This window comes from Ostrea edulis, chromosome 2, assembly GCF_947568905.1.
Source record: "Ostrea edulis chromosome 2, xbOstEdul1.1, whole genome shotgun sequence".
NCBI lineage: Eukaryota > Metazoa > Mollusca > Bivalvia > Ostreida > Ostreidae > Ostrea > Ostrea edulis.
The window spans coordinates 84,595,212-84,658,205 of record NC_079165.1 but is presented as its reverse complement, the minus strand read 5'-3'; the positions used below and the strand labels follow the sequence as shown (position 1 = coordinate 84,658,205).

Here is a 62,994-nt window from a genome sequence, read left to right as displayed (position 1 = left end):
CAGTATTCTTTTATAAAAACAATGTCCATGACTGCATTTACGTCTTTGTCTATTTGCGACCTGGATCCTTCTGAGTGTGGCGCCACTTTTCAGACCACTCTAATAATTGAATATGAGTGATCGAATGAAGTAAAACTGATAAGGATATAGAGAACGACGTAGTCAAATAAAAACCCTAAAGAGGAGCCATATAGGCTAGTAAGGGCAATTGTGCTTACCTGAAAGATCCTACATGTATTATTGCATCACGTAGGGTCAGAATGAAGGTAAGTAACATTTTTTTCAGTGAAGAGTCCACGAAAGGAGTATGCAGAGGTAGCGGGTCCTAAGGATTTCCATCCCTCAGTTTGAGGCTGTAGAGGTACCACCTTGGTCCTGAGTGTTGGGCCATTTTTGTTTTCTATCCCTTTATCAGTTGATCACCTCATATTCAATCATTATAGAGGTCTGAAAAGTGGCTCCACCCTCGGGAGCCCCAGGAGGTATTCCTAAAGCCCCAAACTGAGAGCAGGAAATGGTGGTCCTTGGGTTCACCTACTTTGCATCTATACTCCTTTTGTGGACTCTTAAAAGATGTTATTTACCTTCATTATGATCTTATGCGATATAACATTTGAAAATTTTAGGTAAACTCAGTTGCCCTCGAGAGTCATTGTGACCCTTTTTAATTTAACAATATTTTAATTTGCTGAACATTGGACAACAGGCATTGCCTCCATATATATAAGCCCTCTTTCTTGAGTTAAGCGAGTCTATATACATTGTTTTCTTTTCGTCAATTTTCTTTCATTTCATCCCCCATATTCAATAATTATAGAGGTTTCAAGTGGCCCCATAATAAGGAAATGATAGTCCATGGGGTCCCCTACCTTGCCTCCCTACTTCTTCTGTGGACTTTATATCCCGTGGGGATCCGGGTTAGAATAGGTCCTCAGTACCCCCTTGCTTGTCGCAAGAGGCGACTAAATGGGGTGGTCCTTCGGAAGAGACCGCAACAACTGAGGTCCTGTGTCACAGCAGGTGTGGAACGATAAAGATCCCTCCCTGTTCAATGGCCATAAGCGCCGAGCATAGGCCTAAATTTTGTAGCCCTTTACCAGCAGTGGTGACGTCTCCATATGAGTGAAATATTCTCGAGAGGGACGTTAAACAATATTCATTCAATCAATATGTGGACTCTACACAGATTAAGCTGTTAGCTTCAATTACAACCCTATGTGATGTAAAATCAAGTTTTTTCAGGGGAGTTCAATACTTTTGATTTCCATTAGTGGAACTCTTCAAATTAAAGGCGCGTAAAGTCGTGCTACCGGGACAACGTAAACATTAGGCACACGTAATACGGCATTGAATACAAATTATAAAGAACTGCAAACCACAACACTGATCAGAATTATAAAGTTGAAATAAATAAAATTATGTTAACAAGAAAAAAGACAAACCTGTTAAACTATGTGAGGGAGCACAGGTACTGAATTTGCTAAATTTGACAGATATAAAAGCATCAACTGCAAGAGCAAGAAGAACTGTAAAGGAAAAAACCAATGCACATCCAACATAACGAAATTTTCTTGCAAATAATGGGATCCATATGCTTTTTTAAAAAGTTATTCTCTCAGACTATGAAGATATTTTATCATACAATTAGCGCAGGTTCATATGGCATTGACTTTGTAAGTATACATGCACCCCCCTCCTTTTCCAATATTTTAAAATAAATTATCCATCTGTCAAACTGCATTTTAAAAAAATTGTGACGTTTATAACACTAATGAACACAACTGTTATGTTTCCGAACTTCATCTAAGCTATTTCATAAATTACAACTGTCGATGGAATTCGAATAGAAAACATCGATTTTTGAAATAGATGCGATACATTATGTAGCGTTCAAAAACACGTTAGTTTTATATATTAGTGTTAGTTGCTTTTTTTTTTTTTTAATGCAATTTGACTAATGGCTATTTTACCAGATGATACCACGTTTTTTTTTAAAGTATATATATATTATTTAAAAAAAGGGGGGGGGGGCTATCAACGTTTTAATTATGTCCCGGTAATCTCGCACTTGCTCGCGAGACTTGTTCATTGACGCGCAAGGGTCATCAAAGCGCGATAACTCCGACGGGCTGGTAATAGGAAGTATTGCTGTGCAAGGCCATCATAACCCCTTATTTAGAGTTCTGTGGGTTCCTATACATTGTGGTCCATCGTTTTGATCAGTTTGGTGTCATTAAATCATCCCATATTCAATCATTAGAGATCTGAAGTGACCCCACCCTTGGACACCCCATACAGCCCCAAACTGAGGGCATGATAGTCCAAGGGTCCCCTACCGTGAGCCCATACTCCTTTTGTGGACTCTTCAAAGATTAAGCTGTTATCAAACTTCATTAGGACCCATGTGTTGGACCCATGTGTTGCAACATCAGGATCTTTCAGGTGAGCTCAATCAAACTTGATAATGAAGATTATGTTTATTGATTATTTGCTAATTTTCAGTATTTCGTCAGAGTACTCTCAGTACTTTGATGGATTTTCTTATTGGCTGCTAGCTTCTACAGGCTTATTGGCTGCTAGCTTCAGCCTAGTTACAAACATGCCCCCACAAACCCGCCCATCCACACACACAAAATATAAGCAAGATTGACTGACATTTTTTATTCTACACTAAAAAATCTACCATAACCACTGTAGTATGTCTGATCGGCTACAATAATGAGTTGTTTTAAAACATGTATACAATTTTGTGTGTAATGTAAATCATACAGTTGAAGATTAACAAAAAACATAAAACAAGTGACACAAGACTAAAATGGGCTTAGAAAATAAATACAAAATATACAATGGTAAAACACTTAAGTCTCAGTGATATCAGATATAAATACTAATACGTGCATCTTCTAAAAAACAAAGTACACAAATTCTGATTCACAATCATACACGCAACATTTGTCCTGAGCAGAGGGTTGTGATGCAACAGCTGTTCAATTTCTGTCTATGAATTTAAGTTCCATCTTTTTGGAGTTTCACTCTCCATATAACATTTATCAGCAATAATACCTATATTCAATTTAGAAGGATTGTGCCAGTGAAGATGTGACTATTGTCAAAATCAAACTAACACCGACATGCAAGAAATATTATAAAACTTGAAATGTAAGTCAATTAAGAAAAATTACAGCACCTGCTCGAAAAATACATATAAATGCAGATCAGTTTCTACCACAAGAGTATTCGAATGTATCAAAATATATTACACTATCAAATTTTTCTCAAAGTGATAATTTGATGTAGAAAAAAAACCCTGATGAAATGAACATATGGTATATATTAATCTGGAAGACATTATTACAGCTTGCTTAGATACATATCAGTATTCTGAATCAGAATATATATAAAATAATTACATGAACAACCAAACAGAAATACTGAATGCATATATCAGTCTATTTTCTTTTTAAAAAATGGTATTTTCGACAAATTTTGCAAAGCAGATACAAAATAATAAAAAAGTAATTGAGATTTTCACAGCATACAAACAAGCACATCCACCCACACTCTCCTCATTACAACACTACAATGACACCAAGTGAACAGCACCAGTTGTAAGCTCTTATGCTTCCTTAACACAAATATAAGAATATCTGCTTCCACAGGCAAATTGTGGCATAAACACAAAAATCTGTCATTCTGTAACAACTAGGGACCAATTACACGAGTTAAGTTTAACTGACAGTTAATGTTTAGTTAAAACTATATAAATTGTAAGAGTTAATGGGAACTAACTGTCTGTTAAAGTTAACTATCCGTCATGCAATGTCCAATGAAATTATTGATGTAATTGACTAATGCACAATCCACAGCTGACTTTGTTTCCTGTTATTGATATACACATCGTTTTCTTCTTTTAATGATAAACATGAGTATCTTTCCCTTTGAATTCTTATTGCATTATACATGTCAGAGAGCCGTACTGAAACCACACAGAGCAAAATACCAAATGGCTGTGTTATCACACATTACTATAATTAAAGCTATAAAAATTAATTTGTGACTAGAAAATTCTGATAATTTATATGCATTTTTGAAATGAATAAATAAACACTATACAACATTTAAATTGGAAGCTTTTCAATACTTCCAATTTTTTCTTTATCATTCTCTCTGAGTATCTGTGTTTCATACATAAATCTCAAATACAATTAGAGTTATCTACCTTGTTTGCTCATGGCTACTTTTGTAAGTTTCTGTACAAAACTTTGGCACATTTATATTGTTTACATTTTTACAGATGGAGCACTCCAGTTACCCTACACTTATTATGGACTTGCCATGACTGTAGCTTAAACATTTACAAATAAGTATTTAAAAAACGTGTTTTGTCATTCCTTAAAATATGTGAATCACAACCAAATCTTGCACACATCAACTATCAGTATCAAGTTATAACCTGTTACAACCAATATTGATATACATATATATGTAAACAAAAAATCAGAAATATAATTCTTTTTTTTTAAAAATGCATGATTTCACAACATTAAGGCACTTGTTTCATCATTTTGATATGTTTGTCAGAAAAAAATATCTCCTGTATAAAAAATGTTGAAAATAATTTTACTGAAGAATACCAGTATAAAAGAAGCTTAAGCATGTAGAGGTCTAATGATTGAAATGTGTGACAATTCTTTGTTTCACAGGTATGCCTTTCTGATGGTAATGAAATGCCAATGATTCACTTGGCAATGTACATGTATATGCACAAAAAACATTTCAACAAAAAAGAATTTTTCCCATCTCACATACTCATACTATACACATTTGTTTTCTCAAAGAATTAGCTTGTGCAAAATACAAACAAATATTGCATATATATAAAATCTCTATTCATCATTACAAATATCTGAACTTTCTTACAATGTACCGGTAATCAGCACAAAGTGTACTACTCTATAGGCCTCCTGCTACTACAACCAAATTATTTCTTAATTAAACTGTGTACCCCAAGCCCCCCACCCCACCCCCCACCCCCCAAAAAAAATTGATGTGTCTGATTTAGACAACTTCCATTGCAGACATTATTAAGGAAGATTAATACACCAATGAAAATGTTCTGGATCATAATTGAAAGATATGCACAATAATATTTTGAAATTGAAAACTTTACAATTCACCTTATTTCCTAAAAAATTTAAATTTCGGTAAAGTGTCACAGGAGTAAACATGAAAACCTCTGTGGGGCTCAATAGATCAACAGGCTCACACATTACTCCCAGAGCTAACCCAGCCTGTAACAAAATTTAAAAAGACACAGAATATGTGACTGATACTTATTCACGTATTTGTGTCTCAAAAACAAGTCATCCATTTTAACAATGTCTTATCCATCCTTAACATGATTAAGTTGGAGCCAAAATTTTCCGTCTTGTAATAAGTTTAGTTCATAACACCCCCACCACCCAACCCTTTCCGAGCCTGGCCCTCCGCTCCACTCACACATACAGGCAGACACGCCCCTCCTTGTTAACAGGCAGACACTCCCCCTCCTTGTTAGTTGTATTCCTCTTCATTTCGGCCCACACAGAAGTAAAGTATACTAGCGATCAGTGACAAGGCAGTGGAACCCACCGCCACCCAATAGCTCCAGCCGAACAGGAGGATGGTGTCCGTATTGCGGTTCTTCACTGTCATGACCTCTGCTTTGTTTCTGAGGTAAGCCTCCGCTCCGAATAACGAAATGGCCACCGCCAGTAGGAGAACTGAAAATGTAGGTCTGCTGATTAAAATATCATCTAATAGGTGTTTTATATCATATTTCAAAGGAAAAACTATCATCATAGGCACATACTTTGGTATAATTAGGTAAATATACTGAATATGTGTGTTGAGGTCTTTCACCATTAAACATCTAAGTCACGGGGAATGAGGAATATAAGCTTTGATTGAGATTAGGGGACAGAAAAATATATACAACTGTATGCTATATTGCTATACATCTTTTCAAACTTGACTGGGATGATATTTTCACACTGTACTGTAGTACAGAATTGTGGTAGTGGACATTCTTAGTGATTCACATCCTTATTTTCCTGTCTATTTTCGTCACTAAATATCATTATTTAGGCCTCTTAACATAAATGAGCCATTCATAAGGTGTAGCTGGCTCTCAGCAGGTGAGACATTTTCCCTGCAGGTGCCTCTCAGGTGGGGCAGTAAAATGACAAGCAGTCTACCTGTAACCTGTCAACAATTAAATATTACAGCATTTCAACCTTGTAAGCAATTTTTATTGCCTCTGTTTGGGATTCACATAATTACAGATGTTTACAAAGTTCTCTATTTGAATGTGAAAATACCAGGCCATGTGATGAATCATAAATTTTAAAACAAACCATGCACTCATGAATAATGGATGATTTTTTGTAAGAAATGCCTTTAATACAAATTTTAACACTAATCGTTGCTCTGCATTCACATACAGGCTAACAAAACGAAGTGTCTGTGCAGTGTCACCAGAGAGATGAATAGTACAAAATACCAGATCAGTGTCTATTGTATTTTAGTGACTGCAATTCAATGACATTTCATAAAATTTCATAATGTATATTGCACCTTTTCATTACAACATAAAAACAAAAGCTAATTCTATCTAAAGAGTCAGATCAGCTATATTTCCAACTAAAATGTTTAGATCCCCCCCCTCTCTCTCTTGTGGTGATGTGAGTGATTATTGAAATACTGCTTTATAATATATCACTATGTATGTTTAGAACAACATTACCAAGGTCAACACCACAGTATACAAAAATACTTAAGTCGGAAAGCATTTTAAAAAAACCTCGCTACTGTAAAACCAGTTGCACTTATTCAACCAAATTAGAGGCATTTCCTTATTCAGAATATCACATTGAACACAATCTCATTTAGGTATGCAGCAAAAAGAAAAATACAAGAGGTCTATGGGCCACAATGCAAACAGTCATCAAAGTAACCTAGGCTTGCTCATATACAGAAAAACACAGAAAATATATGTTCAGAACACCAAGAGTGGAATTCTTCCAACCTATTGTGGATCCATTTTGATTGTGGTACAACTGTACAGAATACAGAAACTTAAGAATCTACAGAACATGGGGGAGGGGCACCTATGTAATTCACCCACTGTGTCTGTGTACATAACTCCTCAGTTAAAGGAAGATATTTAAACAAGTAGCTATTGGACCTTAAACTCAACTGAGCCATCTTACTAAAACATGGATAGTGTTTCAACAATAAGACATGTCCTATCATACAATGCGGTCAAACTTTAGTATTATATACACTATACTGGGGACTCGTTCTGACTCCAGGGTAAAGGAAACTTAATTAATCTGTACTACAAAGAAATACTTCCAAATAAGGAGGGTTAACTATATCATTGTGATTCATTCCAATAAAAATGCACCCCCAAAATGGCCCTCCTTAAGATCCAACATGAATTTACACTAGATATGACTTTGTTTACATTGCTAAATTGCTCTACTTTTGTTATTGAGAAGACATACATGGGTCACAATGCTCACCACCACATTTTCATTACATGTATATCAAAATTATCTTCACCACTTATATAAATGAGGAGAAATTCAAGTTAGATATATTGTATACTTGTTATAGAGAAAAAAAATTCTAAAATAGATTTCAATTATATATTGATGCAGACTTAAAACATCCACTGTGGCCCCATCCCATACCTTGGGGGTCTTGGTACATGTATAAACAAACTCAACTCTACACTGCATAATATGACTCACAATTGAACATGTGACTGGACTGGCACTACATGTCTTGAGATTATAAGTCTTTTCTCTTCTACTATTATAACCACCATTTTCCAGATATATTCATAAGTAAAAGAGATATTCAGAAATATAAAATTTTTGGAACTCTTCAGAAAAAGAAGTTAAAAAAATTATGCATCACAAGAGGACCTCTTGATGCATCCAAATTAATGATGGTTAAAAGATTCATTTCTGATACAAAAATACCTGCCTGATTTAAAGATTATTTTTCAAAATGTTTTAAGCAAATACTGGAGCATCAAAAACATGAAAATTAAATGAAATTAAATTTTGGATGTCTTAATTTCAATGAAAGGCAACACACAAAACAATTCACAATACCAAGCCCACCATATGTGGTCACAGTGGATATTTACTTAAATTTAATGCAGTTGGTTAGATATTTTCGAGTCATTTAATCAACTGCTACACAAATATACCACCATCATTACATGCAAATTAAGTTCATCATTTTTATATGCAATGATCAATATATTGATTATTGACTGCAGTTCACTTTTTATAGCTGACGTGGTAAATGGTAGAGAAAATGATGAATTATGTACTGTGTGTACTACACGTGTGTACTGATTGATAAGACACCCCTCCCCACTTTTCCTCAATGTTGAGGTTTGGCAGAACTATATAGTTTTTTTTGTCAAGAATTTTCAGATAGATGTGAAATTTTTTCTCTGTCTGCTTCCTCCTACCCCACCCCAGTACCCCACCCCTTCCCACTTTCAAAATCAATGCTACTTTAATACCTGAACTCACTATGTCTGATAGTTATCTGTGCTTGCTTATTGAAAAGCTGCTAAACTGTATATTGTTGTACGTGTCTAAATATCAGAAAAAATATTTAGAATTTTCCTATATTTTTATGTACCCTCGTTCTTCAGAGGATTTTGAAATTCAAACCCCATGCATACTATCATGCCTATTGGAAACCAAATCTGACCCAAGTGATAATTAAAAACAAACAAACAACTCGAATCTACACTATACATACAGATGTTGTAGCTGAAGAACTGTAGCTCTCTGAAAAAAAATATTGTGACTGTTTCATCACAATATTTTTTTTCAGAGAGCTACAGTTCTGCAGCTAAGATGTTTGTCGATTCATATCATAAATTGTTGTTCTTGAAAACATTTTGAAATTAAAACCCTATTGTGGCTCCATCGATCTGACCGAAGTGGTCATGGCTTGATAAAAAAAATGCACATGAATCATAATTATGACAACAAGAGTATATACTTCTATAAATACAGACTTTATTCTAGCTTGTTCTAGAGAAGATGTTGTATTAGCTGTCAAAGAATAAACATTAATTGCCATTGTTTCATTTTTCTACGTGCATAACTTTACAGAAAGCTGAACCAAAGCAAACCCTGGGCCTACTTTTTGGGTCTACTAGTGCTGTGTACCACAGCAATACACAACTTCCGAGATATATAAGCTCTTCTGTGATAGAGGTACGTTCAGTGTTCTGTTGAATGTTTGGGTGGGTACAAGATGAAGACTAGCTATGTAAATATGGATAAAAGTAATGAAAGTGTAAATTTTGTTTATACCAGCCGTTGGTATATATTAAACTATCATATCAAGAATAATATTTGATTGAATTATAGCCTGTCATTAAATTAAATATGAAATTGTTTTTTACTTCCTCTTCTGCACGAGTGATATTTTAATCAAAGAAACAAGAGGCCCATGGGCCACATCGCTCACCTGAGTCACCTTGGCCCATATCTGAAGAATTTCCATATATATTTGCATGTAAAACCTTAGTCCCTATTATGGCCCAAACTACCCTTTGCAAACTGAATCTACACTATGTCAGAAAGCTTTCATGTAAATGTCAACTTCTTTGGCCCAATGGTTCTTGAGAAGAAGATTTTTAAAGCTTTTTCCTATATTTGTATGTAAAACTTTGACCCCCCCCCCCCCCCACTTGTGGCCCCATCCTACCCCCCGGGGGCCATGATTTGAACAAACTTGAATCTGCACTATGTCAGAAAGTTTTCTTGTAAATATCAGCTTTTCTGACTCAGTGGTTATTGAGAAAAAGATTTTAACTATATATTTGTATGTAAAACTTTGATCCCCCTTGTGGCCCCATCCTACCCCCGGGGGCCATGATTTGAACAAACTTGAATCTGCATCATGTCAGGAAGCTTTCATGTAAAAATCAGCTTTTCTGGCTCAGTGGTTCTTGAGAAGAAGATTTTTCCTATATATTTGTATGTAAAACTTTGATCCCCTATTGTGGCCCCATCCAACCCCCGGAGCCCATGATGTGAACAAACTTGAATCTGCATTATGTCAGGAAGCTTTCATGTAAATCTCAGCTTTTCTGGCTTAGTGGTTCTTGGGAAGATTTTTAAAGTTTTTCCCTATATATTTGTATGTAAAACTTTGATCCCCTATTGTGGCCCCATCCTACCCCCCGGGGCCATGATTTCTGCAATCTGTCAGAAAGTTTTCATGTAAAAATCAGCTTTTCTGGTTCAGTGGTTCTTGAGAAGATTTTTAAAGATTTTTCCTATATACAGTCAAACTCGAATATAGCGAACACGGATATAGCGAAATTACGGCTATAGCGAAGTGAAAACGATTTCCCCGGCAAATTCTTTATATATTCTATATAAAAATTTGCGTCTATAACGAACACGGATATAGCGAATTTACAGATATAACGAAGTAAATTCCTATTCCCCTTGAATTAAAAATGAAAGTAAAAATCACCTTTTATAACGAATTTATTTTTTTCATTTTAAACTCTGTGTGATTTTTAACAATCGTTTTCCACTGACATAAAGGATCCACACTTATTACAAAATTTCTGTTTGTATATTTTCAAAAAAGGTTGTTAACGCAAAACAATACTCACACATACATTTAGGAAATATATTGTCGGTATTATTTACTATTCTCGTTAATTAAATTTGAAGTTTGATTGCATTAATTTTATCGTACACTCCTTTATTTGTGTAAAGCAGCAAGTAAATGACAATTGCAATAGACTGTACTTGTATGTATTGCGCAAAATTTTGTTGACATTTCTCTCTCGACATGTTCTTGCATGACTTAATAATCCATCAAGATAAGTTATATATAAATCAATGTGTATATTTCTTGTATAAAAATATTTCTTCTTAAAAATGTATAGGCTTCATTTCTCTTAAAGACGATACACACGCAAGTATATCGATTGCTGCTTTCTTATATAACTGGTATACATGCAGAACAAATCAGTTTTATAACGAATTCGTTGTATTTGAATTATGAATTCGCTATAAACGTATAGCGAATTACGCTTATACCAAAAATTCGCTATATCAGAGTTTCACTGTATTTGTATGTAAAACTTTGATCCCCTATTGTGGCCCCATCCAACCCCGGGGCCCATGATTTGAACAAACTTGAATCTGCATTATGTCAGGAAGCTTTCATGTAAATCTCAGCTTTTCTGGCTTAGTGGTTCTTGAGAAGAAGATTTTTAAAGTTTTTCCCTATATATTTGTATGTAAAACTTTGATCCCCCCTTGTGGCCCCATCCTACCACCGGGGGCCATGATTTGAACAAATTTAAATCTGCAATATGTCAAGAAGCTTTCAGGTAAATTTCAGCTCTTCTGGCCCAGTGTTTCTTGAGAAGATTTTTAAATGACCCGTCCCACCCTATTTTTGCATTTTTGTGATTATCTCCCCTTTGAAAGGGACATGGCCCTTCATTTGAACAAACTTGAAAGCCCTTCATCCAAGGATGCTTTTGGCCACGTTTGGTTGAAATTGGCCCAGTGGTTCATGAGAAGAAGATGAAAATGTGAAAAGTTTACAGACAGACTGACAGACAGACGGACGCCGGACAAAATGTGATCAGAAAAGCTCATTTGAACCTTCGGTTCAGGTGAGCTAAAAAGTTATTATCAATTTTTGTTTGAGCTATTCAACTATTTAATGCCAATGAACTTAATACTAATATTGTGTGCCCCTGCAGTTTGGGTGGTAATTTAATGCATGTCAGATAATCGGCCTTTAGGCAATATATGAAGGCAGTACGTGATAAGCATTTGTACCCACTGCGTGTGGACGATAGTATGTTTTGCGTCTTACTGTGCATAAGAGTTCCACAAAGGGAAAGAACTATTGGGCAACTCGGAAATTGCGTATTACTGTAATCAATTTATTTTAATTAAATCTTAATTATAACATACATGTATATACAATGTAGAAATATCATAAAATGAAAATCTAAAATAAAGCTGCTAACTTAATTGTCAAGAAATTTGAAGATATAATTATATATACATGTATTTACAGGGTTTTGCCAAGTTTCTCTTGTGATTTTCAAACCATTTACAAGCAACTCTCAAAGATTTATCATTATAATCATAACATTTTAAAACCCATGGAACATTAGCTGTAATTTTGTCATAAAAAATTGAATTCATTGAAATCCACTTTTTTTTTTTTTTTACAAGCAATTAACATAATCATAACATTTTAAAACCCATAGAATGAAAGATAATGTCCAGAAAAAATACCGAAGTTCTGTTTAAAGGGGCATAAACGAATTTGTCACTAAAAATTTAATTCAATGAAAATTACTCACTATTATATAATTCAGTGTAACATGGTCAGTATTTAATTATTCAAAGATTTTTTAACCTTAAAGCAGGCAAATGGAAATCTGTAATTTTGGTGATTAAATAATTATTGTCTTGCAAGCCAATAATTCTTCCTTATATACATGTATATATATATTTTTTTTACACTACAAGCAGTTATCTATAACATACTTTTATCATGTTTATTAGGTTTCTCTTGTTTTTGTACAAAATAAAAGTTTTTATTATTCATTAATATAATATATCCTTATGCCACCAAGATATTTTGTACAAAATAAAAGTTTTTATTATTCATTAATATAATATATCCTTATGCCACCAAGATATTTTGAGAATAAAATGCCCCTTTATCATATTTTCTGATCATGCATTAATCATCATATGCATAAAACATTCACAAAATGAAAAGATTTAAAAAAAAAAAAAAAAAAAAAATGAAATAGGTTTAGTTTAGAATAGATCAACATGTTTTGATCAATTGTTTAACCTATATTCAGGTGAGCTAAATTAAATCTAGAGGTTCTAAGGAATTGGAAACTCGATCAACTGAATTTTTTCCCCACTGAAGGTTAAAAGTAATCATACACTTGGTACAGAGCATAATCAGGTATTTTTCAGTTAAAAAAGGACAAGTAAAGTTTATAAAAAAATTAGCTGATCGGATGTCAAACAGAACTTAAAAGTTAATTAGCTGTCCTTATTCTTGTGTTGCATCTTAACTCCAATCATTATATATATGTACATCATATTCTGAACAACCCCTCTACATACACAAAAACCCTCGATCCACAAACACATTCAAATTGGCACAGTGATTTTTATGACAGGGATGGCATTTTCACTTGTCCAACTGGTATCCAATTTAATCATGAGAGCAATTTTACTTCCCCAACAAAAAATCTGATAGCCTAGGCCAATGGCTCCATGGTGGTTTAACTGGAGATTGCTGGACAACAAACAAGAAATGGCAAGTGATGGAGCATGGTCAGATACATGTGCTTCTTTAGGTAAAACTTGTGACAGACGTGTCAATCACGCTTTTTCACCCCCAGAGCTACAGTTCTTCCACTAGAGTGTGTACGATGGCGGTGGAAGAGTTCTGAATTATGTTTTTTCCCCCCACCAAACTGACGATATTTCTCCAGCTGCCAATCTTCCAACCCTCTTACAAAAAACAAGACTTTGCATCAGAGAATTTCTGAGATAACTCTATCATTCATTTTTGCATGTAATGGTTGATCCTAAATATAGGTTTGCCAATCTTTTAAACAAAAAACAGCAACTGATGAATGTTTAACATGCTAAAAAGTATCTGTTTTAAAGTTTACATGTTTAAATGGTTCTCTGAATTTACAAGTGGATTATAAATTTTAAAATGTCTGAAAGTCATTTTACAGTTTTATACATTACTTAATACCCGAGCAAAGGACAAACATTTTTTTTTTTTTTACACGTCTCTTTACACGCATTAAGACTTTATGCCCCAAAAAGAAAAAAAATTTCAAACACTGTCTTGCATCACATGCATCTGTATGACTCCATATCCCAGAAATAGAATGGAGAAATTTCTGCTTGTTTAATGTCTGAGACAAACCTGGTACAAATTTACCTGTCTGCGTGTACCTGATTATGAAAATGTCAGAATTACTGGTCAAAATAATGCAGGGTGAAAAATATACCTATTCTCTGATTCTTACAACATATACTGTACTTCTGGCTATTTCTAAAAATCCACGCAGACAGCAGCATTTTTCAATATCTAGTATTAAAACATTTGTATGTGTTCTGTTCTAATCAGACACCTTGATACAAATCAACTTCAACCCGTGCAGTTCATATCTTCCCTCCTACATGTATTGGATATTTTTTTATACAACACTCTCTTATTTTCTCAAATAAGAAATCCAGGCATTCAAACAGCTCAGAGATTCAATAGATCATCAATGGGGAGGAAATACAGATCAACGCAAGTTTTCAACAAACTTTATTACTGATCATGAACCCTGTGTTTATTACAGTATAATAGATAAGTCATTTCATGATTTATACGTCCAGACTGTGTATTGTCTAACAGCATAAGTGTGCTATTATTATGATTTTATGAAGGAAATAAATATAAACAAAACATGGCCAAAAATGAACATCATGTGTGATCCTAATGTCCCTGTTATCACACAAGCAGAAAGTCTTTTCTCTAGTCTCCATACAATGTCACCACCAATTCTCTGTTTTCATTTCACATCATGTGTTTGCTCATGAAATATAACACCCCACTGTACAGTTTGAAAAATATGTTTGTGAAGTTAAATTCTTATATAATTCAAGAATGCTATTGAGAGAATCTATATTAAGTCTAATCTATTCTATAGTAAGAAATATACATTATCAGTGTTAAAAAAGCAGTCAGTCTGACAATCAAACCTGAAATGAGGTAATTTTCTCAGATTCTACATCTATACATACACGTAAGGTTGGCAAATGCTCCAGTGGCTTGGTATGGGTTACATCCCTTGCAGGCCCAGCAGAGAGAAAACAGACCAATCAGGAGAGACAGCATTGAACTAGCTACTGCACATGACATCAATCCCTGGACAGCCTTGAACCAGTCTGTAAGGTCAAATTAAAACAGTTAATGGAAACTTCAAAGAAATACCAGGTCTGCCCCATAGATTTACCATTCATCTGGTACATGTTAAATAATTTCTATGCTGTGTATATTGGAGCATCATGCTACTTCCTTAGAAACCTACTTTTATGACACTGATTTGTGAAAGATTATCCCTGTTGAAGTATTTGCTCAATGCAATTGATACTTGAGGAAGGAATCTCTTTTACACAGCTCTAAAAAATAATTACCACGACAGCTGTTTGGTCTTACACACAACCTCATTATAATTGAAAATGGATGTACACAGAGAAGAAATTTACAGAGAGAACATGCAAATGTTTTTCCAACCTTAGCCGTCTTGGTGAATAGCATCCCTCTTGAGTCTAATGTTTTGACAACATTGTGTTTGACATTTCAAAGTTTTTATACTGTTTAGTTAATTTTATTTGTTTGTTTACCTTAATAACATCTACCTACAATCATTTTGCACTTATCAAAACCAATTGTTTTAAACCCTAAAATCAAAAACATGTTTTCTTTTTTCTCTACATCAATCATCCAAATTCAGTTCGTCACATATACGACGCTCTTGATTATCATTATAAGAAGACCCAATCAACAAATGCAAATTTATGCATTACAAATATCTTTCATATATCTTCAGCAAGTCTGCATTAACATACTTAAAAGTTACACTATCACACAAAAGCACAATTCTTAAGTAATATACCAGTGACCGATACATACAATCAGAGTACATGTACTGTACAACATACTGACTGTGTAATGTACTAATGATACATACAATCAGAGTACACCATACTGACTGTGTCATGTACTAATCCTCAACCAGGAGTATGAACTTGACAATTCACTCCAACATGATACAAACCACTCTAAACCATTTTTACTTAGAGGCTAAAATCCATCATATAATGATTATGTTCTGGTCTGAAACACAGATGATTGTATGGATTGGATTTGAAAGAGTACATTCTTTAATACATGTAGTAAATTCGAACCCAAGCGACACAATAGTGCCTGTGGTCTGAAACAAAGAAATTATTTAGAAAAGTCCAATCCAATTCTTGCATCAACTGCTAATATCATCTAGCACTCATAGAGAGAAAAGTTCCTACTTTCATTATAAGAGGGAATCTTGAAAGTGCACTCAATGAAATTAGGCCATATGATACACTTTTTCCTGTTTAATGTCTCGCCCTCAAGCCAGGCACTTTAAAAACCATGAATACTAAATGTGTTGCAAAAACTTGAATTTAAAAGAGATGAACTTGAATTGTTACTTGTTTGAAATTTTTTATCTCATCTAAAATTTCATGTCTGTGTATATATACACTATACAGATATGTATAAAATATACGAATAAAACTGATTTTGATAAAATGAACATAAAATCAACAGATAATACAAATATTTGGTTCTGCTTCACTCTTGATCTACATAATTACATATAGCAAATTTAAATTTCGTCACTACATGTAAATATATCTCAATATCTGTATTGATTGTTTTTGCTATCTAGTTGCAGTAGTGTAACTGAGAATGTGCCAACAGCATGAAACAAGTTTACCATCCAATGAACACAGTACAGTTTATTTCCAGAGGAATTTTAGAGAAACTATTTCAGAATCAGTTGTGTCTGTCGAAATTTTATACAGGTTCTTATGCTCAATAGATTGAGCTTTTTTCCACAATTCCATATATTGGAAAGTCATTACACATTCATCTTAAAAACTTCAAATGTATGATTAGTTTAAATAAATAGTCTCTTACATCATGTACACAGAAAATTTCAAATACTGGGACATGATCATCAAAGCTGGTTGTTCACTATTGTTAGGACCTGTAATTTTACAATGACCCATTCTCATTGAAAATTGATTAGGTGTTACACAAGTTCTCATTTTAAAATTTCAAAATAAAAAGTGTAAAATTTAGTGTGGAGACATAATAATATCATTATGCATGATTGGGCTGTTATAGGTTATAGGTCACAAGTTCACTGACTTTGTTTATAGATGATCAATATTACACTCTAAATGCACACAACATAACAAGCATGTATCAGGACACTTTCTATGCAAGTGTAATAGTTAGGGCTATACGGACCATGGATATCAGCCTGGGTACCTCAGTGGTTAGAGCACCTGACTAGTAATAAATTGCAGGGGTCCCAAGTTTGATTACTCTTCCAGCCAAAGATATTCTCCTCTCTACTATACTACATTTGGTGCAGTTGACCACCCCTGGATTTACAGGTGAAACTCCTGCCAGGGGTGAAAAGAACCTAGGTTGTGCATGTCTTCGAGGGTGAAAACAAATTAAGGAGGGAGGAATGTAGTAATTACTAATTAGGACTAAATGGACCGTGGATATCGGCCTGGGTAGCTCAGTGGTTAGAGCACCTGACTAGTAATACTGGGGTCCCGGGTTCAATTCCCGGGCCAGCCGAAGATTTTCTCCTCTCTCCTATACTACACAAGGCTATCCTCCTCAGTTTTAGAGAATCTGAAGCTGTTTGGAATAGACAGCAAATACTTATATGCAAATGAAATGAAATATATCAAAATCAAAACATTCTTAATGAAGAAAAGTAGCAGTGAAAAGGTCACATATCAGAAGTAGGTTCTCAGATGTCTAGTCGAGAAGTGGTACTTTTAATTATGACAATGAAACTTCCTGCTCTCGTAATTTTTTCTTTATTCTGGATACTTCTGATCTTGGTGAAATTCAGCTCCAGTGTGACATACAGGCCTTAGTAAAACATCTGATTATCACAGTCTTTAAACCAAATGATTTTATCTCACCTATATTATACTACAACCAAAAATTATACTACAACCAAATTATTAAAGATATGGACATCAGATGTGTCAGGAGAAAAAATGTTGTTGCTGTATACATTAGGCCTACGTAACTATATTGTAATGGCAGGGGCATATCTCCAATTTAAGTTAATGAACTTCTCACATTGAACACTTCGAAATTAAAATTCAATGCCATTATACAATCTGTCTATCTACATAGATAACAGACTATTTATAAAAGAAGAAAACAAGGAGAACTTCCAAAGAAACTTCACACATCAAACTAAACAGTCATCATTATCCTCCTTAGCACGAAATTCCCAAATGGTTAAACTTCACAGAACCCTAGATATCAAAATAAAGTCGATTAACCCTCAGTTAACCTTCTATTTGCGATACTGTCGGTAGAAGATAAAAAAGACACAATACCTGGAAGATTCTTTTCAATGGCAAATTCATTGGCGAAAAACCATTGACAGTTGTTGAGAGATCCTGATGACGATGGCCCTCCTCTACAGTTAAGCCATAGCCCACAATCGCAGTCTGTTGATGAACAATCGCAGACATCTACTCGTTGGTCCAGATCGTTTGCAGGAACTCTCACATTTAACCAGTTAGGTGTTGCAAAAGACACTATCGTGCCAACAGTTGTAATCAAAACACATATAATCGCCGTAATCACTAAACAATTCACCATTTTGTCGAAAAGTCTGAGCCTCTTTCTTCCCCTGACTGATACTGCGTTATCAAAACTTCCGTTCTAAGAGCTTCTTCGCACGAATTACTTCCGGTGTTGAATTTCACCAAATATGTCGTACGTCAAAATGGAAAAGAAACAACATTCATAATAAGTTCGGTAAAGACCGCTCTCTATGTAGTTCACCACATTCAATTTTTCTTTTTCCTCAAGACCATTTAATTGTTGATTGACTGAATAAATTACCTACCTGATTGGGGCACCTTGAGGGGTAACATTCAACATACCATTAACAAACTGTTATAAAGTGACACTGAAATATTTGAGCCTGTAATGAACGGAGATGGGGTGCGGCGATCATGATAAGAGTGATTTTTGGAGGAGGAATGTATTGCTGGGACCAGTTGAATACATTGTTTCAATAATCTCTCTCTCTCTCTCTCTCTCTCTCTCTCTCTCTCTCTCTCTCTCTCTCTCTCTCTCTCCGTTGATTGTATATTCCACCTCTGGGTGTAGGTAGGCTATAGGCCTAACGTACGTTTGTATAAACTTGTACACATGTACATATGTATATGTACAGTACAATTATTTGTATATATTTTCATGCTGCCCCTTGAGGGCCCTTGATTGGAAAATAAAATATCTTTTAAAAAAACTATAGAAAATGTAAATATATATCATTACATAATCTACGATATTGCATTACCACATCATATATTTCCCCACTGTTTTGGACTTGATATTGAGAAATCATAGAAATAAATTACATTCAATAAGGTAAAATTTATCTTATTTAAATTGTTTACTTACAATGATGAATTTCGTTTTTCATTTTCATAATAACCCCCCCCCCTCCCCGTCAAAATTGTTTATGACAAGTGTCGCTAACAAGGGAATTTAACTTCCTTTATGCATGAACAACTTCCTTCATGAACTTCGATAGACTCCACATCACTAGTATATATATATATATATATATATATATATATATATATATATATATAGTACTAGAAAGGGGTACTCTCTTTGTTTCAAGTAAATTCCCATGTTAGCGGAAATATTTAAAACTTTTCTGAAATATTTCCTTGTGCTTAAAAGTAAAAATTCGGGGAACTTTGTTACAAATCCAACCCTATATTTCATCTATGGCATGTTTAAGAAATGTTCAGTTGCAATATTCGAATTTTCTCTTAACTTTTTAGAATTTCATTTGTATTTCATAACAATTAGGCCTTATTGATTACTAAAGGAATTCACATGTACAATACAAATTTTCCAATAAAAATATAGAATACAAATGACAATTATAGAATAAATATGAAAAAAATATAGAATGCAAACAAAATCACACAATAAATCTCACAATATAAATTGTGAAATATGCATTACAAATGAAGATCAAACATTACGAGGTTTCAAAAGCTATATTCATCACAAATGCTTTATCAAAGTTCAGATGTACATTCAGTAAAAGGGGAACATATCTATGGTATATCTATATATTTCAGGACTGGAAAGACACGCTGAATAGGATTCTCTCTTATTGACTAATCACATGTCAGGTGTCTGCCTAACACCACGGCGGACCTTATATTTTTCTTCTGATATTAAATACACACTGTCGTCTTTCGCTCAACAAACCTTAAGTTACCGTGTCATGTGTCTAAATAAAATATATAGGGTACTGTTTCAATTACATTACCGTGGGAATCCAACCGTCGCGTTAAGCATGGACGTTGAAGGTCAAGTTTAAGGACACCTGCCGTATCCCCCACCCCCGGAGAAATGATGGTTGGGGTCATACTACACTGGTTTGTTGGAAGTGTGCACTTATGTTTACCCCCCCCCCCCCTTTCAATATTTTTCCTACAGTATATCTACACTAGTCAGTTCCGAGTGTTCACAATAAGTTATATTTGAGATGATCTACTGTTTAAAGTTGACAAACTAATAATACTTTATCACTGTGTTGATGTTTCGACGTTTCATCGCTATCGAAGATGTAATATACCATCTGTGAGAACGATAAAAAGTCGAAACATTAACATACTGATCAATTATTGGGAGTTTGCTTTGTGAAATTTAAACGTCCTATCATCTAAGATATAACTACACGAATAACAGACTGCATGCATTCGCCATTTTAAAGGTTTTGAAAATTGTCATCATTCCGTTTTTTCCCCCGGTGGATACGACATCCATCTACTCCACATTTACATACTCTATTCAGTTTTTACTCAGATGGATATCTCATTCAGTTTATTTTCATTGTAAGTTAACTTTCGCGGTTTAAGCCCACAGTGAAAATAACAATTCATCGAAAATATGACCGTGTACAATACTACGCGAATTCAATCTGTTACCTACACTACAAAAAACTAGTAATTGTTTTTATGAAGAAAAAAAACCCCACCCAAATGTCTCCCCAAATTGGAAGTGCTCCAAATGAAACCTTCAATTAATGTACTGCATGGTATGGAGAAGAAAGCATGAGCAGGAACATAGACATGAACTCCGATAAGCCACACAGGAGAAGTATGCACAAACTATTTTACACCCTCCACCCCTCAGATCCGCTATGAATTTAAGGATAACAGTTGTATCCTCATATCCCTGCAATATGCACATCTGCAAATGGCATTTGAGTATTGTACAAAATCTCAAGTCTATCGGATAAGTCATATAGGAGGAGAAGCGTTTACAAGCTATTATAACATCCTCCACGTATACGTATATACATAAACATATACGTATTAGTCAAATGTCACGTTCTCAGTCATTATAGGGATTGACTATACGCAACAGAGACGAAAAGTAACATTTTGGGGGTGATTCTAAATGCCTATCTACAAAACATATGAAGAAAATAATATTTTGGTAAAAAAAAAATAATAGTTATAATGGGGGGTGGGGGTGGGGTGGGATGGGGGTGATCATGATCCATGCCCCAAGTGCCTGTGGTCGCAGTAGGCTATAGTGGTTTGATCTTTACAAGACGTTTAACCTAGGTAGTCCGTCTGTATGCTTTCGGCATTAAAAAGGGGACTGAATCAAGATTTCCCCCAAGATTTTGTTAAATGATAAAAATCTACTGTCTAATGTGTTTAGAAGGTTTACCAAAAAAAAAAAAAAAACCAAAAAAAAAAACAAAAAAACAAAAACAAAAACAAAAAACCCCATAAAAAACAAAAAAAAGAATTAAGGTTATTCATCATGACAACTCATTATACAGAGTTTATTATTTGTTTTGAAAACACAGATTGAGGTGTGTTATTGTTTTCATAATAAATGGATATCGATCCAAGTTTATTATATATACCACATTTCAAGTATACTTGAGGTAAAATCCTTACCTGTTTTTAGAAGAAATGTTGAAAAATTCATAATTAGCCGTCGTTAATTTTAAACATGTGTATGTATGTGAATATATATATATATATATATATATATATATATATATATATATATATATACATGTATATATGCATATCTTTTCATACCCGCCTCTTTTCCCTCTTGAACCACATGTACCTCTTCCACGCCATGAATATTCACCCCCATCATTGTTTTAAGTACCACTTTGCTGTACATTGTATATGATCACGGAACCTATCATTTTATTCTTATTTTTGATTGTACGTATCGTTATGAGTATATTGTTTGTATTTCAGAAGGCCCCGGGGAAGACTAGTCGGGCTACCTTCTCTAAATAAAGCATTATTATTATTATTATAACAATTGTAAATTTCATGATCCTAGGTGTTAGGGTTTTGGTTCCAGGGTGGGGTCAACATTACCATAGTGATTACGGTCTTTATCATTTGAAAGACTTCTTTAAAGTTGCTGATATAGCATAAAAACCAAACCCATAGATACGAAAAGCAGATATTGTGCCTACGGACGGACGGACGAACGGGCGAAGTGATTCCAGTGTACTCCTTTAAACATTACATTCAAAATACTTCGTACAAATCTACAAAATAGTGATGTCACATTTTGTATGATGACATATTACAATATTCTTGTCGGATGACGAAACAATGTCCGACGCAAGGAGGAATGTCTCGTGTGTGCATTCCATCGAATGTTCCGTGGTTGGGTCCCGTTAATTTGTGTAAATTATATAATAATAACGCATATTTCATATTCCTAAATGAAGGACTGCGTTGCAGATGGATGTTACATTTTCTTCGTAAAGTTCTCGTATAGTGGAGACCTGAAAATGAATGAAGCACATATTTAAAGACATGCCAGGGATACTAGTAATTAATCAATCAAGTAAGGTATTATAGTGATATATGATTTTGACTACGGATCACTTGGTTTACCTGATCAGGATATAGGGCTCACGGCGGGTGTGACCCGTCGACAGGGGATGTTTACTCCTCCTGGGCACCTGGTCCCACCTCTGGTTGTCCAGGGGTCCGTGTTTGCCCAACTATCTATTTTGTATTGCTTATAGGAGTTATGAGATTGATCACTGTTCGTTATCTTCACCGTTCATGCATTACAATTTTGCAATATATCTAAAATTGACCTATATACTAGTACTTATCAGATGCACCCGGTCCATTCTCGCATCCCCGATAGAGGGTATGACATGCGAGAATGATTTACCTGATTAAATTTGATTAACTTTTGCCGATCATTCTACTGTGACGTTTAATTGATTAATTGTTTCCCATCTTTTTGGCTTTAACTAAATTATATAGAAATTGAGTGTAATTCAGAATTTTGTGACACGTAACACCTACATGTGAAAAGGTGAAGATAACGAGCAGTGATCAACTCTTAGCAAACACGGACCCCTTGACATATCAGAGGTGGGTACCTAGGAGTAAGCACCCCCTGTCGACCGGTCACACCCACTGTGAGCCCTGCATCTTCATCAGGTAAACGGAGTACATGTAACCCGTAGTTAAAATCAGTTAGTAAAGAACGGCCTAACAATCGGTACAAAACACGTCAGACAACATTTGATCCAATGACAGGTTGTATTTGTAAATTAGATGGTCATAACAACCACAAACTTTTCGAAATGCTGACTTTAAACGAGACTATTGAAAACTCTGTAACATCAACTTATTTGTCAGTAGCTTGCCTCGCTTTAAAAACTGATCATACACAAATCAGGCTCTCACGTATTGAATCAGTTGAGAAACATACACAGCATATGCAGGTGATAATGGAATATTCCTACATAAATATGGGAAGTTGACGATGGAGAAGCTGCAGCCATCCTGTTTATCATAGAGTTGAGTTGATAATTTATGTTCAATAAATATCAAGGTATGCATCAGGTGTGGAAGACTCTGTGGTGTCTTTTATCTCGAGTTCACAGGGATATATCGAATCGACATAGGAATGAAAATGAGGATCGTTAATAGAAATGTCGAGTCTTCTTTTCATGTAGAAGCTTTTGAATAAATTTGGCCTCGTATGGATATAAAAACAAGTCAACTAATAAATAGGAATTCCAGCAGACTGTTGAAAAACCTGATCACCAAAGACAACAAAGATATTGTCAATGAGGAACTCCAGCATCTTTTTGATATCAACTTCAGGGTTCTTGTGCACAGAATCAGAGTAATGGTTTGGATGACTGATCACAAGATAGAATATTTCTAGCTTTTCCCATTGTTCTAGCTTTTCCCATTGTAATTCTAAGGGTACAGCCTTCTCCTATGGATTGAACGTGTTGAGATGTGATGTTTTATTTGGGTACATATTTTGGACACACAGAAAAAAGTGAACATCGCGGCTCCTGACTTTGTGTCATTGTTAGGTCACAATCTATTTTTAACGGTCTTTTATGGTTGGTTGAATGTTTGTATTGCGTCCCATCGAGAAATTTTCACTTATATTGAACGTTACCAGCTGTAGGTTAAGTACCACACATTTAGACCTATGTTTAACGGTTAGGGCCGTAGCAGTGGGGATTCTTTAACGTGCCAACGCCTGCCACGACACAGGGCCTCCTTTTAAAGGTATGGATATCCGAAAGGCCCCATAATTCTTACTTCTAAATGCCAAGCGTTTGTCGAAGGAGCAATCACTATGTTTACGTCTGAGGATTGACACGGCCGTGACACAAACGGGGCTAAAACTCACGATCTCCTGGATACAAAGCAAAGACTATACCAGTTAGCTACCGCGACCGGTGTAAAGGTCATTGAAATTTCATTTGAATCGACATTAAATGAGAGAGAGATACATGTATCAGTGATCTAATTGCATCATAAGCACTACACTTATCTGAATATGTCATTTTTGTAAACATAATACATAAAATAATACATAAACACTGGCAAATTGAATAAAGTTTAGTCGACTATTTTATAAATGTAGAATAATGCTGGTGTAAAAAGGTGCATATGATGACATAAAAAGGACAGATGAAATCAGAAAGACAACATTTTTTCTCGGGCCGATTTTAAATACTTTGAAGTAGAATTCAATGTAAAACTCATAATTAATCAATAAAACAATGCTTCTTGTACTTGCTAATACCGATTAAAAGAAAATATCACTCCAAAATTCGATAACAGAAGCACACAATTGTAGTCAACCGAATTTTTGCTGTCATTTGAGCGAACGAGTCACGTGACTCAGAACAAAGCTCGACAGTTTGTTAAAATGTTTTCAGGAGACTGTTTATGTGATGAAAGAACTCATAAAATCGAAAAAAGCATGGTATCTTACACAAAGTAGGTACCATGCTTAAAAATGATAAAGTTCAACCACATGTAGATTTTTCGGAGAATGTCCGATCACTTCCAAAAAGACACATGCACATCTTCAATGCTTCAATAAGTGTACAAGGTCTGAAGGATGTCAAATAAATGCTGTAAGATGAACTCGTTGATTACACAAAATAGGTACCGTCTATTCAAGAAATGCTCATAAAATGACTAAATTCAACTACATGTAATTGTTTTTGAAAAATGTCTGATCACTTTCAAAAAGGCACGTGTGCATACAATATATATCTTCAATTTATCTAAAAGAACTGTACAAAGTTTGAGGGATGTCAAGTTAGAGGTGTGAGAGGAGTTGATTACATAAAGTAGGTACACTATTACAGGGACGCCCGCCCGTCATTCACCATTTTAAAAGCATGTTGTGAAACCCGGCCAAAATACATTTAATGTCATCTACTTTGTCTGAATACAAGAATCCACTCATAAAAGACAATAATGACTGCACAAGCATAATCATACCCACCCCCCTAAATAAAAACCCTGCTAGCAATCAAGATACAATGTATACCTATAGAAGCTCTAATTCATTTTGCTTCTATATTCAAGAGCAAAACAGTGTACTAAGTTTATGTGGATGTCTGATGAGATTTTCCCCGAACAATCAAGCCCAAAAGACCATTTCGTAATGATGTAGTATCGAACTAAAATACTTGTCAGACCTAACCGTGAAATGCTCACAAAATTCGAACACACTTTGTTAGACCCTGACCATGGAATGCTCACAAACCATTTCTTCCTCCTCTTCCTCTCTGAAAATAAGTTAATACATCATTATTTCAAAATTTTGTAATGATTATTGGCTATGGCACGTAGTTCAAATTGTCGGATTGCTAGAGAATTGATACTTTTAATGGCGAATCTAAAGGAAGTGGTAACGGAAATGCAAACCATTGATTTGGTTTGAATTAGTTTTATTGGTTTATCTTTTTTTTTCATCTTTTTATTTTTAATCCAATATACTTTTTTGTGCTATTTTGGGAATGAAAACCTTGTGAGGGCGGAAGGTCCTAAACCTCTCTTAAAAATACTCCGGATCCGCCCCAGGCATTTTATTGTATCTTGGTCAGCACTATTAATACCTTTTGGTGACTTTTTCGTTGGAGGCTGAACAGCTTCATAAGTATGTGCCTCAATAAATGTGGTGGCTCTGTTTTGATTTTGTCTGCAATGTAAGGATTATCCAAACGTGAATCACAAGGAAATACTGTAATGGTGTTCTGATTATGATCAGGTCTCTGATCAACAGCTTAAGCACTGCCGTGACAGAAACAGTCATCGACATTCAAACACTGACCAGCAAAGACGCCCTTGGTCACGGTTGATATACTTAAGATGTGCGATAACTGCAGAGAATTGCATCAGACGGATAATACGACTGAGGGTGCAATACTCTACAAAGAAGATAACCAGCAAGTAAACAAAAAAAGACGCGAGGGAAGCAAATGAGACATGGGTTGAGGATATCGAATGTCTCATAGAATAACACGAAATTCTAAAGATATGAACAGAGTATTGCTCCGAACTGCACACCACAGTAAATCCCAAGGTGCTGAATGTCCCTCCACCAACCAACAACGACAGCTACACTATCCTGAGGGAAGAATTTGAAGCTGCAGTAGAATCACTAATGAAAGGGAAGTCGGCAAGAGTGGACAACATTCCATCAGAACTGGTCCAGACAGGAGGAGAGACCGTGATAGATATGTTACTTGTTATCTGTAATATGATCTGACAGACAGGAGAGTGGGCAACACCTTGGACTCTGTCCCCGATCATCACTCTCCCGAAGACAATCTACGCTATGCCAAAACTACCGTACCATCAGCCTGCTCACTCATTCAAGCAAGGTCATGCTAAAACCCCTCCTAATTAGACTGAAGTTACACGAGATTAAGAATAACATCCAGGTTTCAGAGCAGGAAGGAGCACAAGTGGGCAAATTTTCAACCTTAAAATAGTATGTGAGAAGTGCCTGCAACACCAACAAAACCTTTACCACGTCTTCGTGAACTTCAAGAAGACGTTCGACAGAGTTTGGCATGTAACCTTGTGGGTAACCATGAGGCTGAATAGCATCAACACCAACTTGATTAAAACCATAGATTGCATCTACAACAAGGTCTACCATGACAACAACATAGGAGAATGGTTCCGAACAGCAATCGGAGTACACCAGGGTTGTCTGCTATCCACCACTCTATTCAACATTTTCTTAGAGAGAATAATGGCTGATACATGTATGCTTGAAGGCCAAGAAGGAACAGTCTGCATCGGAGGTGGGTCAATTATCAACTTACATTTTGCTGATGACATTTTCGGTCTAGCTGGACAAGAACAAGAGCTGGCCAACTTGGTTAATCACTTTGAAGTCGCCTCCACTGCATTTGACATTAAGATCAATGCAGAGAAGACCCAGTTGATGACAAACAACATCAATGATTCAGCACTGGCATTACCATAGACAACAATAAACCGGAGACCGTCCGTAGCTTTAAATGTCTGGGAGCTATAGTATCAGATGAGGGATCCAAGACTGAAGTACGCTCCTGGATAGCCCAAACCGTAGCGGCAGTAACCAGACTCAAATTTATTTGGGACGACAAGAACATCGCCATCAGCCTCAAGATCAGACTGATCCTTTCTTTGACCATTTCCATAGTTTATAAGCATGTGGAACGTGGAGCATAACTGCAGAGATTAAAAGAGGGATACAGGCGATGTATATGAAATGAGGTAGTGAAAACCAGAACTAGAAACGTCATTGGGCTTTATGAAAGGACGCACACTGAAACGGTATGGGTACGACACACAATCATCTGAGCTGACCACAAGTATCTTGCAGGGAACAGTACAATGAGTGAGACGAGGAGGAAGACAGAGGAAGCGATGGGAAGAGTGGACTGGCCATAACTGTAACATCATACATGTACTACAGATAACTGAAAACCGAGAGAAGTGGTGGAAGTTTATTGTAAAACCTACTGTGGTGCCCGGTCAGTCAGACCACGGCATATGTGAAGGATAAATTAATATATGAATAGCTTCTTCTTGTGTTGTACGCATTAATAGGACATGCATGTATATTCATGTACCGGAAAACATATATATTCCTCTGAATATCATACATTCAGTGGCGGATCTAGACGAAGTGTTATGGGGGTTGTAACCTCCTTTAGTTGATCATGTTTAACAAAAAAGTCATTGCTTGCCATTCCTGCGTGTTCAACTCCCCTACTCATGTTAAGGTACAGACATAGGTCGCAATCCCTTATAAAATAGTGTGGATCCGACCCAATACATTGATCGTTGTGTTTCATATCATTTCAGTGAGATTAAAGCTCTTTTTACAGTATTATTTAAGAAATAAATGTCATTTTTGAACATTCATGAGAGTATATACTGAGGCGTTTCCCGCCAGCATACTTCATCGAGCGATTTACGCTTTATAAATATGATACATTAAAGTCATATATAGGGCTATCAATAATCTCTATTTCTCTACAACTTCCGCAAACATTTTGCACATTTGGGTTCTAATTGCTGACAGTCAAATTGATATTCAAAAGTTTGGGAAACAATCTGTAGTTAAAGTCAGCAATCTGTTGTTCAAATATCTTAATTATTTTTGTACAATAAATCATAGACCACATTAATTTAGGTTTTCCGTTAAGAGTTTCTGAAACAATTTAGTTCTCCGAATGTCATGGAAAAAGAAAGGTTTCCTTTAAAAAAAAACCCAGCTATCGATGGATTTTCCCCCCTGACGCATATATAGAAAAACTATAGGAATGTCCTCCATGATTACTGCACTAAACATAAATTTTAAGCCATATTATTTCTTTGAGATATGAGAAACATTTTAAATTATATATTAACCATGTTAGGTGAAAATTTGATTCTAGAAGAATCAGATTCAGTTTGTTGGTTTGATTAGATAATATGATTGGCTAATGTTTTTTCTTCGAAAAAGGAATATGAGTGGACTATTTTTACCATGACTCCCAGATGAATAGATAATAAAATTATCATGCAATTTTATATAGCTTGATATTTTGTCGGTTAAAACTCATTCCCATAAGTCTGTAAAACTTTCATTCCTTTCAGCTTGATTTACCACGGCACTGGTGACAAAAGTCATCTTTCAAGAGTGGGAGTGTAGTGACATAAAAAACACACGAATAATTCACGTGCAATATAATCACAAACTAGAAAAATACGACCCAGTTAATGTAAGATATCAGAATTATAAACTGGAAAGAACAATGTGGCTCAATGTCGCATATCAGAATCATGAACTAGAGAGACAAATGTGGCTTCGCGACCAAAAGTAATGTTAATATAGGAATGTGATAGAAAGAAATATGTGGGTCCATGACCAGGTTGAATGTTAAATGTGAGAATTATAAACTAAAACGAAAAATGTGGCTTCATGACTCAGCTTAATGGTACATGTATCAGAATTCACCGGTATAAACTAGAAATATAAATGTTCCTTCACGACCAAGCGTAATGTTGAATATCAGAATTATAAAAACGAAAGAAAAACGTGGTTCCATGACCCAGCTTAATATCAAATGAAAAGGTGAAGATAACTAACAGTGATTAATCTCATAACACCTATAAGGAATACAAAATTAACAGTTGGGCAAACACGGACACCTGGGTATACCAGAGGTGGGATCAGGTGCCTAGAAGGAGTAAGCATCTCCTGTCGACCGGTCATACCCGTCGTGAGCCCTATATCATTATCAGGTAAACGAAGTAATCCGTAATCAAAATCAGTACGTAAAGAACGACATAACAATCAGTATGAAATACGTCAGACAGTATGTGACCCAAATGAAAGGTTGTATTAGCAAACTAGATCGTTATAACCATAGAATTTGCGAAATGCTGACTTTAAACAAGAATGTTGAAACCCCTGTGACATCAACTTGTTTGTCAGTAACCTGCCTCGATTAAAAATTGATCATACGCAGAACAAGTCGTGAGACATAAACACTATATACAGGTGATAATGAAATATTGCTACATAAATATCATAACTATAAACTAGAAAGAAAAATGTGGCTTCAGGACCCAATTAATGTTACATGTAAATATCAGGATTACAAAGGTCAAAGGAAAATGTGGCTCCGGGACCCAGCTTAAAGTTAAATATCACAAGAATTAACTAGAAAGAAAAATGTGACTCCATGATCCTTATGTTGTATGACTAAAGAAAATATAAGCACATTTATTGTATATTTTCTAATTTGTCTGAACTCTTCAGGTATACGTAAATGAAAATATATAGATATCGAGTTACCTTAATTTTGGTTGTGATGGTTGCACTGAAAAAGATGTTCAGAAAGCATTGATAAAAAAGTTGTAATAATCGGAAACAGTCAGTCTTTTATATTCATATTTGCATTGCTTTCTTCGATTATTAACCACTCTGAATACATTACAAGTACGGAAACCCTCATGGGTGCATTTACCCAAACTTCGTACTTAAGAGTTTACCCGCGTGCAGCGTCAAAGACATTTCAAAATAGAATGATACAGGGAATTCCGTATTCCATGTAGAGAAATATTTTGCATTTTCAATGTTTTTGCCTTTGATATCCCTACAATTTGTAATGATAACCATTCCCTCATGAATGCAAAATTGACCAATGCGCTTATGAATCTTGATGAATATAGTACGTCTATTTAAATGGATCTGAATGCTGCTAGAAATTAAAGTAGAATGTAAATATAAGAAAGTATTTCATTTTAATAATTGCACAAGGGTATGAACTGCAACGCATCTCACAGACCTACTTTTCATGCCGGCGTGAAGCGGCACATGTCCCACCCTCATGTATTCTAAGAAATGAAATGTCTATTCACCTGTGCGTCTGGAATCCCTGAACAAACTACCGAAACATCGGCATGCACGAAGCTTCTTGGGTTTCTTTCTGACGTTTTGCATTATGATAACAAGGAATGCAATCCCTGCAATCCCCGAGAGCACAGAGGTTGTGGATGCGAAAATACCAAAGGAGATACAGCCTTGTCCATCTACAAATAAAAGGATACAACCGATTCAGACAGAACTGGTTATATCCAGATAAGACGTCTTTGGTTACTTTCTTACCTTTAATGGTTATAAACATCTTTTGAGAAACTTTGTTGTAACGGATAATCTCGGACATTGAACTAAGTCGGCAGTAACAAGCTCTCTGATTGAATTGCTGGGATGCCACAAAGGTCAGCTCGGACCACGTGTCACCGTATGTAACTTCCTTCTCCATCAAAAGTTTTCCACAGTGCCAAGACCAATATAGGCGAGGATTTCCCTCAGAGGACACGTGACAGCGTAGAGTAACTGACGAACCCTTTTCTACGTGAAGAAGTGATTTATTGATGAGTTCAGGATAATCCAAAGGTCCATCTGAAATTAGCGATATTTATAAAGTATTGAAAGGTATAGTAAACTAATTATAGTTATCAAAACATCTGTGAAGAAATATTTCCACTTACAATATACAGTGATTTTAACTTCATTTGACAGAGCACGAAAGTTGTATTTTGAACTGACAGCGGTACAGAAACATGACATCTTGTTCTGCCACGCTTCGGCTTCGAACACGATCTTTGATGAGGACATATTGAAGACGCTCATTCTTCCATGAGAGATATTTTTCTGGCCGCACGTCCAGAACCAGGATAATGGAGGATTCCCCAGGGTAGAAATACTGCACTGAAGAATGAAATCATGTCCAACCGCCAAAGATGTCAGCGACAAAGCTACCAAATGTGGATTATCACGTGGTAAATCTGAAAACGTAATTATATGTCCTGAATGCATGGTAATAATTACATTCTGTAGATGAATATATCATAGATATGAGAGTGTTTAAGTACATAAATGTACAATGTAAATGTGTAAATACAATATTTGTATCTTACAATACACAGTGACAGTCTGTAGATTTGAAATTTCGTCGTATTTTATCTTAGAGGTTTCAGACTGAGCTCTGCAGTAGCACCAAGTCTCGTCATGTTCTCGTTTCGCAGAAAAAGTCATGGTTGACGTTAAACCGCCATTATCATCTTTCATCTTCTTGCCAGCACACCACCATGTCCATCTCAAAGTAATATTCATAGATGGCGCCACTGTACACTGTAACTTTATTTCCCTGTATTCCGTAACTTGAAGGGGAGACAACGCTGTAATTTCAGGGCGAGCGCAAGTCATCTCTGAAAAATTCATAGACTATACAAAAGCATGCTTGAATAGTTACTGTACAGCAATTTTGTATCCTTCAAATTGTTAAACTCGCTGAATCATTTAATCATATTTCTGTTGGCTCACTTGGTATACTCACTCCTATTAGTTCCACGTAAATTATATGATTATTGATGATTACATATCTTTCATCGATTTAATTAAAATCAGATATAGATATTTTCCACTTCAGCTAGATAGAATTACATCTGTAACGTAGTACCCACCGAAAACTGATAATATCGAAATCAGAAGGATGAAATCAGGAATGGTCTTCTGTGTTGACATTTTGGAAATCAATGACATAAATATTCCGTTGCTTATACTCTACTCTTCGTGCAAAATGTAAACATTTTAATCTTGTTTTAAAGTTTATGAAGTGTTTTATCTTTCACATTCATACTTATTATGAATTCTTTCATTACACCGGCTTCTTCAAGTATAGCTACACAAGTCATATATAGTGCCTCTTCAAAATTATGCTTTCTTATTCAACTTTATGATTGCCCTTCTTGTGCGATAAAAACTCTTCCCCAATCCTAATCCAAAACCTTTTATATCTATATACACGAAGCAATTCACAATTTGAATGACTCTATTCTTAGCAACACTGAAAAGAGACCAATGCTTTCTTTTAAAATATTAGTGGGAAACAAACAATTCAACTTCCCTGTTAAAATATTTGTGTAAATGAAATGAATAAAAGTGCCTTCTACTATTTGATCCTTGTTTTTGTATTTTGCAAATCTTCATTGAGCTTTATTTTCTTATAATTTCATTCAGTGCGTGTATTTTGCTTAATTTTTATTGAAATTCATTGCATGTGCTTTGTAGCTATGGAGACGCATTTTGTTTCAATCTGGTTAAATCCGGTTTTTCAATGCAGTTTGTCCCTGTGCGAATATACGCATTCCACGAACCCCGTGACCTGACGTAAAAGCAGAAGTTTTTGGGAGGATTTAATTATTAGCAAAAATGTTGAGATCCTGAATATCGCTAACAATCTATTCTATATAATCTTTTTGTAATTAATAAAATTAGCTCTCGCTAAAAATATATATACCCACATTTATGGAAAGATCGCTAAATTTGTGTATAGCTAAAACCATCTACTTATTAAGGTATTTTGTATCATTGCTGGAATGTTTGGGAAAGATGTTTTCTGGGTGTTTTTTTTTTTTTTTTTTTTTTTTTTTTTTTTTACCTTCTATTAGAATTTAGAATAATAAAAAAATGTTTACCTATATTATACGATGGTTCATTTTATGAGTTTCGAGTTAGTCCTTCTTAGACATTTTCCCATAGCTTTTTAAAACCATTTTAGGGATCATCTTTAAAGTGGAAAATTAAGAGTTACGGTACAAAACATTCGCCTGTATGTATATGTGTTCTAAACAAGGAACAGTGTTGTGAACATATGGTAGTAAATTAAACTTACCAACATACCAAATATCAAAGGCCTTTAAAAGACAAAAGAATTATGGTCCGGACAAAAAATGCCCTAAAATGCCTATTATTTGACCTTTACATAAAGGGTCAAGGATAAAGGTCAGCAAAAATTTCACACGACACACTGTCGTATCATAAAAGACAAAAAAGTTATGATCCGGACAAAAATATGCCCCAAATTGTATTAATTGACCTTTGAATTAAAGTTCAAGGTCAAATCTCATCAAAAATGGTACGCAACACACTGACTTATCATGCTATAATCACATAAAATATCAAAGACCTATGTCAAAAGACAAAAAAGTAGTGACCCGGACAAACGTTATATGAGAAGCGGGAGAAGGAGCCGTTGTTTTAGTATGAATTCTTCTTTTTCTTCGGAAGAATTCATACGAAAACATGTCCTTTTTCTAGGAAGTGTAGACATGATGAAATGTATATACATGTAAACATTTGTTACGTGATTATTATCAGATTTGAGGTTAGGGACGTTGACCATTCTTTAGTTGTTGTTGTTTTTTCTCATCGTGCAAACCAGTAGTTTAAGATCTTATTGCGAAAACCTTTGTTATTATCTGTTTATTCTCTAAGAACTGTATCAAATCATGTGATTTACACTTCCACCCTAGTGACTAAAACAAACTTGTGAGTATGATATCACGTGTTTTTGGCTGTTTATCAATAACGCCCATAAGAGGATACACGCACTCGGGACACCGAGAATGGCAAACCCCAGTAACCAGAAGATTAGTCAGCATCAAAACTGCGTAGGGAATAACATTCACATGGAATAAACTTTGCTCAAACTACTAGGAAAACTGTATCAATTATGATTTTTCAGTCACTAACAGCGCATATAACCTATAATTGGGTCAAATGCTGTTTGACGTGTTTCATACCGATCCATACCGTTCTTGGCATACTGATTTTGACTACAAATTATTCTGTTTACTTGATCAAGACATAGGGTTCATGACAGGTGTGACCGGTCGACAGGGGATGCTTACTCCACATAGGCACCTGATCCCTCCTCTGCTATATCCCATGGTCCGTGTTTGCCTCTTTATTATGTATTCCTAGTAGTAGTTATAAGATTGATCACTGTTCATTATATTTGCCTTTCATGTGAGAAACCCAGTACCGGATCTATTCTCCCTGGTCAAAAACAATGGCGGACAAGTCACGAATAGTGCATACCGCGCTGTGTCGAGCGTATAGAATCATTGTTTAGATTCACACCTCGATCATTGGTATAGTAAGTCATCTTGCTAAAACTATACAATCTCTCCAAAGAAGTTTCACTTGATAATTAGTATCGCTGAAAGAACGAGTTGATATACGGACGAGACAAAGGAAAATTCCGTCCGCCGCTGCCTGGAGCCTGAATCAACAGATGGATGGAAGGTGAAGATAACGAACAGTGGTCAATCTCATAACTCTCATAATGAATACATAATAGAGAGTTGGGCAAACACGGGCCCCTGGATATACCAGAGGGGGGATCAGGTACCTAGGAGGAGTGAGCATACCCTGTCGACTGGTCACACCTACTTTACACCGACTCGTAGCCAACAATTTAACAAAGGAGGAAGATTTCATGCTGCGTTCAGTATATAACAGAGCAGAATGAGCTATACACTAAAACCAAGTATACATGTAGGTATTCAGCGGAATCCGTGCCTTTTGTGAGATGATCTCCCCGGCTGTATGAATGTGTATCGGGGAAGGTAAGTATGTTAACTTTGCGTCGCTTCCTATACCTTACTACAATGTCAGAACTTGTAGAATGTACCCCTGAAATCTAAGAAAGACAAGCCATAACCCAGACTGTCTAAGGAAATGACAATTTCTGAATTCATCCAAATCTATGGAATCTATAAAAACATGTGCAAACATTTCGTAGACGAACACGAGAGAGAGAGAGAGAGAGAGAGAGAGAGAGAGAGAGAGATCGTAGATATGGGGACCAGCTATGGTAAAAACACATTTTAGGTCACTTGAGTCAATTAAGTGACTTATTGCAATTGGTCTGCGTCCGTCATCGTGTGATGAGCGTCGTGCATTAACAATTGCACATTTTTAACTTCTTGATAACAACTATTCCAATTCTTTAAAAATTTGGTATGAAATATTGTTGGGACACGGGGTACATAAATTGTAAATTTCAGGACTCGTGCACCCCTAGAGCCTTAGGGGCGGGGCAAAAACTTGTTTGCCCTGCTCTTAATTTTGTATTCCTTGTGGGAGTTATATGATAACTGTTTGTTATCTTACCCTTTCATGTGTACCTTGTATCGACAGGAAATGCTTAGTCCCCCTAGGTACCTGATCCCACCTCTGGTGTGTCCAGGGGTCCATGTTTGCCAAACTATCTATTTTGTATTGCTTATGGTGTTTATGAGATATATATATATATATATATATATATATATATATATATATATATTACTGGCGTTATGAGAAAAGCGCCGTTACAGTCAAAAGAACTGCGTATGCGAACTCTGAATTCCCGCCTACATTTTCAACTACTATATTTTAAGAAGCTTTACAACATTGCTAATGATATTTTTAAATGCAAAGTAAAATCTATTTTAGTTAATTGCTCTTTAAAATAGTTTTAACTCATTTTGATTAGGGGGTAGAAAAATATGTTCCTTGAAACAAGGCTTTAAAACGTCACATATTTGAAAATGATCCTTGATATCAATAAATAACCATTTAATTTGTCAAATTAATTTATATATTATTGAGTAAAAACATACCTGCAAAATAGAATTTGTTTCTTAAGGGGGAAAGATGTTTTTAAAAATAGTTTTCGTTTTCCATTGATTCCTATAGTGAAATAGGTGATTTTAACCAAATTTATAGAGTTATCCCTCTTTCTTTTATCAAATAAATGAACTTTTATGAAAATTGATGTGAATATCTATATTGACAAAGAAAATCATACTATCATTCGCAGTTCTTTCACGTGTTTAGATTTTTGCTAGAATTTTACTCGGTATCATTTTCTGTTCACAAAAATACAAATCTTATGCTGATATCACGGTATTTAATGTTTTAATGACATGTTTTGGGACAAATCTGTAAAAGCAAGAGCAACGTCAACCTAACAAACATGTAGTGTCAAATGACGTCAAATATCATGCTGAGAATATTTCGTACCAATGAATTAATTCATGACATATTCATTTAAAACACAAATTAATGTTTGATCTTGTATTGTTGAAAAAAAAGAAACATTTCATAGAAATGGTAAGCATTTCAATTTCCAACAATTTGAACACTGGTAAATTCGTACGAAAATGACAGCATCAATTTTACCATTCCAGATCAAGTTACATTTACGCAACCATTTTCTATATATGTTTAGAAGTCACTTTCAACACAAACATACATGAATGAATGAATAAAATTTGAGATTAATAGTAAACAACTAATCATAGCATGCAGTGGCAATACCTATCGGCGAAAATTCATCCCTTAGTCAGAGCGAGGCATGGTATATATTTGACTTGGTCTTTCACAAACGATGTTACCTGACTGTACATTTGTCACATGAATTATAAGTTCATTGCTTAAACCAATTTTGTATAACATCAGATTCAATCTTTAGCCAAAACCCGAGGCAGTCTCCTGCAGAAGAAATCAACAGTTGAATTACGACACATTTTAATGAGATTTTCATCATCAGCAGACCTCTCTTTGACAAAAACTACAGCGGAATTCATTATACTTATGCCTTATGCCATCTTGTTGTCATCCACGCCACACTTTCAAAGGTGTGCCTAAGGGTTTGGCTACGCGAATCCGCCGCATCTGCTCTACTCCTACCATTTTCCAAGAACAAGGAACAATCCTCAAAACTCATCTCACTAACAGAGGATATGATCCTTGCAAGGTACAATCCGCGATTGATGAGATGTCACCACAGGACAGACAGTCCCTCCTCCAGTATAAAGAAAAACCTCATAATGACAGGGTTCCATTGGTCACTACGTATCATCCCGCCCTCAAGAACATCAACGGTAATCTGAAAAAACACCTGCCCATTCTGCATGCCAACAAACGAATGGCTGGTGTTTTTAAGGAACCACCGATGGCATCCTTCAGACGTCCCAGAAACCTGAAGGACATGATAGTAAGGACCAAACTGGATAACCCTTTACCCAATGGAGGTTTCAAAACATGTTCAGACCTCAGATGTCAATTATGCAAATATAGCTCAGACACTGAGGGTTTTAGCAGTCCTGTCACTGGTCGCAGTTATAAAATATTGGGAAACTTTTCCTGCAAAACCAATAACTGCATCTATTTGGAATTTATTTTGCCAAAGTTAAGCAGAAAAAAGCAACGGTTCCAATATAGAATACTGGACACAATTTTAGCTATTCTAAATCGAAATTATGTACATTCTGCCAGAAACAATTGATCATTTGTTTTGCGGATGTGCTAGTGTTCAGCATTTCTTCAGAGAATTTTAAAATTATTCAAATATCAATAGCAATTGTTTTTATGAAATTCAGAAACATACATATTGCATATAAACATTATGAAAAAGATATATTTACCTTTAGTAGCTTGTTATAAACATTTTTTACAAGTTTCTTTGCAGAATGTATTTATTGTATGTATATATATATATATATATATATATATATATATATATATATATATAAAAACGGTTTTCTATTAGAATCTATATACTTGCACCCCCACAGTGTGAGACACCCCCCCCCCCCCCCCTGGAAAATTAACCTGGATTCGCCCTTGTGATTGATTGTTTATATGATCGATGAAAAAATAGATTATTAGATGCCTAAACTATTATTTACTAGATTACTATATGCGTAAATTATGTTTTAGAATGAGAAATGGCCAACATATGTTTTCAAAATAAATATTTTATTTTCCATGGTATAAAGAACAGTGTAATATTATACAAGACATAAAAAGAGATCAGGTGTGTCAACCAAGCACATAGTATTATACACAAAGTTCAGAGAGTAACACAATGAAATTCAATGAAACACACACGGACATATCAGGGATTTTCAGTCTTTGTTTGGCCCATAAATTCCTTCACACTCCCGCAAAAGTTGCGATACTGTCAAATCCCCGGCGACGTACTTGTTCCAAGCCCCATGCAACCTGCCAGTGATGTCCTTGAATATTCTGCGTTGACAGCGCAGGATCTGTTCCTCGGACACCGGCCGGACAGTCAGGTCCACTAATCTGGCTTCGCGTTGCAGGGCTGGAACGAGGATGTAGAAGGCGGCGTTGGCTTTCCCAATATCGGAATTGATTATGGTATGCCAACCTGAAACAATGTAAAGAAACGGTTTTGTTAAATATAAACATCAGAATATTGTATTCTATTCCTTTCACAATGGAGATAATGATTATTTCAACCATTTTTGGAAAATGCAATCTGAATATTTCAATTAATTCAATTTCATAAAATATGATATATTCTATGGCGTAATTAGGTCGAAATTAGCAATTCACCTTCTACATCGTTGTTTGTTCTGACATTGGTCTGGAAAATACTCCAGTTTCTGGGCTGCCATACGGGGCTGTCAATCCAGTTGCTGTCATTATTACCCAAGTTTTAAATTCCATACCTGATTGTTTCTTCTTGGCTTCTCTTGCATCTGGTGCAGGTGAAGTGAATTTTAACATCTGACCTGATCATCTCTCTGTACGCACGCACAGAAATTCCTATAATATAAATATAAAATATAAATGAAAGTATTATTTCATGAATTAGCTCTACGAATGATTGATTTTGAAATAGTTATTCAATTTCAATTAACATAATACGATTACGAAAATGTGGACTCCGTAAATTTGTAACGTTTTGAACGCCAAATTATCATTGTGACACATAGCTATGCATTCGATACCATCGTAACTTTGGCAATAAACTACATGTCATGTTAAAATTTTGTTCAAAAAACCTATTTTTAAAATCGCTATAATTTAACACTTTTATAACGTCTCCAACGTTGATAACTTAACATAATCAAAAAACTATAGAATTTAGAATTGTGACACATAATCTAGCGCTTCTGAAGACCTATGTATTAATTATTTGTAATTTTCTTATAAACATGCGATGATATACATGTGTAAATAACTTATTTAATATAAAAATCCATACACTCACCGGTATCGCATATTCTGTGTTGCCAGTGGTTGCAGCAATCGCGCAGAAGTGCATGTTGTCGTGAAGATACAGTTCGGGAACACACAACGCAACAGTTGGAATCCATCTTCCGAATGATTTCCATTTTTTTTCAAACCAAGCTTATATTGTTTAAGGATCAAACACCTTCGCGATTTATTAATATGTTCAACATTATAGAAATTGCTGAGCCATTTGTGTGTTTAAGCGAGTCATTGTTTTTATAATAATAATCATACTATTGATTGATGTCGATAGTTGAAACCAGAATATAAGGTTATGTTCTTTAAAGATCAGACACTTTCGCGAATAAGTATCTGCTCATCATTAAATTGACCTAGTTATATTCTATTTATCGATAGTCCGACTTTGTAATAGTCCGACTTTGTTTTGGTCCGACTTTGTTATAGTCCAAGTTTGTTATGGTCCGACTTTGTTTTGGTCCGACTTATCTGACAGCGGTGTAGGATTAGTCCTAGATGTATTTATATGTAGTTTTTGTTATTATGCTCTGTTGATATTGGCCACATTATGTAATTCTTTTCGTTCGTCCTGAAGAAGGGACGAGTCGTCCCGAAAATTTGACAATTTGGTTGTTCGTGTCGTTGGTCATTTTAGTGGTTTGTATAACTTTTTGTATTTGACCTTGTATCCATGTTGTGGATCCGACACTTTGAGGTATCGGGTGTTGTTGGAACTTAAGTGCTTTTATATATGATATATATATATATATATATAGCATATATGGCATATAGCGTCTTTCTATATGTGTCTAACTACTACATTACATTTGGAACAGACAGCGGTTCTCTTTCTAACAGGATAAGAAACGTGGTAACATGAAAAGCATCCCGTAGACATCGTTGACAAAACGTTCTTGTGATGGGAGTTTTTTCATCTGTCGGGTATTTCGAAGTACCACCATTTTCATTTTAGTGCAATGAATTCCGTTGTAGATTTTGGTCAAAGAGAGGTCTGCTGATGATGAAAATCTCATTAAAATGTGTCGTAATTCAACTGTTGATTTCTTCTGCAGGAGACTGCCTCGGGTTTTGGCTAAAGATTGAATCTGATGTTATACAAAATTGGTTTAAGCAATGAACTTATAATTCATGTGACAAATGTACAGTCAGGTAACATCGTTTGTGAAAGACCAAGTCAAATATATACCATGCCTCGCTCTGACTAAGGGATGAATTTTCGCCGATAGGTATTGCCACTGCATGCTATGATTAGTTGTTTACTATTAATCTCAAATTTTATTCATTCATTCATGTATGTTTGTGTTGAAAGTGACTTCTAAACATATATAGAAAATGGTTGCGTAAATGTAACTTGATCTGGAATGGTAAAATTGATGCTGTCATTTTCGTACGAATTTACCAGTGTTCAAATTATTGGAAATTGAAATGCTTACCATTTCTATGAAATGTTTCTTTTTTTTCAACAATACAAGATCAAACATTAATTTGTGTTTTAAATGAATATGTCATGAATTAATTCATTGGTACGAAATATTCTCAGCATGATATTTGACGTCATTTGACACTACATGTTTGTTAGGTTGACGTTGCTCTTGCTTTTACAGATTTGTCCCAAAACATGTCATTAAAACATTAAATACCGTGATATCAGCATAAGATTTGTATTTTTGTGAACAGAAAATGATACCGAGTAAAATTCTAGCAAAAATCTAAACACGTGAAAGAACTGCGAATGATAGTATGATTTTCTTTGTCAATATAGATATTCACATCAATTTTCATAAAAGTTCATTTATTTGATAAAAGAAAGAGGGATAACTCTATAAATTTGGTTAAAATCACCTATTTCACTATAGGAATCAATGGAAAACGAAAACTATTTTTAAAAACATCTTTCCCCCTTAAGAAACAAATTCTTTTTTGCAGGTATGTTTTTACTCAATAATATATAAATTAATTTGACAAATTAAATGGTTATTTATTGATATCAAGGATCATTTTAAAATATGTGACGCTTTAAAGCCTTGTTTCAAGGAACATATTTTTCTACCCCCTAATCAAAATGAGTTAAAACTATTTTAAAGAGCAATTAACTAAAATAGATTTTACTTTGCATTTAAAAATATCATTAGCAATGTTGTAAAGCTTCTTAAAATATAGTAGTTGAAAATGTAGGCGGGAATCCAGAGTTCGCATGCGCAGTTCTTTTGACTGTAACGGCGCTTTTCTCATAACGCCAGTAATATATATATATATATATATATATATATCAATCTCATAAATCCCATAAGCAATACAAAATAGATAATTCGGCAAACATGGACCCCTGGACACACCAGAGGTGGGATCAGGTGCCTAGGGGGACTAAGCATTTCCTGTCGATACAAGGTACACATGAAAGGGTAAGATAACAAACAGTTATCATATAACTCCCACAAGGAATGCAAAATTAAGAGCAGGGTAAACAAGTTTTTGCCCCGCCCCTAAGGCTCTAGGGGTGCACGAGTCCTGAAATTTACAATTTATGTACCCCGTGTCCCAACAATATTTCATACCAAATTTTTAAAGAATTGGAATAGTTGTTATCAAGAAGTTTAAAATGTGCAATTGTTAATGCACGACGCTCATCACACGATGACGGACGCAGACCAATTGCAATAAGTCACTTAAGTGACTCAAGTGACCTAAAATGTGTTTTCACCATGAAATGTTTGCACATGTTTTTATAGATTCCATAGGCTTGGATGAATTCAGAAATTGTCATTTCCTTCGAAAGTCTGGGTTATGGCTTGTCTTTCTTAGATTTCAGGGGTACATTCTACAAGTTCTGACATTGTAGTAAGGTATAGGAAGCGACGCAAAGTTAACATACTTACCTTCCCCGATATACATTCATACAGCCGGGGAGATCATCTCACAAAAGGCACGGATTCCGCTGAATACCTACATGTATACTTGGTTTTAGTGTATAGCTCATTCTGCTCTGTTATATACTGAACGCAGCATGAAATCTTCCTCCTTTGTTAAATTGTTGGCTGCGAGTCGGTGTAAAGTAGGTGTGACTGGTCGACAGGGTATGCTTACTCCTCCTAGGTACTTGATCCCACCTCTGGTATATCCAGGGGCCCGTGTTTGCCCAACTCTCTATTATGTATTGATTATGGGAGTTATGAGATTGACCTCTGTTCGTTATCTTCACCTTCCATCCATCTGTTGATTCAGGCTCCCGGCAGCGGCGGACGGAATTTTCCTTTGTCTCGTGAATATATCAACTCGTTCTTTCACCGACACTAATTATCAAGTGAAACTTCTTTGGAGAGATTTTACAGTTTTAGTAAGATGACTTACTATACCAATGATCGAGGTGTGAATCTACACAATGATTCTATACGCTCGACACAGCGCGGCATGCACTATTCGTGACTTGTCCGCCATTGTTTTTGACGAGGGAGAATAAATCCGGTACTGGGTTTCTCACATGAAAGGCAAATATAATGAACAGTGATCAATCTCATAACTACTACAAGGAATACATAATAAAGAGGCAAACACGGACCCTGGGATATAGCAGGGGAGGGATCAGGTGCCTATGTGGAGTAAGCATCCCCTGTCGACCAGTCACATCTGTCCTGAACCCTATGTCTTGATCAAGTAAACAGAATAATCTGTAGTCAAAATCAGTATGCCAAGAACGGTATGGATCGGTATGAAACACGTCAAACAGCATTTGACCCAATGATAGGTTGTATGCACTGTTAGTGACTGAAAAGTCATAATTGATACAGTTTTCCTAGTAGTTTGAGCAAAGTTTATTCCATGTGAATGTTATTCCCTACGCAGTTTTGATGCTGACTAATCTTCTGGTTACTGGGGTTTGCCATTCTCGGTATCCCGAGTGCGCGCACATCCTCTTATGGGCGTTGTTGATAAACAGCCAAAACACGTGATATCATACTCACAAGTTTGTTTTAGTCACTAGGGTGTAAGTGTAAATCACATGGTTTGATACAGTTCTTAGAGAATAAACAGATAATAACAAAGGTTTTCGCAATAAGATCTTAAACTACTGGTTTGCACGATGAAAAAACAACAACAACAACTAAAGAATGGTCAACGTCCCTAACCTCAAATCTGATAATAATCACGTAACAAATGTTTACATGTATATATATATTTCATCATGTCTCCATTTCCTAGAAAGGGGACATGTTGTTTTCGTATGAATTCTTCCGAAGAAAAAGAAGAATTCATACTAAAACAACGGCTCCTTCTTCCGCTTCTCATATAAAGTTTGTCCGGGTCACCATTTTTTGTCTTTTGACATAGATCTTTGATATTTTATGTGATTATAGCATGATAAGTCAGTGTGTTGCGTACCATTTTTTATGACATTTGACCTTGAACTTTTATTCAAAGGTCAATTAATACAATGTGGGGCATTTTTTTGTCCGGATCATAACTTTTTTGTCTTTTATGATACGACAGTGTGTCGTGTGAAATTTTTGCTGACCTTTATCCTTGACCTTTTATGTAAAGGTCAAATAATAGGCATTTTTTGCCCGGACCATAATTGTTTTGTCTTTTAAAGGCCTTTGATATTTGATATTTTGGTAAGTTTAATTTACTACCATATGTTCACAACTAGTTATCTTCACCTTTTCATTTGATATTAAGCTGGGTCATGGAACCACGGTTTTCTTTCGTTTTTATAATTCTGATATTCAACATTACGCTTGGTCATGAAGGAACATTTATATTTCTAGTTTATACCGGTGAATTCTGATACATGTACCATTAAGCTGAGTCATGAAGCCACATTTTTCGTTTTAGTTTATAATTCTCACATTTAACATTCAACCTGGTTATGGACCCACATATTTCTTTCTATCACATTCCTATATTAACATTACTTTTGGTCGCGAAGCCACATTTGTCTCTCTAGTTCATGATTCTGATATGCGACATTGAGCCACATTGTTCTTTCCAGTTTATAATTCTGATATCTTACATTAACTGGGTCATATTTTTCTAGTTTGTGATTATATTGCACGTGAATTATTCGTGTGTTTTTTATGTCACTACACTCCCACTCTTGAAAGATGACTTTTGTCACCAGTGCCGTGGTAAAACAAGCTGAAAGGAATAAAAGTTTTACAGACTTATGGGAATGAGTTTTAACCGATAAAATATCAAGCTATATAAAATTGCATGATAATTTTATTATCTATTCATCTGGGAGTCATGGTAAAAATAGTCCACTCATATTCCCTTTTCGAAGAAAAAACATTAGCCAATCATTTTATCTAATCAAACCAACAAACTGAATCTGATTCTTCTAGAATCAAATTTTCACCTAACATGGTTAATATATAATTTAAAATGTTTCTCATATCTCAAAGAAATAATATGGCTTAAAATTTATGTTTAGTGCAGTGATCGTGGAGGACATTCTTATAGTTTTTCTATATATGCGTCAGGGGAAAAAAATCCATCGATAGCTGTTTTTTAAAGGAAACCTTTCTTTTTCCATGACATTCGGAGAACTAAATTGTTTCAGAAACTCTTAACGGAAAACCTAAATTAGTGTGGTCTATGATTTATTGTACAAAAATAATTAAAATATTTGAACAACAGATTGCTGACTTTAACTACGGATTGTTTCCCAAACTTTTGAATATCAATTTGCCTGTCAGCAATTAGAACCCAAATGTGCAAAATGTTTTACGGAAGTTGTAGAGAAATAGAAATTATTGATAGCCCTATATATGACTTTAGTGTATCATATTTATAAAGCGTAAATCGCTCGATGAAGTATGCCGGCGGGAAACGCCTCAGTATATACTCTCATGAATGTTCAAAAATGACATTTATTTCTTAAATAATACTGTAAAAAGAGCTTTAATCTCACTGAAATGATATGAAACACAACGATCAATGTATTGGGGCGAATCCACACTATTTTATAAGGGATTGCGACGTATGTCTGTACCTTAACATGAGTAGGGGAGTTGAACACCCAGGAATGTCAAACAATGACCTTTTTGTTAAACATGATCAACTAAAGGAGGTTACAATCCCATAACACTTCGTCTAGATCCGCCACTGAATGTATGATATTCAGAGGAATATACATGTTTTCCGTTACATGAATATACATGTTTTCCGGCACATGAATATACATGTTTTCCGGTACATGAATATACATGTTTTCCGGTACATGAATATACATGAATGTCCTATTAATGCGTACAATAGACTCAAGAAGAAGCTATTCATATATTAATTTATCCTTCACATATGCCGTGGTCTGACTGACCGGGCACCACAGTAGGTTTTCTTCCACCACTTCTCGCGGTTTTCAGTTATCAGTACATGTATGATGTTACAGTTATGGCCAGTCCACTCTTCCCATCGCATTAAAGACCATTTAGTCAAAAGAATTTTCATTCCTCTGATAAAATGTTAGAAATATGTCTCATTATTTCATCTCGATCAAATGTAATTGAATTTCTCGACAATCTCAAGAATGTTCTCAAAACAGTGCGACATTTAACTCTGGACACGACAAAAGTCCGGAGTTTCGCCAACCCTTTTATTAAGGATACAAATAAACCCTTTACAAAAAAAGATGGGATTTTATGTCCACAAGACATGAACCAACATTTACACTTGTAACTATTGTAGTTTTTAAGATATTTCACCTGAAATCAAAAAATCCCATGGGATTTTGGAGGGATTTTTAATCCCACTTGGGGGATTTTCACTCCTACCAAAAATCCCATGGGAGAAAAAATATAATTTCTCCCATAGGATTTTAACTCCCATATTTAAATTCAAAATGGGATACAATGTCCCATAGGAGGAAATGTCCCATAATGAACATGAAATGGCAGTGAATATCCTATTTGAGCATGAATGGGAATAAATATCCCAAATAAAACACAGGATGGGGACTTTTATCCCATGAATATAGTAATAAAGCAGAAAATTGTATCTTAAAGAGTGTTGTTTGTCATGATTCTTAAGAATGTACTTGCAAGCTAAGGAATGACATTAACTTTGTATCTAGTAATTACATTCCTAAATTATGTAGACCTATACATGTGTTAATGGATAAATGTCTAAACAACATGAGAAATTAAATTATATTAGAGCTCTGCATTACTAAACTCTTTCCCATGCAATTTCAATTGTATACATATAACCCTATCACAAAAATATTAGAATAAAATTGAACGGTATTAAATTATGCAGTTAGAACACTAACTTATTTACATGCAGCTGTTCACATTCTCTATTTACAACCCTTTACAGGTCGTCAGGTGTGAATATTCACAGGAACCGGTATTTTTGTCTGTAATAATAATAGTAGGCCCTATGGTACCATCCCCAATGAAAAAAATAACCCAAAAGGAATGGCACCATTTCTTACTCAAAACTTCGCTTCAAAATAATTCGAAAATTCTGCTTTTATCGTCCCCACCCCAATTGTCATTCTGATTCAGTAATCCCAGTGCTTTTATTAGGGGTGTGTGGTATATACCCCTACTCTTATCATTATGTACAGGCTAAATTACCGGTTCCTCTGATATGTTGTGGAATTTTGGAATAGCCTAGCTTACAGTTACAATTTGTTTACAATATATTAAAATTAGTGTTAATTAAGTGCTTACGGTGAAATCTGCTACTGCTAGATGATGCTAAGTTGTTTCGTGAACCGAATCAGACATCTCCAACAAGATTCTCGAAGATTTAACAACACAAGAATCATTCGAAAACAATTCTAAATCATTTGATAAATTTTCACATATTTGCCTCATAGCATTTAAAATGTTTGCAAATGATTCCGGAGATATTTTCATTCGCCTGATGAAATCTCAAAAGAATACCTCATTATCTAAATTAAATCTAAGTGCATAATCTCAATATATCTCACATTCTACAAAATTTTTAAATCGAATTAATCCCACTTAAATTTTTACATAATGTATCTTGTATTTTTTAAAACTATTTATAATTTTTAATCTGCTATTATCACACTTTTGAAAACATGTGAAAGTAAATTTCCTTTTCTCAAACACTTTCTTAACCATGCCTAGAAATTGTATTATATATATTTATCCACTCCATGATGCCCTAGGTGAGAATTAATCCCCTTTCGCATCCACTGTACATTATGAATATCTATACATGTATATGTTATACCGAGCGAAGCTCGGACGGGCCGAAGGCCCGTCCGCGAAGCAAGGCTCTAAAGGTAACACGTATGTAAAAGAAAAAAGTAAAAATCAGCAAAAGAAAAAGAGATAATCTCTATATACGTTCACTGAAATTTTCGTGATCCATATGGGCGCCGCCATTTATTTTTTCCATTACCTGCTTCAACAGTTATTCGTGTTTTATTTTGAATGCCAATAATAGAAGACTCTAACGTGCAATTCGTAATTTAAACACTCAGTTTGTTGAAAGTGAATAGTATCATTATCATTGTAACAGGTTTTAGCAAATAAATACATATAAAACCGTAATACGACTAAATAGATGAACGAGTTCATGAGTTTCTTTGAATAAGAATATACGATAAAATTACGGTTACTTTTTTACCATTTTGAATTTATTGGTTAATTTTGTTTAGTTTTAACGGCCTTTTTCATTGCATACGGAATGTATTATTGTTGTTTATAATATGTTTGCTTTGAAAAAGAGAAAAAAGTCTAGGCTAAATGTGACGTCACAATGCACAGTTTACGTCGCCTTGCGTTTTATTTCCCGCGTTCAATGAATAGGCGGATCATGTAAAACTGTTGTCCCCATATAAACTCCTTTAATATTGAGATGTTACGGGGTGTTTAGCGCAAGGAAATTTCATTCAAAATATATATTTATAAATGAATCATAATCTACCGTACTTAACGGAATTATGATTACCACTCGAGACACGGATTTACGTACATGCTTCGCTCGGTCCAACGGCCACACCGTATACATATTATAATATTACGTAACAATACGCAACTAGGTTACGGGCTTCCATCGTAAGATGCACAATAATCATGGGGTGAAATTGCACCTCAAATTCACAGGTGTTATTACAATTGTTACGGTTAAAAACCGAAACGATACTACCCATATATTGACTGTGACTGAGCTACCGTTAACTGGTCTTGGGAGTTGTCAAAGTAGGGGACCAGTTAAAGGTTGCATCACTCTATTTATGTCGAATCATGGCCGAAAGAAAATAATTCCTGGAACTTTGCATGTTTTATGGGACTTTCCTTATGAGGTAGGCTCTCCAATGTTTTATGAGATGTAAATTCAAGTATTGTGTTTGAAATTTTGTGAGTAAAAACCATGAAAGAAGGATTTAAATATTTTTTTGAATTTTTGTTGTAGAGGTGGGTGATTTGGCTTTTGACCAGCTGATTTTGCACGTGCTTGACTTCGATGTAAACAAACTCTCACGCCTTGCTGGATGGGTATGTATTTTTTGGTATGAAAATGCTCATTAAGAACTGTACTACATGATGTGAAAGTACAACTTCTGAAAAGTTTACTTTAAGGCAGCAGGGTCAGGTCAAAGGTGAGTAATTTTGGTAAGAACATATAGGCAAAATTAATAGAGTGGTGCAACCTTAAGAGAAAGTAAACAGAGTTGTGATTTAAACCCGGGACAGGGGACATGTTGAAAATGGATTAAAAGCAAGTAAGTGTTGTTTTCCTTGTGACGGTTTTGTGCATTACTGCTAAATGTTTGAAAACAAGTTGTCTAATGCGTAAATCCAGGCACATCTGAGTCGAAACGTCGGTCGAAGCATAAACCGTCACCGACTCCGTCATTTACACGTTTTCCAGAATCAAAATATGAATGCTTGCGAAGAGAAGTCGATGAAGGCTATGTCTTTTGACTTCTCTAAAGAGAATACTTGCGGTACTGTCCTGCTCCCCACTCTATGCAGGTAGACTTCAGTATCCCTTAGTGACATCACCCTGCTGTTGTCAACTATCCAGTGTTTCAAGCGTCTTATGAAGCTCTGACCACATACTAGAGCTTGCATGGTGACAGAAATGCGCATAATTCAAGTGCGTCGGTATATATAAATAGAGCGCGGACGTAAAAGAAAGCCGTTGTTAGTATCCAGGAAGTTGAGTACTGGGTAATCAGCTGATTTAGATTTGTGTTTGTTTATAGATTTCAATCGGTCATCTTATCATATTAAAACATCGCTTTGGTCGTATTTTTAATTTAAAAATTCGGCTAAACTTCATTGCAACTAAGAGTTTGGGTAATTAACTTTGCAATTAAAGCAAATAAAAGTAAATTTGATTTTAGAGGGAGGAAATGGGCACAATCGTGGGTCATGTACTCAGTTTCAACATGTTTTAACACACAATATATACTTCTATCTAACTTTTAGCAATAACACCATGTGAAACAGAAGTAAATGATTGTATTTAAATTTTCCTCATTCTGTGAAAACGTTCTATCTGATTGTAAGATAGATATGTAGGAGTGGTGAAAGAGAGAGAGAGAGAGAGAGAGAGAGAGAGAGAGAGAGAGGTATCCACTACACTAAACGAAATACTATTCAGTTGGAAAACATGTATTCAGCAACCTTTCTGTCTTGCTTATAGTTTAATTTCATAGCAACACTATACTGTACTTTTCAAATACAATTGATTTACTATCACTATCTAATCTAAAATGCTTGTAAAGTAGCCTTCTCTTTTTTATAAGTTTTTTGGTTTGTAAATCACTGCTGAGTTAGTAAACTTTAATTTCGTGTAAAATAAAACTTTTTTCTTAACTTACGCCAGCATTTATTTTACCAAACTTATGAACGATACAGGAAAGTCGATACTTCGTAAATACCTCTGTATATGAATTTTTTTTATACCAATAAATTGAAACAATTATCAGGTAGCCAAAAACCTCAATAATGTCCATAATTGTATAATGTATGCTATCATATGTACTTTTTTATAACACGTTGAGGAAGTTTTCATTTCAAGTATGTGTACCAGTTCTTGAAATATTCATTTATGCTATGAACCAAGGTGTGCAACATAACAAGCATACCTGTAAAAATATCCATTTCAATACTATCTACAGTAAATAAAGCCATTGAAGACGGTTTTTGCACAAACCTCTATGGATTCTAATATATTCCTAATCTCTCATCTTGTAGACAATTTATCTAGGATTCCCTTGCATACCTCAATCCTAAGTTCTTGGCTTTGGTCCATATTTAGCTGAAGAATTAATGCTATCATCAATTCAATTAATGCGTGCAATAATTCAGAATTGAAGATATCATTAATTATTTGAAGAGATCTTTAATTAAATTGTTGCGCGCATCAAATGAATTAATGACATATTCAAATAATTGAAGATATCTTCAATTATTTGAGTTTGTTAATTTGGCGCTCCATACATACCTCTTTGGCTTCTTAATGCTTGTTTTGAAATAGGAAATATACTTTTGAAAATACTGATATTTAAATGCTCTCTTTGGGCCTCATCAGTCAGGTAAGAGAACAAATATTTATTCCTGAGACCTTCCTGGTGCAAAAATAATTTAAAATATATGGTTAACTCTTCTTAGAAAAAAGCAATTTTTAAAAATAAAGCAAGTCTATAAAATGAAGTTCAAAGGCAAGGCACCAAGAAGGTTTCGGCCCTCATAAATAAAAACGGAAACAGTGTTTTCATAATTTTATCAACAGAAAAAGTCTATGGTTTGGAAGATTATCAAGTAAAATATACACAACATCAAGTTAAAAGTACAATACATCAAACAAGAGAAGAAATTTTCATGTAAAAATTCCAACACATTAATAAATTGTGTTAACATTTAAAAAACAAATTACACTGAAACCGTTGAAAAAAAAAACTTGTCAAAGAAAAAAGGGCCTATCAAAGGTTTCAGGTAAAAAAGCATACCATACATAACCAAATTAAGAATTATTTGCATATCAATTTGACCAAACTATGTTATGTGTTAATAAACCTGATGCCTATAAATTAATTGAAATAAAAATGTAACTTAAATCTTTTATTATTATCATGTGGATCCTGTGTTAGCATTTAGGCTGAATCAACTTATGACATCAATATTTATCAATCGATATTGAACATGTTCAAGTACATGTAAGTAACTGTGTATCATATTGATACTTTAACTTCTGACAGTTACCGGTTAAGGAGTTTAGTATTAAGTATTGCATTATAAAAATCCATACAGTATTGTTTTCCAAATGTTTTGTTCAACACATGACCTGATTTAACATGGGTATATACCAGAAATGTGAAATTTCCAAGAGGGTCTCCGTGGAAATTTAGGCAGTAAATTGACACATTAAATTTTTTGAGGCCAGAAATTAAAATACAATATTTATTATAGCTATTTAGTATTAGTTTCTCTTCTCAACCCTCTATGGAATGTATCTATCAAGTCCTCTTTCAAGGGTAGATAATTCTTGAAAATTTACAAAAAGAAGGGGCCCTTTATTGTACGGGCTTGCATAAATACACATTTTTTATGACAAATAATTTATAATCAGAAAGGTAACTGGAGTGTTTGCTTAAGGAACAATAAATATAACAAATAATAAGAACAATAAATAACTTCAAACAAAAAGTTAACAGCAAGAAAAATAAAATAAAAGAAATTCTAACAAGAGATTTTGTAAAACACATATGCCCCCCATGGTGCAAAATTGTAAAGGGTTATACACACACACATCATTTAATTGAGAGTAGTATCATCCATTCAAAATATTGAGCAGACAATATCTTCCTATGTCAAGAGTGGATTGACCATGTGACCTAAAAATCAATAGAGGTCATCAACTCCTGAAGATGTACCAGTGTACCAAGTTTGATGTCTGTCAAGTAAAGGGTTCTCAAGATATTGAACGGACAGTATATTCCTATGTCCAATTTGACCCTTGACTTTTGACCAAATGACCTTAAAATAATTAGTAGTCATCTTCTCCTGAAGATGTACCAAGTTTGATGTCTGTCAAGCAAAGGGTTCTCAAGATATTGAGCGGACAGTTTATTCCTATGTACAGTTTAACCCTTGACCTTTGACCACGCGACCTCAAAATCAATAGGTGTCATCTTCTCCTGAAGATGTACCAGTGTACCAAATTTAATGTCTGTCAAGCAAAGGGTTCTCAAGATATAGAGCAGACAGTATATTCCAATGTCCAGTTTGACCCTTGACCTTTGACCATGTGATCTGAAAATCAATAGGGGTCGTCTTCTCCTGAAGACGTACCAGTGTATCACGTTTGATGTCTGTCAAGCAAAGGGTATTCAAGATATTGAACGGACAGTATATTCCTATGTCCAGTTTGACCCTTAAGGAGGTATGCTACACTAGAGAAATTTGATGTAGATGAAAAGTGGAGGATATGTACAACAATATTTTGAAGTTAAAAAATTTCAAATTTACTTTATTTTGTCAAAAAATACAGTTTTAGTAGAAGATAATCTGAAAAAAATTTAAAACCCTTGCTGGACTCGAACCTGCGACCTACAGTTCAGCATTCGGTATTCTAACCTACTGAGCTACTCGGCTATGTATTTAAATAGAAAAGGAAAAGTCAAATATTGCTGATATCGATTTTTTCATCTATATTTTTAAAGGAAGTCAGCCATTATGACGATGTAGAGTACTACCTTAACCTTTAAACATGTGACCTTAAAATAAATAGGGGTAATTTTCTCCTGAAGATGTACCAGTGTACCAAGTTTGATGTCTGTCAAGCGAAGGGTTCTCAAGATATTGAACGGACAGTATATTCCTGTCTAGTGTGACCCTTGATCTTTGACCATGTGACCTCAAAATCAATAGGGGTCATCCTCTCTTGAAGATGTACCAGTGTATCAAGTATGATGTCTGTCAAGCAAAGGGTTCTCGAGATATTGAACGGACAGTATATTCCTATGTCCAGTTTGACCCTTGACCTTTGACCACGTGACCTCAAAATCAATAGGGGTAATCTTCTTCTGAAGATGTACTGGCGTACCAAGTTTGATGTCTGTTAAGCAAAGGGTTCTCTAGACATTGAATGGTCAGTATATTCCTATGCCCAGTTTGACCCTTGACCATATAACCTCAAAATCAATAGGGGTCATCTACTCCTTAGGATGTACCAGTGTGCCAAGTTTGATGTCTTTCAAACAAAGGGTTCTCAAGATATTGAGCGGACATTATATTCCTATGTCCAGAGTAGATTGACCCTTGACCTTTGACCTGAAAAACAATAGGGATCCTCTTCTACTCATAACTAACCCACATATGAAATATCATTATCATCAAGTGAATGGTTCTCAAGATATTGAGTGGACAACACATGGTCTACAGACCGACCGACCGACCGACCGACCGACAGGTGCAAAACAATATGCCCCCTCTTTTTCAAAGGGGGGCATAAAAATGAAGCCCATGATCCAATGAATATTAGCCTCTGAAGACCCTTACACTAACACAATTTTCAGCAAATATACCCTAGAGACCAAGAGAATGAAACAGAACAGGGACCTCAGACTTCAGATGGATAATGTCCTTCAATCCTTGCCAATCTACTACCGGACTGACTTTCTGTCCTACATTCATCCTCTTAAGACTCTGGGGCGCGTTTTACAAAAGAACTTACGACTTACGACCAACTTTGCATACTGGAATTATCCAGTTTATTGTAAGGTCATTCACTCCAAATGCAAAATATTTTTTTAAAATGTTGAAAATTAACCCTCAGAAAAGTTATACTTCATTCACTTAGAGTAATAACTGTATAATACAATTTAAGACTTGCGACTTTGCCGTAAGTTGTTTTGTAAAACGGGCCCCTGATCCTAGCAAAAATCCCAATGAACTACTGGACTATATTGAAAATTATGTAAACTGTATTTCTACGGGGATTTCCTTAACCCCACTTTACTCCCCATCTTTCTCAGTAGCATCTGAAAAAAGTGAAATGTCTATTTTCAGGTAACCATTAAAAAAAACCAGCAAAAAGGAAAACAACCAAGTGTGATGACAGGTTTTTGTAATAGATACCATTTCTTTTCCCTCCATTTGTGAATACAATGACCTGTTTCTTGCCATTGATGGTGGTAACAATTCTCCTTCCAAGCATAAAGGGTGGTATTCTCATCCATGTTGGCTGCCCCAAACCAGTTCCAACACTACATTCCAGTATAAAATATGATTATAATGTTCTTGTTAAAACAAGCTGCTAAACAAGAGGCCCAAGGGCCAAATCGCTCACCTGAGTTACTTTGGCCCATATCTGAAGACTTTCCATAGAACAAACTTGAATCTGCACTATGTGAGAAAGCTTTCATGAAAAGAAGATTTTTAAATGACCCCACCCTATTTTTGCATTTTTGTCATTATCTCCCCTTTGAAGGGGGCATGACACGTCATTTGAACAAACTTGAAAGCCCTGTACCCAAGGATGCTTTTGGCCAAGTTTGGTTATATTTGGACCAGTGGTTCTTGAGAAGAAGATGAAAATGTGAAAAGATTACAACTACGCCAACGCCGACGGACAACGGACAAATTTTGATCAGAAAAGCTCACTTTGGCTCAGGTGAGCTTAAAAACTACAAATTACAATTCAGAAGAAAAGTTAATATGCACAAATGTGAAATACAGTGTATACCTAAATACACTTTGCTGTGGTGGTTGTGTAGGAAGTGTGTTTGTTGTTTGGGGAACTAGTCTTAAGGGAGGATATGGTGCCACAGATGGTCTAGGCAAGGAAACAGGTACTGGGGAGACTTGAGATGATCTGTAATTGTTGAAGTAATGTATAGAATCAGTATTTTCCATACACATGTATATTTGTTAATATTAGTACATGTAATTTAATATAATCATAAAACAGTAAGTTCCCATGTCAAGCATCATGCTATATGGCATTACACCTCTAACCTCCAGGCACACTAGTATATATCTTGCCCAATTTGGATGAAATCATTTAGGCATTCAACATTATAAAGAGGTCTGGAGAAATATGCTTTGCCTACAAAAAAATACTTGTATAAAGAGAAGACTTACCCGGAGTCATCGGGGAGAAGATTCCTCATTTCCTCCTCTGTTGACTTTTTAAATTGGAGGTTTGGAATCCTACCAGGCTTTTCGGAAGTTGGTCTAAATCGAGGTTGTAATAAATTTTTGGCATTAGAGGAAATCTTCTCTGTCTTTTTGAAATCTTTTACAGAATTGTGAATTTGCTTGCTACCCTCATTTGTTGAGATAATATGGTCTAAGGCACTTAGAATATTATCTAACCTATGTTTTTGAACTAATGTATTGTTCCTAATCTGTTCAGCTATTATGTTTATATAAGTTGTCGAATCTTTTTCTTCCAATTTTCATGAACATGCCAATGACAAAGAAAATGTCTGAGTCCTCCCCCCCCCCCCCCCAAATTTTCTTTGCAGCATTCCAACCTGAATTATCATCATCTGTCATCAGAATATTAACTTTTGTATTAGGGGCTTTCATTTTGACAGAATTAAAAAAGACAGAGATAACATCTTCACTCTCTCTGTTACTTATACAAAATGCAACTGGGTAACCATACCTAAATTCATCTAAAACCAAAAGAGTTATCAATTTAAAAGAATAAACATTTGTTTTGTGGGTTGAGTCCATGCAAAGTATAATAGGACCAAATTTCTCAAACATTTCCAGCTGTTGCTTGGTCATTAAAGCAAGCATAAAATCCCCCTTCTGAAGCCCTGTTGATGGATCATCAATATTTTGCTACTTATACACTAATACTGGATTGTGTAATTCATTTCCTAATTCATTTACTTTAAGAAAGGTTGAAGTGGCATCATCAGAATGTCTTATAACAGATGAATCAACAATAGTTTTCTTCAAATTATGTATGGTTTTTCTATCCAACAAATGATAATATTTTAACTTACTCAAGTCATCACGTTGGTTGCGATCACTGACATTTTCTCTAATTTTGTCCAGTATAGTGTTAATTGGAATTTTGAGTGCTAACATTGTGCAAATTTCTGACTTGATAGCATCTGGTAAAGGTAAAAAAAAAATTGCTTCCCTCAAAAGACATTGAATGTGTATGTGACTTAATATACTTTACAGAAATAGATCCATCTGACTTTATTTTAACAGACATTCTAGAAGGGCATAATTTTTGAAATTTGCAAGACCCTTTAATGTTATCTTTGCGCTTTCCTGAATAATTTTTACCCTTTCTCAAGTGAATTCGTTTAACCCCATCCCTGTGACAAACAAGAGTATAGAACTGACTGCCATCTTTATTGATTTTATTTTGTCGTTGCTTCACATATCTACAGTGTATTTTAATACTCTCCTGCTCTTTAAACTGCTCAAATAAATCTATGTTTTCAAAAGTGAGATTCTCAACATCTATACATGCTCCATGAAAATTTTTAAGATGGTCCACTAAAACATCTACGTTATGAAATGTCACAGAACAAGATGAAATGGAGCAAGGAATCTTGTTATCATTTTCTTTATCATGGACCAACTTTTGGTGTCGCATCATTGTTGCTTGTTGTAGAAACTTCTCTCGCATCTAGGGCATTTTATCTGAGACCTTGATTTCACATCAGTATCCAGATGTTGTCTACCATAAGAATGTTCCATATTTTGATTCTGAATTTTGTAGCTCTTAATATCTTCCAAAACATCTAAACTGATTGGTTTGCAAGTTTTTAAATCAGACCTCCAGTTGTAATTACTTTTATCATTGTCTGAAATCCTGCAGGTATTCTCTGATGACTTAGTAAATGTTGTTTGTTTTTTAATGCCGGGTTTTCTACTACCCTTTCATAATGCCCTCCCCCAGCCCTTGTCCAAACCAAATGAATAATGTGATCCGAATTATGATAATTGTGTTCTAGAGTATTTACCTCTGGATTTTGAGAATCCCCGCCAATGGTTACCAGTATATTTAAACCTAACACTCTTGACAAGGCCAGTATTGATTCTTGTCCTGCAAATGTTCCTATCTGTCTTAAATTATTGAGAAAACTGAAAATTTCTGTTTCAGTCATGGGTAATTCACCTTCGCCATACAAATAAAACCTAAAGTCATCCAAATTTTCCTGAATATGATTAACGACGAATTCCCTTAGAGAAGAATGGTGGTCTTCAGTGCCATATAAACCAAAACTTATTGAACGAAACAAACAGTTACCATCTCCTTGGATATGGGTTCTATACAAACCATATTGGTGTAAATACTCATCCTGTAGAATTTGTTGTCTTTGATGTTCATTTACAAAATCAAGTTCTACTGTCTGCTTTTCTGATATTTCTTTTAATATGTTTTCCATTGATTCTGTTTGGAGTTCCTTATAAAATAGAGAACACTTTTTGATACAAATGCAGCACGAAAAAGGTCTTCTTTTTTAATCTATATTATGAAAATACTGCAATGATTATGCTTAAAATAGAAATATTCTTATATTCTTTTTGTTTTCATTAAATTCAAGAAAGTAAATACGGTTGCAATGGTACTATAAAATAAGAAAAACAACAATGTAACAGTGAGGTTATACACATTCTTTCTCTTTGTGCAAAAATTAAGCCATGCAGTGTGCTATAATTTATTACTGTAATTAATAATTACAAGTCATACAAAAATGTATTCAACTCCGGCAGTGATGGGAATTGAACCCATGTCTCAAGACTGTCCGTACACTACCTGTAATGGTGTTAGATTGGTGCAGTAGAAGTGTTAAAAAGTGTTAGAAAGTAGTAAAGATTTAAGAAATCAGAGAGTAAGAGCTTCAATTGTGTTATAAAGAAATTAGGAAAAATTAGGTTGTTTTCATACTAAATTATATATAACTCATCCCCAACCAGCACCATGCATACATAGCATTTTAAACATGCCATGAGAAATATAAAGGAAAATGTGCATAAGAAAATAAAAATATGTGCAAAGCAAACTCAATATATATTTATCTAAGGCATGTTAATGTATATATAAATTGCTATTCTGGGAATCAAACCCATGTCCCCTTCTTCATAAGCCTGAAATAAATTAAAACATCTTCACCTAAAATTGGTATTTCAACCATCTGTCACAAAAATGTAACACTATTATATCTTGCAATTGCTGCAATCATAAAATGCCAAAATAAGACTAACTAGAGCTGTCTCAAGGATTAAGTAGCTTAAAAATCTCTGCTATCTAGTCCAAATTCCCAGAGTCTAAGTCTTATGGGAATGTTTATGTAAGGAATGAATGCTGTTACACCTCTTGTTGAGAACAATAATTGTAGTGAGTATGAAAATCCATCAACAGTCCAAGCATCAAATTGTCATGGATCAAAAACATTTATATTCTCAATTCTATGACTATGACTTTATGTTCCTCTTCCAATTCAAGGTTTTGTCCTTTAAAATTTTTAATTTCTGAGATACATTTCTGAACTCTGTGACCTTGACTTTTGTATTCATGACATTTGTTTCTGACCTTGTTAAAACAATCATAGTGCAGGGTTGTTACACCTCTCAAAATCACAAGTATCATTCATGTCTTGTATAATCTTCTGAAGTGTTTTTTTCCACAACAAAGTTATGGATATAGTAAGAATTTCGTATTTATAAAACTGGTGACCTTGACCTTGTCTGAATAATTGTGTTAAATTTTGACAAATTATCAAAATGAAAATACGAGGTTCAAAAATTAAAATCGTATGCACATTAAATCTACTAAGCACTAAAAAAAAGTATTAGTTTCAATGATCATCACCAGACAAAAAAAAGTCTACAGACAAATTGACAGGGAGACAGATGGACAAGGTGGGTTCAATATACATGTATCCCCAAACTTAATTGGGGGGGGGGTATAAAAAAGTTATTGACTTGGATAATATGTTGCTGGCCTGAGTAACCATGTGTGTACATTGGTATCTCCTGTGTGCTGTGTCTATTTCATATTTTTTAAAGTTTTAACTTGAATAGATTGTACAGTTATTAAAATAATAACAGTGTTAAGATGTTGTCTCTATGGTTGTATATGGCTGAACTGGAAATACTGAGTGACAAAATTAGAGAAAAAGATTTAGTGTGACTGTGTCAATGTTAAACAACTTAAAATACCCTGGTACTAAAGAAATTTTTATTGATCAATGTTTTCCAAAGGAGGAGCCAAAGGAACGGTGTATTCAAAAATAAGGATGAAATCTAACTTGCACAACATTTTAACATCACATTATAATTTAACAAATGAACAATAAATAGTAACATATCTTAATTGATAATTTTCAAATGAAATTTAAACAAAAAAATTTAAAATGAAATTTATTCTCTTTTTTGTAAACTACATACATGTAACTGGTCATCTTTCAATATGGGTGGCAAAAGGTTTTCCTGCACAATAAATAAACCAACAATTCTGATATGTGACACAATTACTATTCAGTTACCGGTATCTTCATTATTTTTCCATTCATGTTTTGATAGATGTGTTTGTATTCATTATAAAGTAAAGAGCATTGCGCTGTTAGGGGACTTACCTGAGATAGGAATAGATGAGGCAGATTCTCACCAATACAATGGACAGGTGACCAGAGTGTAATCTGTCAATTGAAAATCATTAAGAGTTTTTAAAAATGAAAAAGAGCATCAATAAAGTATCAATAAATCCCTGAAATCAAATTGGTGCATTAAATTAATTTTTGGAATATGCCTTTGAGGAAAGTTTGCATAAAATATGTTGATATTCCTTTGATGTAAATGATTTTTGTAAACACTAGACAACTGACCAGTTAGCAAGGGCCAGATGGATATTGATGTAAGGGTGAAGTTTAATAAAGGGATGAATTTATGATAATTCAATAAAGAAAAAAATCATGAAGGACATTTAGAAGAATGTGAAACAGCAACTGTGTGATCATGAAAGAGTGATATTTCCTAAATGACAGAAAAAAAATCATAAAACTTATTTCGGATCTGCCTATCCTGCGATATATGTCACCATTCTAATGTCAAGACACCTTTGAAAATTGCAATCACTTCAGTAGCTGATGATTTTTGCATAATAATTATAAAATGATTTGAAATTGGCAATGATCTGGGACCGAGACAAAGGCTGTATTTATATTGTAATTTTCCATTAATTTTTGAAAGTTTTAGACAGAAATATAAATTATTGATTAGATCTATATAAAATTGACCAAAACCAAAGTATTAATTTTTTTAAATGTTTTTACAGTGGATATAATTCAGGGCTCGAAATAATTGATGGCCAGCTGGTCTGGGGCTAGCTAGTAAATTTTGGATATGGGCTAGTGCCTTGTAGAAAGCACATGTCCTTGGGACCAGTGATTATTATATGCATATCAAAATTCATTCATAGTCGGGCTAGTTCAGTCGACAGGTTTATGCATCCAAGATCTATTTAGATACAAACAATTCCTTGTTGTGTTAGGTTGTACTAAGAAATAACAATGTAAATTCAATATCACAAATATATCCAAGAACAAATATCCTTGATGCAGTTTCACCAAGATGGAACAAGTTAATGAGATCTATATTTATCTGATAGGCATAGACTTAATGGATAGTAGAATTTAAATAATGGTATGATATATATAAGAAAATAGAGATAAACCCAAGAACTGAAAAATAAACAACTGATAAAGGTTGAATTCAAGCATAAAAAATATACAAACCACTAACAGACCCAATAAAATCAATAAAATAGCATCATACTCATATGAATTAACATATAATCAAAATTATTTAGATAGTTATCAAACAACAATTTGTTTTTCTTCAAATTGTTCAGTATACGGAACTTTCGGGATATGCCGGAACGACCGATTATATTTCACGTTTATACACCACGGTCACGTGATAATAACCAAGTTGACATCGATACATATGGTGTTTCGCTAACAGACGGTCCGTAAAGAGTTATGCGCAGTCCCATGATGACGATCCAAGTCATTATTGGTGCTTAGTGCCTGGGTGTAAATTAGATGGAAGGGAAAAGGCGCATTTAGACGCGTACCATTGGATGCAAGGCGTGAAGTTTTACCGATATCTTCAAGATATTCCCTAGATTTATTTCCCGCACCGACTCGCATAATTTAATCAATTGCATTTTCCTATAAAATGGTTGTAGTGATTCCTTTCTTTCAAAGATAGCATTTAAATGCAGGAAATTGATAGCAATTGAAATATTCCATGTTTTTTTTTTACTTAGTTGTCATTGTAATCCGGAAGTGACATGCCCTACATTTACGTTCAACGCGCGATAAAAGTCAGAGTGGATCCGTATCTCGAAAGTCCCGTATTGACTGTGGCACTTAAATATTATACGGATATTATGCCCAAAAACAATCAAGTATTGTTGCAATCTATAACATTTTAGTCAAGAAACTTTTAATGAGGCATCTAGAGCAAAAGTTGTTCAGTTTTGCAAGATGTTTCAAACAACATCATGAAAAAGGCGAATGGGCCTCATGGCTCGCCTGAAGAGTTGGATTAGTGTCACAATCAATAGCTTTTTTCTGGAGAAACTTTTGATAAAACATGTAGACCAAAAGTTGTTCAGGTTTGCAAGATCTTTCAAACGATATCAAGAAAAAGGCCCACGGGCCTTATGACTCGCCTTAACAGTCTGATAAATTTCGCAATCAATAACTTTTTTCTCAAGAAAATTTCCATAGGACATGTAGAACAAAATTTGTTCAGTTATTCGAGATATATCTAGAATGACATAAAAAAA

The 62,994-nt window shown here is 34.8% G+C and overlaps 3 protein-coding genes across 4 annotated transcripts; all 3 read right to left on the bottom strand.

Annotated features, from left to right (window-relative positions):
- Nucleotides 1–2,646: 2,646 nt before the first annotated feature.
- LOC125682322 (uncharacterized) lies at nt 2,647–18,986 on the bottom strand. The gene is made up of 3 exons (XM_048922814.2): nt 18,321–18,986; nt 14,919–15,062; nt 2,647–5,762 (listed from the first exon to the last, which is right to left on the bottom strand). Exons 1-3 carry the CDS (start codon nt 18,586–18,588, stop codon nt 5,554–5,556), a joined length of 621 nt encoding a protein of 206 aa, XP_048778771.1. The 5' UTR covers nt 18,589–18,986; the 3' UTR covers nt 2,647–5,553.
- A 1,012-nt stretch (nt 18,987–19,998) lies between these two features.
- On the bottom strand, nt 19,999–33,475 carry LOC125682311 (uncharacterized). 2 transcript variants are annotated; one of them, XM_048922799.2, is made up of 9 exons: nt 32,832–33,475; nt 32,286–32,576; nt 31,857–32,153; nt 31,471–31,767; nt 31,224–31,394; nt 30,658–30,682; nt 26,429–26,511; nt 26,077–26,098; nt 19,999–22,804 (listed from the first exon to the last, which is right to left on the bottom strand). In XM_048922799.2, exons 1-9 carry the CDS (start codon nt 32,908–32,910, stop codon nt 22,768–22,770), a joined length of 1,302 nt encoding a protein of 433 aa, XP_048778756.1. In that variant the 5' UTR covers nt 32,911–33,475; the 3' UTR covers nt 19,999–22,767. The 2 variants fall into 2 exon arrangements, with proteins under 2 accessions (XP_048778756.1, XP_048778755.1); XM_048922798.2 differs by having other exon boundaries at nt 26,043–26,098; nt 32,832–33,474.
- A 21,697-nt stretch (nt 33,476–55,172) lies between these two features.
- On the bottom strand, nt 55,173–56,750 carry LOC125680096 (uncharacterized). The gene is made up of 5 exons (XM_056153504.1): nt 56,696–56,750; nt 56,301–56,607; nt 55,903–56,031; nt 55,296–55,423; nt 55,173–55,198 (listed from the first exon to the last, which is right to left on the bottom strand). The coding sequence occupies exons 1-5, from the start codon at nt 56,748–56,750 to the stop codon at nt 55,173–55,175; spliced, it is 645 nt and encodes a 214-aa protein (XP_056009479.1).
- Nucleotides 56,751–62,994: the final 6,244 nt, after the last annotated feature.

Bases quoted from the DNA above. Each gene is read 5' to 3' on its own strand.
- LOC125682322 (XM_048922814.2), bottom strand. From the start codon at position 18,588: ATGGTGAATTGTTTAGTGATTACGGCGATTATATGTGTTTTGATTACA. The intron at 15,063-18,320 runs GTATTGTGTCTT...TTGACCTTACAG, and splicing joins CATTGAAAAGAATCTTCCAG to ACTGGTTCAAGGCTGTCCAG. The intron at 5,763-14,918 runs GTATGTATAGAT...CTACATTTTCAG, and splicing joins AGCATTTGCCAACCTTACGT to TTCTCCTACTGGCGGTGGCC.
- LOC125682311 (XM_048922798.2), bottom strand. From the start codon at position 32,910: ATGTCATTGATTTCCAAAATGTCAACACAGAAGACCATTCCTGATTTC. The intron at 26,512-30,657 runs GTAACTCGATAT...CTTACATTGCAG, and splicing joins CCATCACAACCAAAATTAAG to ACAAAATCAAAACAGAGCCA. The intron at 26,099-26,428 runs GTATTAATAGTG...ACTTATTTTCAG, and splicing joins AACGAAAAAGTCACCAAAAG to AGAGGAAGAGGAGGAAGAAA.
- LOC125680096 (XM_056153504.1), bottom strand. From the start codon at position 56,750: ATGAAAGCCCCTAATACAAAAGTTAATATTCTGATGACAGATGATGAT. The intron at 56,608-56,695 runs GTTGGAATGCTG...GAAAATTGGAAG, and splicing joins GACAGATGATGATAATTCAG to AAAAAGATTCGACAACTTAT. The intron at 55,424-55,902 runs GTATACACTGTA...ACTGGAATGTAG, and splicing joins CCACAGCAAAGTGTATTTAG to TGTTGGAACTGGTTTGGGGC.